Here is a 60,334-nt window from a genome sequence, read left to right as displayed (position 1 = left end):
GAAGTTTTATTATTATTTTAACCCAAAAAAGTAAAGTTAATGTTTTTTTATTTGAAAAAGAATTAGAAAATAATTTTATAACATATTTGAAAAGTGGAAGAACATGAAAGTATCAAGTTTGATTCTTCAAAGACTTGTGTCCAAACGATTTAGTTCTTAAATTGATTGATTTCTTTGCAGTTTGACTCAATTCCGTTGGTCGAATTTAATAACTATAATTATTATGGTAATATATATGGATATAAATAAGTGTTTTAACTAAAGAAAGCAAAGTGAAAAGAAGTTGAGCAATCACCATGAAACCTCAAAGTAAAATAAGACATATTAAAGATTAACCACTAATTTAAAATAAGAAAAAATTTATAAAGTAAAAAATTTTATATTGATATTTTTATTTTCGATTTATAAACTGAACAGTAATTAATTTTTTTAAAGAGTTGGTTATTAATTAATAAATTATTATATGTATAATGTGAATTTCAAACTCCTGATAATATTTAAATAGACAATTAAATTAATTTAAATTGATTGACTTATATTATTATTGTAATTCCAAGTTTTAAAAGCTAAAATAATAAAATAATATAAAACATGTGACATTTGGACTTCAATTTATTTTAGGCTAGTTTAGCTTATAAACAAAAACATGTGACGGACTGAGAGATACCGTGGAAAACCAAAAAAAAAAAAAAAACATGTGACAGTGTGACACTTGTGGGGATATATAATGTTCCTGTTTTTTGGTCAGGATAGAATGTCACTTCAAATTTTGGTATTCTGAATATTTTTTTTTGGGTTGGATGAATTGGACAACCCAATCTTAGGTATCACTACATACACTACATACTCACCTATACAACATAAAAGGATTTCTTTTTAATTTGGTACATATACCAATGTTTGAATTTGAATGCAGCATATTAAAAGGCACATAATTTATTATTTGATCTAAGTCTTAGCTACTATTTTGAATAGTTAAAAAGCCAAAAGAGAAAAATCCTCAAATGAGCTGAAATTAAGTCCAACATATAATTAACCCATTTGTATAATGCATTGTTGAAGAAATGTATGCAGCCAAAGTTCAGGTCAGATGGCAATTTTGTTTGCTTCGTTTAGAGCTGTACATAGACTAATAGAGTAATAATAGAGGTGGATATGTGAATTGGTGTGTGTTGTGTAAAAAAAAAATAATAATAAAAGAAGAAATGTATCATATTCATTAATGTCCAAAAAGAAAGAGAGAAGAAAAAGAAGAATGGTTAGAAGCAAATATGGATGCTTCTTATTGGTATATATGCATAATCATGATCATTATTTTTTAAGTAAATGTCATCATGCTCTCTCTAAAATAAAGGGTAAATGATCTTCTATGATATATAGTGTATAATTATAATTAAGTTAAATATTAACTATAATAATTAGGTATATATTTTCTATTTTTCTTTTCTCTCTTGTAATTATTTAAATTTACTTTAACACCACCAGTCTATAGTGGTGGTGGTGGCTGTCACCGTTGGAAAAATTTTTTTGCGATGAGCTCACAAACCCATCAACAAGGTGCAAATACGTATTCAGTTCGTTATACGTGGCAACATTTGTGCTACCGAGGTACGGAGAATTTCTGCTACATAGGCGCAACTCCTTTCCAACCTCAGGGTATACTCATTGTGCCTCATCCACCCTCTTCTGTATAGTGATAACATCCTCGGTGTTCACTATCCGCAAAATTTTTGTCCCATGAAAGTGATTAAATTATTGTACATAATTGTCACATCATTTTGCAAATTCTATTATCTCCACATCACTACAACAATGTCTTTAATCTCATGAGGATTCGAATCTACCATCTCTTGAAACTTGTATTTGACATCATCAACAGTAATGTCTTTAACTGTGTTTATGACTTAAGGATCTAAAGAATCTTTTCAAATATCTTTATGACTTCTATCATCATGGACCATAAGCTCTCATCTACTTTCAAGTGCATTAATTGTATTCGTAAAGATCTATTCCACGTCATAAAACTCATTTGGTGAATCACTTTTAATATATGGGAAAGTATGAGGAGCCAATGGAATATTTATACAATGTGTACAATGGAGGTTTATGGAATATTAGAGATATAATCATCAGTGTTACTTTTTTCCATCAGTTGAAGCTTTTGGGATGAGTGGTATCATGACATGGTATTAGAGCGCTAGATCTGAAAGGTCAAGAGTTCGATCTTTGGTGAACTCCAAAATTAGTTTAATTTTTCGGGAAGATATTTATTATCCCTAGTACTCGGATGGTTATTGTAGATAGGGATAATTTATTCTTTATTTTAAAGAGAGTACGATATAATTTACTTATTTTTTAATATTTAGATAAAATTGGAAAATGAAGCTAAGCAAGACTTTAAAACCGATGATTGTTGAATGATTTATATTTTATATGTTTATAATTATCATTATATTTTGGCATATTGGAAATTATTATTACGAGTGAAAAGAAAAAAAAAATAAAAGAGACATGATGACAACATATATGTATTATGAGTTATTACAATATATTGTTAAACATTAAAATCAACTTCAAGTATATTCTAAAAATACATTTTTACCACAACATAGATCTAACAGATGAAAAAGATAAGAATAAAAAAAATTTATAATAGGAAATTAAAATAACTTTATCAAACCAAGTTGAGTTAGTTTAGTGGTTAGTTCACTAGTCCGCTTAAGCAAGTGTCGGGGGTTCGAATCCCGCCTTGTGCATGTAGCAACCCATTGGCCAGCGGCAAACCTTTAAATAGAGCTCAGTACCGCGACGGATTAGTCCTTGATCTGCCGGGTTGGGGGATACGGTGGAAAACAAAAAAAATAACTTTATCATGAAAATCTAATGAATACATATCAGGTTATTATAACCATTAATTAACTTATTTCTCTAAGTGATATCATACATCCAACTTTGGTAAAATAACAAATCCAATAATGTTATGTACAATGCACTCCAAGAAACTTGCAAATTTTGTACATATATAAAGACAACGATAAGTTAGAATTCTTTAAACGTTTATTTATTTAAACAATAATATATATTATTAACTACTTAAGGTTAAAGTTTAGTACAGACTTTAGCAGTGACGGAGCTTGAACCAAAATTTTGGGGGCCGGAAATTTAACATAAAAATTTAATAATAATATTTATATCAAAATAAAATTTATAAATATAATTATTCTTTAAGTTTGTTACTAAAAAGATAATAAATAAATAATTCTATAGATAAAAAATATAAAATAGTTTATAATGGTACTCTTCGAGTTTTTAATGACTTAAAATCTTCAATAATTGAGTCAGAACTAAACTTTTCAGCAATTTCTTTCTCAATGTAAATAACCAAACTATCCGCAAGAAAGTCATCCTCCATCTTGTTTCTTAACCTTGTCTTTATTATTTTCATTGCTGAAAATGATCGCTCTGTAGTAGCTGTAGAAACTGGAAGAGTTAATATCAGACGAATCAATCTATCAATCAAGTAATACACTTTTGACTTTTTTGTTTCTGCTAAACATCTACACAGTTCATGAATAGTTGACAAATTCTTCATTTCTGGATGCTGACGAACATCAAGAATAAAATGTTGAAGCTGAAAAGGCAAATTAATCTTCACTTGTTCAATAAAGTCTTCGGGATAGTAGCTATCAACAAGAGTAGAAATCTTAGCAATGTCAAAAATTTTGTAAGCATCCTTAGGCATGAGACTATGAGAGTAGAGCTCAGACTTAGTAGATCCATTGCTTGATCATTAAATCTGCTATTTAACTCTTGTAATTGCTTATCAATTGTGACTAAAAATATCTCCACTCTAAAATAATGCTCAACTGTAATATGATCTTTTTGGTGACGCGAGCGTCCTTGTCTTGCAACATAAGAAGCAGTTAAATTAGGAATTAGAATATCATGTTGCTCACAAAATGATTTCACATTTTTTAATAATTCCTCCCATCTGTCATCTCTCATGTTTTGGATAAGTGTTTTTGTAGAATGAACTAGTTGCACAGCATTAACTATGTCTTGAGACTACTTTTGTAAAGCTTGACAAAGAATATCAGTTATTCCCATCATATCTTTCATCAAATGCAAGATCAATACAAACTCAAATGAGGTTAGGGTATTGTAAGCACTATCTGCATCACCACGCTGAGAATAAGTTGATCCATCAACAATAATCTTTTGTAAAACAGTCAACGTTGCACTATACATATTTATCAAACTGCAAACAGAAGAGAAATGAGAACTCCATCGAGTATCACCTGCTCGTTTCAAAGTACCAGTTTGATTTGCCCCTTTACCAGTTTCAAGTTCATCAATCTCTAATAAATGGACAATTTCATCTGTCTTGGCAGCATGTAACTCATCATGTCGCTTACTAGAAGAACAAATGATGTTGACGATGAAAGTCAATTTTGAAAAAAACTGATGCACAGGAATAACTTCTCTTGATGCAGCAACTAATGCAAGTTGTAATCGATGAGCAAAACAGTGGATATAGTAAGTATAAGGACAATCTTTTAAGAATAATGCTTGTAACCCATTCCATTCTCCTCTCATGTTGCTGGCGCCATCATATCCTTGACCACGAATATTAGAGACATCAAGACCATGTCGAGAAAGAATACCGCACAATTCTTGTTTAGAGTTAATGATGTAGTATCTTTGACATGTACAAGATCAAGAAAACGCTCTTGAATAAAACCATGTATATCAACAAATCTCAAAACAAGTGCCATTTGTTCTCTTTTGGATTCATCACGAGCTTCATCTACTACAATGCAAAACTTGGAATCTCCAATTTCTTCACAAATATGCTTTCTCACCTTGTTTGAGAGTATATGTAAGATTTCTTTTTGAATTTGATGTGAAGTATATTTAGCATTATATGGAGCATTTTCTAACACAGTTCTTGCAACTTCATCATTGTAAGATGCTATGAGTTTTATCATTTCAAGAAAATTACCTCGATTTTTTTATTCTGGAGTCTCATCATGGCCTCTGAAAGCACAAGCTTGAAATGTAAGCCAACGAGTTGCATCAATGGAGGATTTTAGACGCAATCGATTCTTTTGAATTTCCTCAGAAGTATGATCCTCAATTACATTTTGGATGTGACTTGCCTGATTCAATAAATCTAGACATGCTCCAACTGCATTATTGTGTGGTGAGCAAGGATCTCCAATATGTTTAAGAAAAGCACAATTCTTTCCATCATTAACTTTTTTCCAATTTCTAAACCCTTTACTAATAAAAATATCTGATCCATTACGTCCACTGGGTTTTTTGCTAACCAAATAACAAAATAAACAATATGCAGCATCTTCAGAAGGTGAATACTCTAACCATGAAGGAAAAATACCAAACCAAGCATATTGAAATCGTCTTGGATGCTTCGTATCAGATAGAGGATAATTGTCAAGATGCTTTTGATATGGACCCCATTTAAGATAAGCTCGTCTAACCTCATCTCTCTGGTTTGGGTGATATTGCCAAATTTGAAGCCGTTTTCCAGGGTCTTGTTCTAAAGAATTAAGGTCAAACTCATCAGATGCAACTCTTTGAACTTTTGAAGGTTGTATCTCACTTTCTTCGTGATTCATTATAGTAGAAGAACTGTCTACAGGTGTTGATATTGTAGAAGTTATATGTTCCCCTTCTTGAATATTAGCTTTCCTCTTAAAAAATGCATCAATTCTTTGATTTTTCATCATTATTTTGTATAAAAATTTGAATATATATTCTGTAAAATATATAAGAAAAAGTTAGAAGAATAAATATTAAAATTTATAATATTTATTGAATTTTTTTATGAATTTATCAAAATACAATAATATCAATACTTATTAAATATTATAATACTTTTATCATATAAAAAATTAAATTAAATAAATATTAAATTAAATAAATAAAAATACCTAATTTTTTATATTTGAACTCAAAGGTAAAGAGAGTGTTACTTGTTGAATAGAGAAGCAAACCAAGGCAGTAGCGTGTTACTTGATGTGTTGTGAAGTTAACAAAGACCCACTCACTAAAAATTATTATACAATAAATGTATGAAATGGGAATTGAAACTTTAAATTATAGTAAAGCATTTAAACCAATTGAACTATTTTTCATTTTTGATGAAGTATTACTAATTTTTTTATAAAAAATTTGGGAGGGCCATGGCCCCCCTTGTCTGAGTGAAGCTCGGCCACTGAACTTGAGATTTCATTAACTAGTGCATAGAGATAGAAAAAGAGGACAAAATTAAAGTGAAATTATTTGCAGTTTATGTATATTTTTGGTTTGTATAATTTTTTTGGGGTAGTTTTGGTAAAAATAAATTAAAACATAAATAAAATCAGTTATTATCATCATTAATTCCTTTCATATGTATGTATCAATTTAAAAATGAGTATATCTAATAATATTTTCCACCAAAACACAGGCAAAAAAAGAGTTATAAGGACTAGTATTATTATAAATTACTAATTTTACAAAACCAAAAATATGCGTAACCCTTTCTGTTTTTAAAATTTTTAGTATATATATTATTTAAAAATACTTTAACAAATCGTTTTTATCAATAAAATATAATCTGTCTATTAATATTTATTTTTAGAAAAAAAATAAAGGAAAAAAACGGTTGATGATAATAAAATAATATTCTTTTCAAATATTATTATTTTAGTTAATAATAAAATACAATTATGTCAAACTTTAAACTTTCGCATTGAATACAAGATATTATATTTAAAGAACGAAGCATTATAGCAAATTAAAAGTTAAATACATTTTGTTACCTATACTTTTCTTTTAAAAAATAGAGTTAAACTTTTGGATCAATATGTAATACAACTGGCTTAAGAATTTGAAATAAGCATGCTCAATCTTCTATTAAAGAGAACTGCAGTCAATACTGTCGAAAAACTTGACGCAAATCCAATTCCTAAGCCCATATAAAACCATAAATAAACTTTAAAATTGTCATCAACATCTTCTTAATAAATTTTGTTATCTATACTTTATTACTTTATATATATAGTGGTAGCCTCAATTCTCAAAGTCTTTTTATGGTATAAAAAAAAATAATAATATATTAGTTCATTAATATATAACTACGTATCTCAACTAAGAGTTTTGGTTTAAATATTAGAAAGGAAAATTTTAGGTGATCCAACACTTTTTCTTTATTCAAATCAATTTTTTATTATTTTATTCTAAAAATATTAGCCTTCTAACATTTTTAATTAAAAATAATAATTTTTTACAAATTATATAATAAATAATATTTTTAGACAAAACAATCTTGCTCCTCCCAGCAAAATTATAAAAGTACACAAAGAAACAATTATAAATTTAAATATACTTCAATAAAAAATAATTAATATAATTTATATATGCTATAAACCCCTAATATGTTAATGTATGTTTGAATAATATACATGAATATTCACTACAAAACATCAAAGTTGGAAAGATCGATATTGTATATTAATTAAATGGTTTTTTTATATAAAATTAATAATTAAAAATTGTTAGATAATTTTTGACAGAATTGATTAATAATTTTTAACTATTAACTTCACATGAATATAAGTATCTGAGTTTTTACTTAAATAAAATTCAGATTCACAACAAATTAGTCTTTAATCGATCGAGTTGAAGAATATTTTAAAAACAAAAAATTGAATATACTGAAAAATAAAAATAAAAATAAATATATGAATTTTGTTGAAAGAAAAATGTGAAGTGTCAATGAAGCTAATTTGAAACTTATTTTCGTTGATCTTTTTACTTTGCACATAAATCACACAAGTCCCCCTCCCATTAACGTATAAACAAAACAAGCTGAGATCAAGGCACTCATTTTAATTAATTCCAAAGTCGTCTCTGGTATTTCTACATATAAGACAAATTTAATTGACCATGACTTCAAAATAGCCAAGTTAATTACTATTATTTATTTATTAATTAGTCTCAATCATTAGTAGATACTACTGAAAATGAAAGTGATAACTTATTTTTATAGTTATCAGACAATAAAAATATTAAATAATATAAATAATAAATATATGGGATATTTATTTCACTAGGTGTATGGATGATTATTTTAATATTAAGATTTAGATAATTAATTTAAAGATATAATATATTTTTATTTAATTAATAATTATTTGTGAAATAGTCATTATTTACCTAACACTTCTCATTAAATTATTGTGGCGTTAATTTTCACCATTAATTACCCGTGAATTGATGGATTTAATTACCCATGATACTATACTGAATCCCATTTTAATGTAGTGAATTATATTTACGGTTCTCACAGAAATTAAATAACACTTCTAGTGATGGATTTTTTTCTAACAACAATCTTAGAGTTAATACTCAAAATGGTCTCTAAAATTTGACCTTCGATTCAATTTAGCCTTTAAATTTTTAATTAACTCAAATTGTACCCTGAAATTTTGATCCGTGCCTCAATTTGGTCCTTCCGACGTTTTTCGTCACCGAAAAGCTGACTTGACAATTTTAAATGATACGTGGCTCTGTAACGGTTAGATGACATGGCCAAAATTTTTAAAGCATCAATTTAACCCCTAACAATTTGAACATAAAACCTAGCGCAAGCTTTTGGCCGCCATTGACTCACTTTTTCTTCATATCTTTCTCATGTATATTTAGATTTTTGGTGGTCTAAAATTCTCTATAAATCATGGCCATTAAATTTTTGAATCGATGACTAAGATTCAACCATTTTATTAATTATATAATAATTATATTTATATTTAAATATTTTAAATAATAATTTTATTTTAAAATTTTAATTTTATCCTTTTTTTTCTTTTTTTCTCTCTCTCTCACTCCCGTTTTTGTACATCACTACGCCTGATTCAATTTCGTTTGTTCTTTCCCTGACTCCTATTGCAAATAACATAATCTCACATAATACACAACAAAAGGTTAAAAATGTTAGTTCTTATATTTTATTTTTTCTATTACAACTGCTATTTTTTCTATTTTCTTTCTTTCATTTGACTCATTTTTTTTCACATATTTAACTTTTTAATCTCAAACTACCAAGCCTTTATTAACACCTATTAACACCTAGGATAATAAGTCTTGGGAGTCCTAATAAATATGGATGTAAAATTTTTGGTCGAAGTCTATTTGACAAATTTAAAAATTGAAATCTCAGAAAAGAAAGACCCAAAATTTGCAATCTCAAATTACAATGCTTAGTTACATATATAGGTGATAAAGTGCCATGAAGAAAGGGTCTTATGGAGAACAATTCCCTGTCGAAAAGATTCATAGTGCCTCAACCTTCATGAATGTCAATGGCCGCACTTGAAAAGGTTGGTGGAAGAACTCGAGGTTCTTTTTTTAAAAAAGATGATAAAGAAAAAGGATATTAATGACATTTTGTAAAATTATTTCATATTTTTTTTATAAAGACCATTAAGATCTAAGAATCGGTTATAATATATTTTGGTGGTGCAGTAGTTAGTGTGATGATAACAATGGTGATTGTTGGATGATGGATGTTGGAAGAAGATGTAAGAAGAGGAAGAAGATGTGAGAGGAAGAAGACGAGGATATTTATATAATTTATTATTTTATTTTATAATTTTTTTATCAAACCGTTAGGTTTATATTCAAATTGTGAGGGGTTAAATTGATGCTTTGAAAATTTTGGCCATGTCATCTAACTATTACAGTGCTACGTGTCATTTAAAATTGCCAAGTCAGCTTTCCGGTGACGAAAAACGTCGGAAAGGCCAAATTAAAGCACGGGTCAAAATTTTAGGGTACAATTTAAGTCATTTGAAAATTTAAAGATTAAATTACATTGGAGGTCAAATTTCAGGCTTATTATATTGTTAAGAAAACTTAAAATGACCATAGAACAATGCAAATTTGACGTTTATGTTTTAGTTTTAAAGTCTTCGATACAAAAAAAAAAAAATTCTTTCTAGGAAACTTGGGAAAACTATAATTTTTGAAGCTGATTTGATTGTGATATATAGAGAAGGTGATGGTTAAATTCACCATTGGTATTGGAGTATTTATCTTCTATTTTATTTTATTGATATTTTCCAACATAATAAACACGACACAGATCAGCATCAGATAAATAAATTGACTTTTAAATTCTGGTATCTATAAATTTTTAGACAAAAAGTTATACTAGTGGTAATCAAATAGTAATTAAAAAATAATAAAATTCACTAATTTATATAATAAAAATACTATTTTATTGTAGCAACAATTGGTCAAACCAGCCAATAATAATAGTATATATAATAGAAAAGTTGACACTTTCTTTTATGAGATGATTAAATAATATTTTCTTCTATTTTACTTATAAAATATATATTCTCATGTTTCATGTTTTGCAAAATTAAATTACTAAGAAATTGTTAATAGTAGAAACTACATTAATGAATATATTTCTAATATGCCGTTTTATATAAGAATTTTTTTTGGATTTATGTGACTTTTATTAGACTTTCTATTTTGTTGGATTTATGCTAAAATTCTTCTTCTGAAATTTAATAAGAATCGAACTCTAGATATTTATGTTATAGACATTTTAATATTATTTTATAAAATTATTTCTTTCTTTTTTTTGAAAGAAAGAGCTCAATACAAGAAGTGGAATAAGGACGGAAAACAAAGACACAAAACAATAAATAATAACCTAACCAATTGATCTAACCATAAAACTCTCTGTCATCTTCGACATTGTCATCAACAACTAAAGGGGTCATTACCTAACTACTCAGTATAATTCTGAACAAACAAGTTTATAATCTCTTCTGCTCTTTCTTCTTTATTCTAAAAAATTCTTCGATTTCGCTCCAACCAAATGTTCCACATAATGGAACAAAAGCACACCATCTATCTCTTGCGCTCCTCCTTGTTAATTCATAACTCAGTCTAATTCTGAAAATGCTCCTTAACTGTACCCGAGTATATCTATTGTAAATCAACATGAGATATCCAAACACACCAAACATGCCAAGAAAAATTATAGCTAAAAAATAAGTGATAGTCATTTTCATCACCTATTTTACACAAGACACATAAAAAAAATTTTAAGTAAATAAGATGAATTACATAAATGATTATATCTTTAACATATTTTTTTAAACAAAAATTTCTTTAATAAACGTCAAATTCTAAAATTGTATATTATAAAAATTTAATATCATAATAAAATTTCTTAAAGAGCATGTAAAGATCAGAGAAGATAGTAAACCTAGCAGCGAAAGAAATGATAAGAGTTGACATCATTATGATTTGATTACTGCACTAATAAATACTAGATGTCATGTATATACATTTTTAGACTCACTTATACTTTATTTGGATAAAAGATGGAAAATGAGAGGAAAAAAATGAGAGAAAAGAAAATAGAAAAAAAAATAAAAAGAAAAGTTATTATTTTTTTTATGTTGTTTGGATGAAGAAAAAATGATGGAAAGAAAATAGAAAAAAAATTTTTCATTTAAATAAAAGAAAAAGTAAGGAGAAAAAAAAATCATAATCAAATAAAATTATATTAATACTCTTCTCTAAATCTTAAACTCTAAACCCTAATCTTTTCCGATGAAAAAAGGTTTAGATGGCCTCCGTACCACTTTTTCGTTTTCCTCCCAATTTTCTATCCCGATCCAAATAGAGAAAAAGTTAATTTTCTATCCATTTTCCATCCTTACATTTTCTTTCCACTCAATTTCCTTTAAATCAAACAATGAGTTAATTACCCTTTAGGCTTTTACAGCTTTGACACCTTCATCCATTATATATATCTATTAATTTAATAAGACAAGGATTAATTTATTGAATATCAAAACCTATTTTAGAATTTAGTCACAAAAAAAAAAACCTATTTTAGAATTTATTATTGGCCAATCAATCATAAGTGTCATTTTCTCTATATAATAAATTAGTTTTCATAACACAAACATAAGTGTCATTTTCTCTATATAATAAATGTAGCAATAATTTTTAACTAAGTTTCCAATTAGATCCCAAAAACAGCAGCCATTAATTTCCCTTCTTTCTCAGCTATTGATTTTTTGCTTCACTTTCCTTCCTCAACACAATAACAACAAAGGAGTTGCTGCAAAGAGACAGGTATAGAGATGATGAGGTTGAGTGTTACTATTCAATTAATGTTGGACCGTTTAATTAGTTACTTAGTCTATTAGAAATTATTAGGAATATAAATAAGAATATTGAGTCATTGTATTGATTATGAAAAAATTAATGAATTGGTGAATTCTTTAAAATTTTTTAGAGATTGGTAACTCAGTCTCGAATAGAGTTATAACATTGAGAAAAAAAAAGGAAAACGAACACAAAAGAAAACGATTTATAGAAGGAAAGACTTACTTGTATATTCGAAGTTGAATTTCGATTAACTTTTAAATCTTTAAATTTTTAATTTTATCAGTTTAACGAGTGATTTAATTTTTACAGCTTTAATTATAAGTCACTTATTATTATGTTAACTAATTTTAATTTTATTATTTTTATATACATTTAATGAATAAAGAATGAAATAATATTAGTATATATAATGTTACCTTTCTTTTCTTTTTTTTGCAGGTAGTCTTACATAATTGGAGTGACAACAATTATGTAAAAATATTGAGAAACTGCAAATATGCTATTAATGCATCAAGTAAGAATAAAAATAAAAGTAAAATAATCATTTTAGATGCTGTGATAAATGAAGAACAAGATGAGTCTGAAATTACTTGACTCAAATTTCTTATGAATATAAGCATGCATATTATTCTCCATGGAAAAGAGAGAACCAAAAAAGAATGGAAAAGTATCTTTTATAAAGCTGGCCTCTATAATTACAAAATATCTTCATTTACAGGGTATTTATCACTTATAGAGGTCTATCCTTAAAGAAAACCTCATAATAGTTTTTACAACTCTATGAATAAAATAAATATTATGGAAACAACGAATAAAGAAAATGTCTACTTTGAATGTAGAATTTAAAAATGTAATTTTTTTAATTTAGTATTTATTAATTATTGTTAGAATAATTATGTACTTTTAGATGTAATAAATATATAATTATAAATGCTATATGTATGAAATTATAAATGTTATGTTATATAAAAATCATCAAAGAATGACAAGTGATATATTTTCACTAAAATAAAATATCATTGTGTTATTTTGTTTATTATGAAACTTTAAAATAAAAAAGTGCAATTACATCTAATCAAAGTAATTCACATGTATCATGTATGCAACCCGTGGAGCTTCTTGGTGATGATCAAATAGCTTAGCCAAAGCAATATTCACTCCAATAAGGACCTGCATTCCAGTTATTCACATAAAAGCTTAATTATATTGTTTTCATTTTCATATTACAAACATATATGAAGCTGAAATAATAAAAGCAAAGCAAAATTTGTTCCTCTACTTACTATGGAAGCAGCGGATCAGAATGTCATAGAATATATTTAAAAATCTGAAATACCATGTCTTTTTCTGTTGAAAAGAATAGCACCCAATACTCCCCAAAAGCTTGTGGCAAATCCAATTCCCACCCCATAAAAAACCATGAACATACTTCATAGCTATCATCATCATCATCATCTTCTTCTCTCTTCTGATTTTCATTTGGTAGTTTCTCATCTTGTTGGCAAAGTTTTGTGAGTGGAGGTCCACAAAGTTTTGGATTTCCAACATAGCTAAAGTTTGTGAAACTCTCAAGTTGTGTTCCCAATGGGATTTTGCCTTCAAAATTGTTGCATGAGAGATTTAATACTTCAAGAAAAGACATACCAGACATGGACTGAGGAATTTGTCCTGACAATAAGTTGTTTGAGAGATCAAGAGATTCCAGCAGTGTCAAGTTACTAACATGTTGTGAAATCGATCCCATTAATTGATTGTGAGACAGATTTAAAGATTGCAATCCAATGAGCATAAATAACCCTGATGGTATTGTTCCAAAGAATTCGTTGCTTGAAAGATCAACAAGGCATATTGAATGTACAAAATCTAATACCATATATTTTGTAACTACCCTAAAGTATACAAAACTGAAACCTCTTTTGGAATATTTTGTGCGGGTAAGAATCTTGAACACATCCATTGAAGCATATGGAGAAATCATACTTGTCATATTGTGCAAACAGTTAGGTATTGACCCTGATAATTTATTATTTGAAAGATCCAATATCTTGAGAGAATAAAATTGACATACTTCAATTGGGATATTACCACTGAATTGGTTAGATCCTAATTGAAGTATTTTTATTCTTTGATTGATCCAGCTTGGTATAGTTCCAGAAAATGCATTTCCACCTAGAATAAGGTATTGAAGATTTTTGCAATCTTTTAATGACAGAGGTATCTCTCCAAATAACTTATTTTTTTCCAAACTAAAAAAAATTAGTCTAGATAATGAGCCAATTGAGTGAGGAATTTTGCCAGTCAAATTATTGTTCCTCAAGTCAACTTGAAGTAATGATGTCCAATTCATCAAACAATTTGGAATCTCTCCGGATAATGCATTATCAGATATGAACAAAGTCTCTAAATTCCTTTTCCCCTTCATCTTTTGACATAAGAAAGGAGAAATGTCAGACAAATTGTTATAAGACAAATCCAAAAAAGTCACTTTTGATGACACTTGAGGCACACTGCCTCTAAAGTTATTCAATTGCATGATTACAACTTTGGAATCAAGCAACACATTTGAGATGTCAGCATTGATGGAGTTGTTTACTAACGCCAAAGCTTCAAGTTGAGCAGCAAACTTCCAGAACTTTCCAAGAGGTTCAAATGAAACCCTTGAGTTCCAAATGAACAGAAGTTCTAGAGAACTTTGTGTATATATCCATGATGGAAATTTGGGACCAACATTTTCCAAAACCAAGATTTGAAGTTGAAAAGAAGGGATCCATTTGGTATCAAAGTCAAAGACTAAGTATTCTGAGCCTAAACCTAAATTCTTTAACTTGGAAAGCAAATGAAAGTTCTTTTCAGAGACAGTTCCTGTCAAGAAATTTGAATGCAGACGCAATTCAATCAATAAGGATGGTAAGTTTTCCAAAATTGTTGAGATTTGACCATCAAAGTTATTATAAGAAAGAGCAAGTGCTTTCAGTTGATCAAGTTGGCCTAACCAATCCGGAATGGGTCCATCAAGATCATTGGTATACAAACACAAGGATTCAATGCTTTGATGAAATTTTGGTAGTGTTTGAGGTAATTGGCCATGAAGGTAATTCTCTGAAAGGTCAATGTATGAGATGTGACTAAGATTGAATAACCAAGAAGGTAAGATTGTTGAGAAGTCATTGGAAACAAGACTAAGAACCTTAAGTGAAGTCAAATTAGCATACTGAAGAGATGGATTTATATCTTTAAGACTGCAATCATCTAAGTGTAACTCTAAAAGTGAAGAAAGTGAGGTCAGTGATTGAAGCCAATCGGTTTCCTTGTAAAAATCAATACCACTGAGGTCCAGAAATTGCAAAGAGGAAAAAAGATGAGAAATCTGATGTAGCATATTATTATAATCACTGAAAAGATGATAGTTATATGCTAAATCAAGATAATGAATGTTGGAGGAGTCATTACATGTCTTGTTGTTATGAATAGAATTGAAATCATATTTGATGGTCTTGAAATCATTGTTACTCAAATCCAAGTAACTCAGAAATTCAAGATCAAACAAAGAAGACATGTCGAATTCACCTGTTAGACAGTGCGGTTTCGCATTATCTTTATCAAGAATTTCATCAGATTGGATTGTATCACAAGGGAGATGAAGCTCTATAACTCTGTGTGTGATGTTATCACAATGAACTCCTCTCCACTGACAACAATCTTTTTCTTCATCAGAAGACCAAGATGAGAGTACTCCAGAAGGATCTGTGACTTCATGTTTAAACTTGAGCAATGTGTTCTCATCCTTCTTATCACAATGAATGATCATAGAATTACACATAACTAGTGATGATGAGTTAAAGATGATTGTAGATAGTAAACAAAAAAGAATGATTGTAATTTGGTTGGAAAAGGAAGTAGCCATACTATTGGTTGCACAATAAGATATGTTTTGGAGTTTTGGTAATGGATGGTGGGAATTTATAAGTACATGTGGCATTGAGGGCAATATAGGAAATTCACTTATTTTCTTGTAGTATTTCCATGGCTATCATAATATTCACGCGACTAGTTTATATGTATACCAAAATCAGCTACTAAAGACAGCCACCAATATAAAATACATTGATCTTAAGCAATCTCATTATAATTTTATCATAAAACCAAAAAACATTTTTATTCATAAAAAATTGATAGCTACAATAATTTAGGAGTCAAGAAATATTTATATCTTTCATATTAGATTAAAAAACAAAGAACAAAAGGTATTTTGTACAATTTTTTTGTACACCTTAAAGTGTATAGCTCTAAAGACTACATTTACCTTCTTTCTTTGAAAATATTACATGTTTATTATATTGTTATCAGAATTATTTTTATATTAAAAAATAAAAGGCAGTGTGAAAAAAAAAAATTTGAAAATATTACATGTTTATTATATTGTTATCAGAATTATTTTTATATTAAAAAATAAAAGGCAGTGTGAAAAAAAAAAAGCAGGACAAATATCGTAACTCAACTTGGCACTGATCTTGTGAATAGAACAATTTTTGACGTTGCATATGTTAATTATTTTAAAGTCCCTAATGATCAATTCAAAGTTTCAAACGTGGAAATATGGTCACTGATGACTAATTGTTAGACTTTGAAGCGTAGTGTTTTTTTTTTCTACGAATTAAGAGATGCCGTAAGGACTGAATTTATAGAAGTCTATGCATCTCTTTCCTAGTTCTTTCTCGGTGATAGAATTCTAACTATGCAGCAGTGTTATAGAAGAAAGCAGAGAAAAACGAAATGAAATTTAGTGTGATTGATAACGAAGATTGTGTACTTAGCATAGAGGTACATCTGTATTTATATTCATATAACTAACTGCTGCTATATAGGAAAGTTAGTTTGCTGACTCAGATTCTGTTACAACTCCTTAACAGAATGAAGATATTTTGCTATCATACTGCAAGGAGCCTAAAACAGAACGATAAAGAGTGGGGTTATCAAAGGTATCATCCTCATGTTTAGATAGTTTAAGACTTGTAGTAATAGGTGTTGGCACACCTTTAGCCTCTGCCATACCAACTCTTTTTAATAATTCAGAAACATACTTAGATTGGGAAAGGTGACAACATCCAGTAGGTAGTTTTTTTGCCTCAATGCCTAAAAATTAATTGAAGTGAACTAAATCCTTCAAAGAAAATAATTCATGTAGTTGATTTATAGTGGACTGAAAAGCATGAGGATTGTTCCCAGTGATCAAGATATCATCAACATACACAAGAATATAGATAGTATGAGTCTTGCCTTTCTTAATAAACAAAGAACGTCTGACCTCGCGACAATTTGACAAACCATGCACGCGGTGCTTGTTTCAAGCCATAAAGAGATTTGTGCAACCTGCATACATAATCAGATTCACCTTGTTGAAATCCAGGGGTTTGTTTCATAAAAACAACTTCATTGAGGTCTCCATTTAAAAAAACATTGTTGAAGTCAAATTGTCGAATCTGCCAATGAAACTGTTGGGAAAACTCAACAAAGGTTTAAAACAAGAACCTGTCTAACAGCAGAAGCACCAAAAATAATTTTTTCACCATCTGTGCGATTAAATAGGCAATACCAAAGATACTCCAAACAGCATATATAATTACAGAAATTAAATAATCAGACAACAGAATTTTAATGTGTAAAAACCCCCAAAAAAGTGACAAAAAACCCAGTAAAATATTCGACTATCAAAATAATAGGTACATAAACAGTCTTCCCAGTGACACTAGGGCATCTCAACAATCAATAAGATCCATCATCAAAACTGATGGAATCAATATAAATCCTCTACAAGGTGGGTATCTCAAATCAGAAAAAAAAAAAGACAATACAACTAGCAAGTTATATCCTAATGTTCATCTCTACACCAGGAATAACATACTAAAATTTCATAAAAAATGGAGCGAATTTACCATATCAATTGGATCAAGATAGCTTACCCTTTTCCCCCAAAATTTTCTCTTCTCCCTCGACGCCGTTTTTCCTTTTCATTCAAAGAATGAAGCTTCGTGCTTCCTCTCTCTCTGTGTCTCGTGGCTATTAGCCACTTTCTTCATTTATTTATTTATTTGTTTTTTTTTTAAAACAGTGGGCCCCACTTAGTTGGGGACCCACCAACAGAAACTTAAGAGCAATCGTCAGTACAATTCTTATGGTTGAAAGCTTGATTACTGGTGCAAAGACTTGATCATAATCAATGCCTTCAACCTGATGATTCCATTCACTAGAGTCCATGTTTTTGTGTGATGCAAAACATTCAATTCTTCCAGCATGGCTGCATGCCAATGAGGTGATTGAAGAGCCTGATTAATAGAAGAGGGTACATTATTTATTAAATCCAGGTTTTGATTAATTAGGGCAGCAAAGATTTTTGGTTTAGATATGCCACTCTTGGACCAAGTTTGCATAGGGTGATGATTAGTTGAAAGTCTTATTTTAGGAGCACTACCAAATTGATGGGGATGCTATTGGTGTGTAAGGTTGTATGAGGATGATTAGTAGCTAAAAATGTCACAGGAATAGGATGCGTGTATGGGCAAGAGAATCTATGAGAAATACCTTGGACAGCAAGATACCTAGTGAATTGTTTGGATTAATATTCTCTTCCATGGTCAATTTGAAAGGCTTTGATTCTCAATCCAGTGTGGTTCTCAATATTTGCTTTAAAGTTTAAACTGTAAAAAGGCTTGAAAAGTTTGAGATTTAGTTTGTAAAAGGTACACACATGTATATCTTGTGAAAGCATCAATAAAGGAAACATAATAATTGAAACCATTATAAGATGTAATGGCTGCTGGGCCCCATAAATCAGAATATAAGAATCAAGAGAAAAAGGAAGCAAATGTATTTTAGCAGAACAGCAAAATTCACACAAGCTTGAATTTGAAATTTTAGATGGCATTATCAAGTTACATTGTCTCATTACATTGATTACAGTATTAGTGGCACAATGGCAAAGCCTATCATGCTATAAAGCATAAGAATTAATTTGTGCTGTGAAGGCTTTAGGGGGTTTATTCACAGAAAAAGAAACATTCTTAGCAGCACTATCACAAGTAGAACGCAGCACAGCAACTCTATGAAATTGATAAACACCATGCCTAGCAGTTCCTTGAAGAAGAATCTCCTTGGTGTCCTGAGATTTAACCAAACATTTGTTAGCATGAAATTCAAAGAAACACTTATTATCCACAGAAAATTTATGAAGACTGATAAGATTCTGATTTATATCTGGTGAATGCAAGATAGAGGATAAAATAAAGTTCTAGTTAGTATCAAGATTAACAAGAATTGGATGTCCATAATTTGCAATAGAACTACCTGTCCCATTACCTTAGATGATTTGTTCATTTCCATTATATTCTGATGAGGCAATTAAATGATTTGCAAAATATGCAGTAGGAGGGTGGAATGATGGTGGAGGAGGAAGAACTAAAGGAGTTGATGAAGATTCTTGATAATTCGGATCAAAACTATGAAAGTATGAGAGCCATATGACCATATCTTCCACAAAAAAACTTTAAGGCAAGGGGTAATAAATAACATGGCATGTTCCCAGTCATGTAACAAAGCACACATCTTCAAACATATTTTACAGAACTTGTAAAAAATAAAAAATAAAAAAGTGCAATTACATCTAATCAAAGTAATTCACATGTATCATGTATGCAACCCGTGGAGCTTCTTGGTGATGATCAAATAGCTTAGCCAAAGCAATATTCACTCCAATAAGGACCTGCATTCCAGTTATTCACATAAAAGCTTAATTATATTGTTTTCATTTTCATATTACAAACATATATGAAGCTGAAATAATAAAAGCAAAGCAAAATTTGTTCCTCTACTTACTATGGAAGCATTCATTTTCATATTACAAACATATATGAAGCTGAAATAATAAAAGCAAAGCAAAATTTGTTCCTCTACTTACTATGGAAGCTTATGATAATTCAGGAAATGGGTTTGAGCTTGCGGATCAGAATGTCATAGAATATATTTAGAAATCTGAAATAACCATGTCTGAATTTTCTGTTGAAAAGAATAGCACCCAATACTCCCCAAATGCTTGTGGCAAATCCAATTCCCAACCCCATAAAAAACCATGAACAAACTTCAGAGCTATCATCATCATCATCTTCTCTCTTCTGTTTTTCGTTTGGTAGTTTCTCATCTTGTGGGCAAAGTTTTGTGAGTGGAGGTCCACAAAGTTTTGGATTTCCAGCATAACTAAGGTTTGTGAAACCCTCAAGTTGTGTTCCCAATGGGATTTTGCCTTCAAAATTGTTGCATGAGAGATTCAAGACTTCAAGAAAAGACATACCAGACATGGACTGAGGAATTTGTCCTGAAAATAAGTTGTTTGAAAGATCAAGAGATTCCAGCAGTGTCAAGGTGCTAATATCATGTGGAATTGATCCCATTAATTGATTGTGGGACAGATTTAAAGGTTGCAATCTAGTGAGCATAAACAACTCTGGTGGTATTGTTCCAGAGAGATCATTGCTTGAAAGATCAATGAGGTATATTGAATTTAGATAAGACAATACCATGTGTTTTGTAACTAGGTTCAAATATAAATAAGTGACACTTCTTCTGCTATATTTTGAGTAGCTAGGAACCATGAACACATCCATTGAAGCATATGGAGAAATCATGCTTGTCATATTGTGCATACATATGGGTATTCGCCCTGATAATCTGTTATCTAAAAGATCCAATATCTTGAGAGAATAAAATCGACATATTTCATTTGAGATATTTCCACTGAATTGATTAGATCCCAATTGAAATACTTTTATTCTCTTACTGATCCAAATTGGTATAACTCCAGAAAATGCATTTTTGCCTAGACTAAGATATCGAAGATTTTTACAACCTTTTAAGGACAAAGATATCTCTCCAGACAAATTATTTTCTTCCAAATCCAGAAAGATTAGTCTAGACAATGACCCTATTGAGTGAGGAATTTCACCTCTCAAAGTATTGTTCCTCAAGTTAACTTGAAGTAATGACCTCCAATTCATCCAACAATTTGAAATTTCTCCGGATAATGCATTATCAGATATGAACAAAGTCTCTAAATTCCCTTTTTCCTACATCTTTTGACATAAGAAAGGAGAGATATCAGATAAATTGTTATAAGACAAATCCAAATGAATCACTTTTGGTGACACTCGAGGCACACTGCCACTCAAGTTATTCAATAGCATCATTACATGTTTGGAATCAAGTAACACCTTTGACATATCAGCATTGATGGAATTGTTTATTAAGTTCAAAACTTCAAGTTGAGCAGTGAACTTCCAGAACTTGCCAAGAGGTTGGAATGAAGTTCTGGAGTTCCCAATGTACAGAACTTTCAGAGAAGTTTGTGTATATATCCATGATGGAAATTTGAGACCAGGGTATTCCAGTGCTAAAACTTGAAGTTGAAAAGGAGGGTTCCATTTAGGATCAAAGTCAAAGATTAAGGATTCTGAGCCTAAACCCAAAATCTTCAACTTGGAAAGCAAATGGAAATCTTTTTCAGAGACAGTTCCTGTCAAGAAATTTGAGTGGAGACGCAATTCAATCAATAAGGGTGGTAAGTTTTCCAAAATTTTTGAGATTGGACCAGAGAAAGAATTATGAGAAAGTGCAAGTACTTGCAATTGATCAAGTTGGCCTAACCAATCCGGAATGGGACCATCGAGATCATTGTTATTCAAATACAATGATTCAATGCTTTGATGAAATTTTGGTAGTGTTTGAAGCAGTTGGCCAAGCATGGAGTTTTTAGAAATGTCGATATATGAGATGTGACTAAGATTGAATAACCAAGCAGGCAAGATTGATGAGAAGTCATTGGAAGCAAGACTAAGAACTTTAAGGTAGCGTTTGTTTTGAGGTATTGAGACAGAGACTGAGAGATTGAGACTATTGTGTTTGTTAGTTCAGAGACTGGTACTAAAATTTTTATCTCTGTCTCTGTCTCTAAAATTTCAGTATTTTAGTAGTTCCAAAAAATAGAGACACAGGACACTGAAGTTTTTAGAGATGGAGACTGAAACTTTAATAACATTTTATACCTAAAATACTTTCATTTCAATTAATTAATTCCAATTTTACTTTTTGTGCAAATTAAATTAGAGTTTTATTCTTGTTTCAATTCCTGTTTCTCATTTTGCACCAAACAGAATACTGAGATTTATTTCAATCCCTATCTCTTAGTCTCTGTCTCTTAGTCTCAGTCTTCCGTCTCTATCTCTCCACCAAATGCTACCTAGTGAAGTCAAATTAGCATACTGAAGAAATGGATTTATGTCTTTAAGATTGCAATAATCTAAGTGTAACTCTGAAAGTGAAGAAAGTGAATTCAATGATTGAAGCCAATAGATTTCCTTGTAAAGATCAATACCACTGAGGTCCAAATATTGCAAAGAGGAAAAATGAGAAATCTGATGTAGCATACTATTATAATCATTGAAAAGATGATAGTTATATGCTAAATCAAGATAATGGATGTTAGAGGAGTCATTACATGTCTTGTTATGAATAGAATCATAATCATACTGGATGATGGTCTTGAAATCATTGTTGCTCAAATTCAAGTAGTTTAAATATTCAATACCCAACAAAGAAGACATGTCAAATTCACCTGTTAGACAGTGCTGTTTCTCATTATCTTGATCAAGAATTTCATCAGATTGGATTGTATCACAAGGGAGATGAAGCTTTGTAACTCTGTGTGTGATGTTATCACAATGAACTCCTCTCCATTGACAACAATCTTTTTCTTCATCAGAAGACCAAGATGAGAGTACATCAGAGGGATCTGTGACTTCATGTTTAAACTTGAGCAATATGCTCTCATCCTTCTCATCACAGTGAACCATCATGGAATTAGACGTGACTAGTGATGATGAATTAAACATGATTGTAGCAAGTATTAAACAAAAAAGAATGATTGTAATTTGGTTGGAAGAGGAAGTAGCCATATTATCGGTTGCACAACATACAAGATATGTTTTGGAGTTTTGGTAATGGATGGTTGGAATTTATAAGGGTAAATGGTTAAATTAGTCTTCGAAAGATCACTCACTTTTAAGTTAGTTCCTAGAAGATTTTTTATAATTAAATTCGTTTTTCAATGATTTCAAATTTATCATTTTAGTCTTTCTATCACTTATTACTAATGGCTTCAAAATTTGTTGATATGACACATTAAGTGACACCACAATATACACCTAATAGTCTTAATTAGCGACAAATATGATAAATTTATGAAATTAGATTAAATCACATCAAATTGAGGAATTTCAATATCTCAAGTTCTCTTCTCAATTAAATTTTAATTTGATTTAATTTCATAAGGTTATCTTACTAATAGTCAATTAAGACACCTACGTGTATGTTGAAATATTATTTATCGTGCCATGTTAACAAATTTTGGTACCGTTAACAAAAAGAATGGCCGAAGAACTACCGCGATTAATTTAAAATATTTGAAGAATAAATTTAATTAAAAACTTTTTTAAAAAGACTAATTTAAAAAATGAGTGATTTTTCATAAATAAATTTGACTATTTACTCAAATTTATAAGTATATGTGAAACTGAGGGCAATATGGAAAATTTACTTATTTTCTTGTAGTATTTCCATGGCATCGTAATATTCATGTCTATATTAATTTGATAATTGATATTATATATATTATATTTTTATTTCAATTAATTTTTTATTATATATAAATATTATTGGTACGGTTTTAATCTACTATATATATAATTTTTTTTGGTATACAAATTTATATAAGTTGGCCCAAACCCAACAAAAACAACCCTCAGTTTAGATTTCGTGTAAATATGTACTTTCCCAACTCTTGAATAATGCAAACGGTTCTTTTTCCTCAATCAAAATCGCGCTTAAAATTCAAACAACGATCAAAATCTCTTAAAAATATTTCAAAATCGTCGCAAAAAGTGAAGGAAGTTTTAAAGTTGAATTCGAAAAGAATTATGAGAAAATGAAATAAGAAAATGAAGAAGAAGAAGAAGAAGAAGAAGAAGAAGGAGAATATGAGAAAGAGGAAGAGTTTTGAATTATGCATAATTTATCAGTACAAATCTACCAAAAATTTTTAAACAATACACATGAATGTCTTAGTTTTACAATGAAATTTGCTACAACTACACAAAAATGTTTTTTCTAATGCTGCATTTTTTTCTTTTTTTTTCTTATTTCTTTCTTTCTTTTAGTTGAATGAATGTAAGTTCATCCTTTTCGAAGTAATTTTGCAGCATTATGTGTTTCTTATTTTTCTTTATTTAATTGTTGTATTTTTATTCTTGTTAAGAGAGTAAAACAAGAAGAAACTTGAGAAGGTAAAATAAGAAAGGAAAAATGAATAAGAAAAAAAAGAAGATGGTGATGATAATGAAAAAAAAAAAAAGAAGCAGCAGAAGATGAGAAAGAAGAAAAGAAAGAGTTTTGAATTATACAAAATTTATCAGTACAAATCCACCAAAAATTCTTAAACAATATACATAAATGTCTTAGTCTTATACTGAAATTAATGCTGCATTTTTTTCCTTCTTCTTTTTTTTTCTTATTTTCTTCTTTCTTTTAGTTGAATAATTGTAAGTTCATCATCTTTCAAGTAATTTTGCAGCATTATGTGTTTTTTCTTTTTCTTTGTTTGACTTATTCTTATTAAGAGAGTAAAACAAGAAGAAACTTGAGAAGGTAAAACAAGAAGGAAAAGAAGAATAAGAAAAAGAAGAATAAGAAGATGAAAAACAAAAAGAAGGCAGCAGAAGATGAAGGAGGAGAAAAAGGAAAAATTTTAAATTATGGAGAACTTATTAGTACAAATCCACTGAAAATTCTTAAACAATACATATAAATATCTTAGTTTTACACCAAAATTTGCTACAAATACATAAAAATATTTTCTTTGATGTAGAATTCCTACATTACATTCAATTCAAACAAACCATCAACGATGAAAAGTAATTTTTACAAACAAAAATAACATTATTTACCTACCGAATCATAAACTACTAACAAAAATATTAACTAGAATTGAACCACACGTCAGCCACTTGATTGGATTTAAAACAATAATCTACTTCGTTCTGGTTCAATTAACAATGTAAACTTGAATCATTCATTATCTTCAACAGCGAGATAACTATTCAAAACTAATTTCAGAGCTTGATTTCAAAAACGTAGAAAACGAAAGAAATTGTGAAAAAAGAAGAAAAAATGCAGAGAACGAACGAAGAAAACGCAGATATAGAAGAGAACGTAGATCGAAAACGCTGAGAGATTCTTTTGAAAAAGGTAATTATATATTCGCGCATTGATTGAAAAATTTGTTAGACAGTAGTGTATGAGGTAAATTAAGTTAAAGAGACTTGTATGAACTTATATATATAAATAATTTGTATGTGGAAAATATTTAAAAAGATTAATATGAGATGCGTTTCGATTTTAAAATTACACTAGTTTTAAAAGTATTTACTTAAATCAAATATATTTAGACCAAATTAAAAAAAAATAATTTCAAAAGGTGAAAAATAATAAGAGCTGATGTTGAAATTGAATGGAACCAAAAACTACTTTATTTTTTTTTATCCAATTTCTTATTAAAAAAAAAATAATTTCAAAAGGTGAAAGATAATAAGAGCTGATGTTGAAATTGAATGGAACCGAAAACTACTTTATTTTTTTTTATCCAATTTCTTATACATAAAACAATGATCTTAAGTAAGGGAAGATGAACTTTATCAAATCATACAAATTTTAAATTAATACACAAAAATATCAGGATAGATAATAAATTTGGAGAAATTAGGAATTATTTTCGAAAGTCAAATTCCTACCTAAACGAGAGTAAATATTGAAGAGATATTAGGAATGCCTATTTGGGAGAATCAGAAAAATATTTTGGGTTACCGGCACAGTAAAAAAGATCTAAAAACAAGGCACTAATATGAATAGAGAAGAAGGTGATAAACAAGTTAGAAAGCTGAAAAGAAAATTTACTAAATCAAGCGGGTAAAGAAATCTTGATTAATTCTGTGATACAAGCAATTCCAGCATATGTTATCAATGTTGTGATGTTGCCGAAGAATTTCTGTCAGAGAATTTACGCAAGATTAGCAAAATTCTGGTGGGCAAACACAGGAAAAGAAAAAGGGGTGTATTGGAGGAGTTGGACAAAAATCAGCATGAACAAAGAGGAGGGAGGCTTGGGCTTCAGGGACATGCAAAGTCAGAACCTGGCGTACCTAGCGAAATAAGCTTGGAGAGTAACGAGGAATCCTGATGCCACTTGGGTTAAATATTGAAGGGCATATACTTTCTAGAAACATATTTTTGGGAAGCGAAGGAGGGGAAAGGAGCATCTTAGGTTTGGAAAAGCATAATACAAGGAAGAGATTTTCTAAGAAGGAAAGGAAGATGGAGTATCGGACAGGCAAATCAATTAAAGTAAAGGAGGATAACTGGATCATGGGAATGAGTAGAATTCAAGCAGCCATAAATAGAACGGTGGACAGAGTGAGTGATTTAATAGAAGAAGGTTGTATCACCCTAATATTCAAATCCTTATGCTCGAGTCATAAGTTAACGATATTACGGTGGTACGACTCTCAGGTAGATTTTTAATACATAAATATAAGTATAATTGAAAGGAGTATTAATCGCGAAGACGTATCACTCACGTTTCGACAACAAAAAGATAAACCGTGAAGTCGAAAGCGATATACGGATAAAGGCATAAAGGAGATTAAGAGAAAGATAACAGATAGATATATAATATAAGTAAATAGCCACTAGTCGCGACCCGCGAAGTATAGGTCAGCTAGGGTACAGTATGAAAGTAGTTGACAACAGAACCTCCTAATCTCTCCCAAATAGAACATGAAAGCCTCTATAGGCAAGTTCAAAAGAGTTCAATACATAATATAAGTTATTCAAAATAAAAATGGAAAGATTCTAAGCAAAATATAAAGTATGGAATATAAAAAATCTTCGTCGTCTCTCAGACAAACCGTAGCTCACTTCTGAGCACCTGAACCTGTATCTGAAAAACAAGAGATATATACGGAATGAGAACTCTCGACCCATGGGTTTCTAGTATGGTAAAAGTGCCAAATAAATACAATGCACTGCAACAAAAACTCACTAAGCATCCTAATCTTCTTTTCACCAAGTATCCATCCTAGGTTCTCCTAATCCATGAATAGACAACTGTCATAAGGGAAAGCTAAATCTAATTCATATTTTCTCATACTTCCCAACTTTCTAACTCTCCAACAAACCAGGACTAGAATTATAAATAAAACCATCACCAGTTATTCTGCCTCAACAATACTATATCAGTACATCATATCCTCACCTAGAGCAAGTGAATTCACTTCACTGCGTCTACCCAGAGAGTTCAAATTATCTTATTCAATAATAATCATCATTATTCAATCTCATCATCAATTCATCTCATCAAGAACAGCCCTCAGCGTCCACCAACACCAGCATGAGGGGTCTCTCAGTTGTACAAACACAAGCAATACAGGTAAGTAATACACAATTAAAGTACAAGTAGAACAAGTAGCACATAATCAGGTAACATAGCATATATGATATAGCAATCCAAAATAAATAGGCAAACCCAAACAATTCAAACATATGCAAATGATGAATGCCTGCCCTATGACTGATGATATCATCTGTCGGTTATATAGCCAACTCGACAAGTCCTGATAGCTAACCATTGGACTGTCCCTCTGTCGTGCATCCCCAACTCGAGTTATTCTCGATCATCATCATGATCATAATCATAATCATATAACACCCACACTGGTGTTTATCCACAGGGGCGAGCTCATCCGAAACTTTCACAGTGTCCGGCCACACTTATGACATAGGGTCAGCAGAGTATCGAGTCTCCACCTGGAGCACGTGGTGGCTAGCCACTACTTTCACCCAGGAAAACTCGTATCTCAGATAGTGGAAGTGCAACATTCACATTCATTCAATACGCATATATGTAATTATACTTATTCATAATCAATAATGGCTCCGCCGTAACTCGGCAATAAACTCAGCCATCCGGCTCATGGTTCAATCCAGAACCAACCAATTCATAAACAAATATAGCCTTTCGGCTCATGGCACATAAAGCACTTTCACCGCCATCCTCCGTATCTCATACAATTATCTTTGATCATTATAGATCATTAATTCTCCCCTTTTTTCTTTCACAAGTTACCACATGCTCTAACCCCATTCCCATCATAAGGCATACCATAATGATTTAAAACACAAGGGGTGAGATTGGAGGCTTAGAAGTATGAAATTTGGCTTTGAAAACTCAAAAATCAACTTTGGAATGAAAATCAAGTCATGCGTGTGCGTCGCCTACGCGCACGCGTAGAAAATCCAAAAGTTCATCGACGCGTATGCGTCGCCCACGCGCACGCGTGGATGGAAAAACAACAAACTGACGCCTATGCGTCAGCCACGCGTACGCGTGGGTGTGGTTTGTGCCCTACGCACAAAACTGGCACATTTCTTGCACAACTCTCGGGAAAAATGTTGGGCAATTGGTGCAGCACATCGACGCGTACGCATGGGTGGTAAAAATCTGAAAACAACGCGTGTGCGTCGGTCACGCCTACGCGTGGGTACGCGTTCTGCCAAAATTTTTTTCTAAGTTAAAAGCTGTCGAATTCCCAGTTTCAAACCCCAATTTTCTGACAGGCATAACTTCTCTGTTTTTAAATCATTTTTTGCCCGTTCTTCGAACGACATAAACATTACGGATCCAAGTTCATTTCTAAACAAATTTGGCACAAATCGGGGATCCGGAGCCCAAGTTATGCTCCGTCAAAGTATGCCCAAAAACCACATTTTCATATAAAACCACAAAGTGCCATTTTTAAAACAAACCAATTCCAACCCTTTTCAAAATCAACCAAAACATACCAAAATCAACCTCAAGCCTCCTCAACTCATACATTATCCCTTTTATCAAAACACAAGCCACCAATCCACCATTTTAACCAATCTCAATCAATTACCTCAATTTCAAATACAATATCACATATTATATATATCTCCTCATCCCAATTTCCAACAATATCATTTTCAATCAACCATCAACATATACAATCGATATCATTCTCACCATCAACACGGTTTCATCCACTACTCAACCTCAACCAATCATCAAACATATATCAAGCATGCATATCTCTCATGCTTCATACCATCAAAACATCAATATTCATAATCACACATATGACTACATAATTTACCTCAACCAAAACCAAATCTACCTCATCTACACAATTTTACCCACAACCATCAAATTCCACATTTCAATTTCTCAAACCTTATTACTCAATAACCAAACCAATTGTTCACACATTCAATATCTAAAATCCATCCAATCACTTATATCATCACACAATACACACATCAACTTATCTTCTTTACCTCTTTCCGGCCTCCGGTCCAAAAGTCACGGCCTCCGGTCCAAATTCACAATTTAAATGCATATTCCACAAATCAATACTCATTATCCAATTTATCAAATTCTCAACACACCAAACATACAAGGCCACAAATTATCAACTCAATCATTAATTCACATTACATATCAACTATGCATATTAGCACCAACCATTTACACAATCCAAACTTAATCTTAGAGGCATCTAGTCTAGGAATTCTCATCACATCACACGGTACTTAAATAAAACTTAAACCGTACCTCTTGTAGCCAAACCAATTGAGCTTCTTAATTGGAATTCTCTACCAACTTTAGCTCCAAGCCTCACCAAAGCTCCTCAAGCAACACCAATCTCCCAATTGTGCACCAACATCACCAAATACACTAACATAACCAATTTCACATATATACATTAACCTAGGGTTCATGAAATTGATAAATCACAAGGGTTTGAGCACATCTTACCTCAGCCCATATGACATAGGGACAGAACCCACTTAGAATCCATGTTAGAGTATCCCTAAACAACCAAAATTACAAGATTTTAACACTAACCACCCTAAAAATGCATAGCAGTGGGGAAACTCGAAAACTGGACAGAGATGAATGGGATACTTACCACAAAACTTAGATATAATTGTAGAGGATGAAAAGAGCGACGCGTGGCCTCAAACGTCTCGTCAATTGGAGTTTCAGAGAGAAAGTTATGGTGATTTGAAGTTGGAGCTTGGATTTGGTTTTCTCCTCTCTTCTCTCTTCTCAATAGCTGCGCCCAAAACCCCATTCTTTAGGGCAAATGAGCTGAAATGCTCATAACTAATGTTTATATATGTCGGGTCTTGGGCCCACTTAGACCCGATTCACATATTTTTGTCCGTTGGTCTAATTTTGGGCCAAAACTTTTAAGATTAGCGCTCTAAATCACACTTTAAATATTTCTACCTTTCCTAATTATAATTCCCCATTTCTTAACCTTATTTACCTATAATCAATTTTCTCAGCTGCAGTACCAGACAGATCTCAGCTGGTACTTCCGGTTAAAATTTCAGTGCGCGTTTTTACGCAGAAAACTATGTTTTCCGTCTCAGAAAAATTCACTGAATCTAAATATCATATTTAAATGATCATATTCTCGTTGCCAAATCTTCTAACCATATTTGCTCCTATTTAATTTATTATTTAATTAATTACGATTAGACCGGATTTTACAAAGGTGGAGGATGGAATCAAAACAAAATCAGACAAGTTTTTCCACAGAACATAGGAGATATGATTATGAAAACACCTATAAGCTTTATTAATAAAGAAGATCGGATAATATGGCCTTACAGATATGACGAAACATACACAGTGAAGACAGGCTATTATGCGACTAAGATGGAGAAAAGAGAACATGAAACATGTTTAGCGTCATCAAGTACATATTTGAAGGAACTTTGGAGCGGAATCTGGGGAATGCGAGTCCCAAAAAAAAATCAAAATGTTTGCTTGGAGGGCTACACGTGATATAATTCCAGTAAATTATAACATATACAAGAAGAGAATCATAAGAAGTCCTATATGTCAAATATGTAGAACTGAAGTAGAAACAACGGAGCATGCACTATTACTATGTCCCTGGACGAGAGCTATGTGGTTTAGAGCTCAAAGTCAATGCATCCCAACACCAGAAAATGTTACTTCATATGGAGTATGGCTATTAGAAAACATGAGGCAAATCAACAGGGAAGGCAAAGAATCGAAAGAAACTATGATAAGAAAATTGGGATACCTAAGCTGGAAAATATGGAAATCTAGAAACTATGCAATTTTTTGGAATAGCAACACAGAACCAATGACAACGATCACAAGGGCAAGAAATTCGGAAACGGAATTTTTAGAGGCAAATAAAATAGATGAATAGAAGCAGCCAATCACAGACAAAAGAAATAGTATTGAAAATAGAAATCTGTATAGAAGAAGGGTTACTTGGAGGCCGCCAATAGGAGACAGGCTCAAAGCGAATGTTGATGGAGCTTTCGGGAAGGAATCCGGAGAGGGTGCAATAGCTGTTGTAATCAGAGATAATGAAGGAAAAGTGGTAGCATGATCAGCTAAAATAGTCAAAGCAATATCAAGTTTATCAGTGGAATCAATGGCATTAAGGAGTGCTCTTATTCTAGCAAAAAACTTACAATTGAAAAATATCCTATTTGAATCGGATAGTTTACCTCTCATCCAACCAGTGAAAGCGAAAGAAACTATCGATGAGATTGATCCGATTCTAAGGGATATCTATGTCCTGGTGGAGGTTACATCAAATAGCGGTTTTACGTGGACACTTAGGGAGAGCAATCAACTAGCACACGAAGTGGCAAGTCTTGCGATAAATGGTAGACTAAATCGAAATTGGACCTGGGACCAACCAGTGGAAATTAAAGGGATTGCAAGAAGAGAAACACAGAGTATTTTCAAACAGACCATGCCCGAGCAGCAACATTTTCAACACAATTTTCAAGTTTTGTGGATAGTGAGAGGGCAGTAAGATGACACCTGAAGTGTTAGCCCAAGATACCCAAAGACTCTGAACCAATCTTGCATCATGGCATCCTTGTAAGTAGCAAGAATCAGACTTGCGATAGAAGATGGATTAGAACCGTGGGATTCTCCAGAAAAGAAAAGAAAAGAAATAAGCCGCGGAATTTTCGGCTTGCTATCTTGGTGCGATGAAGGCGCCATAATTGAAGATACGATTCTTACTGCTGGATGGAGGTGCTTTAAACGGCCGGATAGGATGGAGATCCTGCTACGCCTCCCCTTGTGTCGCTAAGTAGAGCGGAAGAAGAGTGACGGCCACAACGGAGCTACAACGCACCAGCCATCAGGACAACACAAGTAGGAAACCAACTCTGACTTGGGCGGCGGCAACTTACCCGGAAAGGACGACATCTACCGAAGTCTGAAGTGAAGGCGCGCGTCGTCCTGTCTTCGACGTTTCTGGCTGGGCATTTCAAGCAACGCGAGATCGAGGGGGAGCGCAGGACAGAGCAGCAGTGCTGCTGGTGAAAACCCTGGCGAAAGCTCCGATACAGGGGATGGCGGGAAGAATGGTGAGAAGATAGTCTTCAGGAACGGGATAAAGCACCGGTAAAGGAGCAGCGGCTGCAGATTCGGTGAAGGAGAATGCATCCAGTGCCAGGTCGGGTCATAGGGTTGGGGGATCTAATTTTTTGTGGTCTGGGCTTCTGTTAGCCTAGACCCTGACCGAAAAAAAAGCAACCTCATTTTCTCAATATTATAGTTCATCATAAAACTAAAAAATATTTCCATTCATAAAAAATTGATAGCTACAATAATTTAGGAGTCAAAAAATATTTATATTTTTCATATTAAAGACTACATACACCTTCCTGGCTTCCTTCTTCGAAAATATTACATATTTATTATATTTTTATCAAAATTATTTTTATATTAAAAAATAAAAGATATAATATAAAAAAAAGCACAAAATAAATATGTAACTCAATTTGGCAGGGATCTTATGAATATAGAACAATTTTTGACGTTGCATATGTTAATTATTTCAAAGTCCCTAATGATCAATTCAAAGTTTCAAACGTGGAAATATGGTCACCAACTAATTATTAGTCAAAGAAAATAAGGTGATTGTTGACTTTACAATACGCATGTTTTAGAAATTATGGAAATTGTCATCAGTGTATTATTGTAATATGTGGTTATCCAGTGGCGGAGCTTGAAATAAAATGTTTGGGGGTCAAATAAAAAATAATTGTCAAAATATTTTTGATATAGATCCCATTTAAAATAAGTTCGTCTAACTTCATCTCTTTAATTTGGGTGATATTGTCAAATTTAAAGCCATTTTCTAGGATCTCGTTCCAAAGAATTAAGGTCAAACTCATCAAATGTAACTCTTTGAATTTTTGGAGGTTGTATCTCACTTTTTTATGATTCATTAAAGTAGAAGAACTATCTACAGTGTTGATATTGTCAAAGTTATATGTTCTCCTTCTTAAATATTAGCCTTCCTCTTAAAAAATACATTAATTCTTTAATTTTTCATAATTATTTTTTATGAAAATTTGAATATATATCCTGTAAAATACGTAAAAAAAAGTTAGAATGACAAATATTAAAATTTATAATATTTATTGAATTTTTTTTATTAATTTATACGAATACATTAATATCAATATAGAGTTGCGAAATGCGAATACACTCAGTCCAAATCTAACATGTTTTGAATATTTAAAACTAAAAACTACTGTATAATAAAAGTAAGAGATGAAGACTGAACTTTGGCATCTTAAGTCATAACAAAATATTTGAGCCAATTGAACTAATTTTTTTATTTTTTGAAAAAGTATTACTAATTTTTTTACCAAAGTTTGGGGGATCATGGCCCCCTTGTCTTAACTAAATTCCACCCCTATTTAGCTTAGCTTATTATTATGTGAAATAAACGTTTTTTTATTTACTTGATTGTCTGTTTTGGTACAAAGTCTTGGAATTTTATTCCTAATAGCAGGGATCGATAATGACAAAATATATATTTACTCATCAAAACGCGTTTAAAATAGAGAGATATCCCACACTTTAAAGGATAATAAATAATTAAAAATCATACCTAATATATGCGTACATCAATTTTGTTTATGAAGAAAAGGAGTATATATGTAAAGTTGTAAAGATTCTATAAAAATGTTGAAAAGTATATTGGATTACAAAACAATATTTTATTTCTACTTTTTTTTTTTTAAACTCTAATTCGCAAACACCTCCGAAGGAATAAAAAGAAAAAAACCCTTCAAGCTGATATGGATTAGACTAAAGCGTTTTTGTTTGAAATTATGTTTATTTTCTTTTTATTGTCTTCGACGTTTCTGGCTGGACATTTCAAGCAACGCGAGATCGAGGGGGAGCGCAGGACAGAGCAGCAATACTGCTGGTAAAAACCTTGACGAAAGCTCCGATACAGGGGATGGCGGGAAGAACGGTGAAAAGATAGTCTTCAGGAACAGGATAAGGCACCGGTAAAGGAGTAGCGGTTGCAGATTCGGTGAAGGAGAATGCATCCAGTGCCGAGTCGGGTCATAGGGTTGGGAGATCTAATTTTCTGTGGTCTGGGCTTCTGTTAGCCTGGATCCTGACCGAAAAAAAAAAACAACCTCATTTTCTCATATTATAGTTCATCATAAAACTAAAAAAGATTTCCATTCATAAAAAATTGATAGCTACAATAATTTAGGAGTAAAAAAATATTTATATTTTTCATATTAAAGACTACATACACCTTCCTGGCTTCCTTCTTCGAAAATATTACATATTTATTATATTTTTATCAAAATTATTTTTATATAAAAAAATAAAAGATATAATATAAAAAAAGCACAAAATAAAGATCGTAACTCAATTTGGCACTGATCTTATGAATATAGAACAATTTTTGACGTTGCATATGTTAATTATTTCAAAGTCCCTAATAAGGTGATTGTTGACTTTACAAAAAAATAAGGTCACCTACTAATTATTAGTCAAAGAAAATAAGGTGATTGTTGACTTTACAATACCCCATGTTTTAGAAATTATGAAAATTGTTATCAGTGTATTATTATAATATGTGCTTATCGATCACTTAGTTTAGCTTATTATTACGTGAATAAACGTTCTTTTATTTATTTGATTGTCTATTTTAGTACAAAGTCTCGAAATTTTATTTCTAATAGTAGATCAGATAGATAATGATAAAACTCAATATATTTACTCGTCAAGACGCGTTTAAAATAGAGAGATATCCCACATTTTAAAGGATAATAAATAATTAAAAATCTTACCTAATATATACATACATCAATTTTGTTTACGAAAAAAAAAAGAATATATATGTAAAGTTGTAAAGATTCCATAAAAATATTGAAAAGTATATTGAATTATAAAATAATATTTTATTTCTACTTTTTTTTCCCTTAAAACTTTAATTCGCAAACAACTCCGAAGGAATAAAAAAAAAAAATCCTTCAAGCTGATATGGATTAGACTAAAGCATTTTTTTTTTAAATTATGTTTATTTTTTTTTATTGTGAGTTTCTTATATAACTTTGTCCAAAAACTTCTTTATATTTTTTAGCAATTATTGAATAATTTAAAAAATATTATTTGTTTATTTTTATTTTATAATTTAACTTTTTAGAAATTAGAATAAATTATTTAGTTATAAAATTAACGCTTTTATAAACAAAACGTTTAAAATTTCACTATTAAATGTAATAAGATTGAATAGTTTATGGGGCATTTTATTACAAAACAAGTTCAAGAAATAGAGAAATTACATCATGACATACATAGATAACAAGTAAGATGGACATAATAGCAACATGTATGAATTATTACTAATTATGACAATATATTGTTAAACAATAAAAGCAACTTCAAATATACTTTACGATTTCAACAAGATAATTTTATTACAATATACATCCAAGAGATTATAAAAATAAAAATAAAACAATATACCTAATCTTTATTATTTGAATTGGAATGTGTTTAATACGGTTGAATATTCAAATTTGAATTTTAAAAAGAAAATAATTAATTATTGTAGTTAAAAATTGACAGATAATCACTTGGTTACTAATACTTTTCCAAATAAAAATAGTTTTGAAATTGACAAATTAAAATAATTTTAAAATGAAATCCTAATGAATACATGTCACTATAACTATTAACTTATTATTTGTCTAAATAATAATACACATTCTAAAATCTTGTTGAAATAATAAGTCCAATCATGATGTAAATATATATTGAGACAAAAGTAAGTTAGAATTCTTTGAACTTTTATTTGAAAAGTATCAACTAAACGTTAAAGCTTAGTACAGACTTTTTGGGATTTCATTAACTATTGTATACAGACGGAAAAGAGACAAAATCAAAGTAAAATCTGCAGTTTATGGTTTTGGTTTGTATAAAATCTTGGTGTAGTTTTAGTCAAAATCATCATAACTCTTGTATATATCAATTTGAAAAACGGCCCCTAATAATACTTACGACTAAAAACACAAACAAAAAAGAATTATAGAGACCAACACTATAAATTACTAATTTTACAACAGCAAAAACAAGTCTTATCCTTTCGGTTTTTAAAATTTTTTAGCATGTATATTTAAAAAATACTTTAACAAATCCTTTATAATAATGAAATATGATCTTAGTGTATTCATATTTATTTTTAGGAAAAATAATATGATGACAGAAAAATAAGATTGATGATCATTATTTGTCAATAAAATAAAAATATGTCAAACTTTTGTCATGCCACTACAAGAAAACCGGCAGATAGCAGCGGTTATTTAGTAGCGGTTTTATTAAACCGCTGCTAAATACAATATGCCAGCAGTTCTTGTAGCGATTTTTTGAGACGCTACCAAATGATCATATTTTGCAGCGTTTTTTCGGTAACCGCTGCGAAATGTACCGTTTTGTAGCGGATTTTATAACGGTTTGAGGGGACGCTGCTAAATAATGTCATTTTGCAGCGGTTTTTCTGTAACCTCTGCTAAATGTCCAGTCTTTGAAAACGTTGATCTTCGTTTTGCAGCGGTTTTTCCGAACCGCTGCAAGATTTTTTTAAGTTGAATTTTTTTTTGTATAAACATTATTGCCTTCTTATAATTGTTCTAATCCTCGATATTTTTTTAATAGAAAAATAAGGTTCAAATACTGCAACTTAATTAATGCATTAAATAAATTTTCGATTTTGTGTTAAATAAAAAAAATTCATTACTTAAAAACAAAGCTATACATGGATAACTAAAACCGAATTTACGAGTCATGTTGGCTCTTGTAGTATCAGCCATTCTGAGTTTGTATTTAACCATAACTGGTACCATAAAAATCAAATAAACATCTGAATTCACTAACTCAAAACAAAGTTCAATAGAGCATAAAAACCAGAGTTACTAAAGTAGACAAACAAGTTTTGAGTCAAATTTTTCCATCAACATCGTATTGACCTGGCCAAAAATACTCTGTCAAAAAAGCGCTGCACGAACGTGATACCGGATCCGATAACTCATCTCCAAACCATGGCAGCTTGTTGAGATCGAAACCCCTTTTTCCAGCATGTACGACATCTTCTCTGTGTTGGATGTTTAAAGTTTCATTGTCTTCTTCTGGAACCCTATTAAGCTCAACATCCCTGGAGATGTCATTTCCACCGGAGGAGATAGCATCTAAATCATCTTCTGAATCAGTATCTGCTCCATCTAGAGTGTCAGCAACTACTTCGCCTGAATATTCAGGTGACACTGAATATATGAACATGCAACCAACAACATATTAATCTACTTAAAAGATAATGAATACTTCCTAGTCATTCTAGTTATTAAGGAAAAAATTTTTTGGAATTATGGAAAGAGGACTTTCAAAATTAACAAATACAAAATTAATTATTACCCTCTCCTTCGTCAGTAGTTTGGACAGATTTCTTGGAAAGAAGCTCTCTAATAGCACATTCTATATACTTCAATTCCTCTTTTGAAGCAATCTCCAACTCAACACCATGCGAGTTATTAAAGCGCATCTGCACCATAATAAAATGTATAGTAGATGGTCTATTTTGTAAAGCACATTGTGTCTCTGTAATTCACTTTCTGTGCTAGAAATTTATTGAAATACCTTTAATTCAGCAAGTATGTCTTCAGATGTCCTACCAGCTACAAATGTCACAAAAACATATCCAAATTTCTCCTCGTACCTTGATCCCCATTCATGAAGTTCCTACAAATTTTGGCATGAACGAAACAACTATCACTGGATAAATGTCATAAGCATATAGCAAGTTAAAAGTTTTATTTTTCAAATAATGTTTAACTCAAGTGTTTAATATTACAGCTAATGAACATACCTGCACAGTAGCTTCATTCGCCATTTCCAAATATTCATTAGAACAAGATCGACCCGATAAAGCCTCCACCCAAGACCTAACATTCAACTTACGTGACCATATGTCTCTGGCAACCGTAATTGCATGTTCCAATGAAGAGAATGGAGAGGCCAATGCCATTTTGTTAGCAAATGTTGTGCTTGCACAGCATGATGAGAAATCTTCCGTTTTCATTTCTCCTGTTACAACACCATTTAATATTAACTATATTTGTCAATGATAATAACATTGTAATTCAAGATAATTTACTCGATGTCATAATTTTCTTTATTGGAGATTAAGAACAAAAACAATGATGATGAGAACAACAAAGTCTTGACAACTAAATTTTGAAAGCAAAAATCATTGGAAAAAATGAGACACAGGTGGCATTCATGAAAATCAACTTGTAATGAAAACTTCATTCAAATAAAAAAACACATATAGTATTGTAACCAGCAAATTGCGTACATCATAAACACTGTTAATCTTATCAAAAACACACAGATACTCTAAAAATGCTGCACATGTTTTGTCATATTTTCACTATGGCACATAATCTATGTTATCAGAAACATCTGCTACTGGGTCTTCTATATCATCATTCTCAACTGTAAATCACTGATGTCACCTGCTGCTGACATGTTCAACCCGCGCTGAGGAGAAAAAGTCGCTTCAACATCCTCATTTTCTCCTCCCATGTCATACAAGTCTCATGGTTTTACATGAACCAATACACTCCATTCTTGTTCTACTTCATCATGTACATAGTACACGAGCTGAGCTTCTGATGCCAATATGTACGGTTCATCCTCTTCTCGATCACCGGTGTGAATTGGACGAGCGAAACTAACGCTGGTAAGGCCCAGATGGTCTTCTTTGATTCCTCTGCTCGTAGTTGTATCAGCCCAAATACATTTGAACAAAACCACTGTGAAATGACAGCTGTAGTTTAGTTCGATTATGTCCACAATTTTTCCATAATATGGAACAATACCAACAGCCACTCTGTTGTCACGCATGCTAGCATAACTTCTTGTATTTGATGAGACATAAACTCCACTATTTTGTGTTTTCAGCCCGTCTTCCTTTGTGATAGTTCTAAACTTGTATCCATTGACGTTGTATGCCCCAAACCGTCTTGCCTGAAGCATGGGACCACATGCCAGCATTTTCATTTCTTTCGAATGTACAGTACTGTCCATTGGAACCTTGCACCATAAAAAATTTGAATTTACAATTTATAATTCTAGAAAACGAATAAGTTGGTCAGGTTAAATTTCTACGAACCTCACGCTTGAACCGCCGAGAAAATTCTGTATGCACAACACGGTCTATCTTAGAGTGCGACCTCGTTTGATCCCGTAACTTTCGCTTGGTTTCTGACCTAAATTTACTTTATGACATAACAAGAAATTAGTCCAACGACCGAGTGTTTGAAATTGGTTATAATCGTGCTTAATGATTACATGTGCATACTTACTCAATAAATGGAGCGACGGCCTCGCAGTTGACTAGCACATGACGATGTGCCTGATCTATTTCCATTGGGGTTAGTGCAAAATGTGATACAGCCCCCGAAGCTTTTCCAATTTCAGGGAACATAGTACATCCTGCATTGTTTGTTATCTCAACAGGTCGATCGTCAACTCGCGCTGGACGGTTGATTCTAGTCTCAGTATTATCCAAATATCTGGAGCAGAATGTCAAAATCTCCTCGGATAAATAGCCCTCCGCAATTGAGCCTTCAGTTTGTGCCCTGTTACGCACGTATTGCTTCAATCGTCCCAAGTACCTTTTACATGAATACGACATAACGTTTAGTAGATACGTAAGAAAATTGGAAAAAAGATTCTTAAATGAGTTGATTAGCACGCTAACCTTTCTATTGGATACATCCACCGATACTGTACCGGGCCACCAAGTTTTAGTTCATCAACAAGGTGCACCGTAAGGTGAACCATGACAGTGAAGAAGGATGGAGGAAATATCATTTCCATCTGACACAGAGTTTGCACAACATGATTCTGAAGGGCACCAAGCTGCATAGGATTTATAGCTTTTCCACAGAGTTCTCGGAAAAATGAGGACAGATTCGCAATCACATTCGATACTGGACTTGGCAATGCATTCTTCACCAAAATTGGAAGTAATTGTTCTATTAGAATGTGGCAGTCATGACTCTTCAACCCATACAACTTGCGCTGCCGGATGTCAACACAACGAGCAATATTGCTCGAGTAACCATCTGGAAAGATCACGTTCTGTAGAGTCTTCAGAAATACATCCTTCTGTGGATTTGACATTGTGAAGATTGCTGAAGGATATTTACCACCTTCGTCCGGCCACAGTTCAGGCCTTATACCCATGCTTTGTAAATCTTTGCGAGCTTTAAGATTATCTTTTGATTTGACGCTATCGTTTAAAATAGTGAAGACCACATTGTCACAAATGTTTTTCTCTATATGCATCACGTCAAGGTTATGACGCAACATGTGATCCTTCCAGTACGGGAGTTCAAAGAACACACTCCTCTTTTTCTAGTACGAGTCATCTTGATCTGCATCTTCACTAATGCGTCTTCTTTTGGCTGTCAGAGTTGAGTTCTTCCCAAACGTTACTTGCATGTTACACTGCTGTTGTAAGATATCTATTCCAGAATACTTCTTCGGTGGATTCCTGCTTTCAGCTTGTCCGTCAAATCGACTACGGTCTAGTCTATACTTATGGCTCTGAGGCAAGAAGCGGCGATGTCCCATGTAACACCATTTTCGACTGAATGTTAGCCGCTGAGGCTTAGCGTCCACATTACAGTTCGGACATGCTAACCCACTGTACGTGTTCCATCCCGATAAATTTTCCAACCCCGGAAAATCACTAATAGTCCACATTAGCGCCGCACGCATATTGAAAGTGGTCCTTTTATTAGCATCATAAGTTTTAACACCATCCCACAATTGCTTCAACTCATCCACCAAGGGCTCCAAATATACATCTATGTCATTACCCGGCATTTTAGGACCAGGAATAATCATAGATAGGATAAAAGATGTTTGTTTCATGCAAAGCCAAGGAGGAAGATTGTACGGAATAAGGATCACTGGCCAAATGGAATACTTCGTACTCATATTGCCAAAAGGATTAAATCCGTCACTAGCTAAAGCTAAACGAACATTTCGCGGATCGTTGGAAAAACATTGATACTTTGCATCAAATTCTTTCCATGCTTCAGCGTCCCTTGGATGCCTCAAGTACCCATCATTATTGTCAGACTCTTTATGCCATACCATGTCAGTTGAAGTCTTGCTACACATGAATAACCGTTGCAGTCGTGGTATAAGTGGAAAGTAACGGAGAGTTTTTGCTGGGAGAGGCTTTCCGTTCTTCCTGACTGGTATTTTGAGTTTCGTAACGGAACCCTTTCGTATTTTTTGCTTCCATCGTGAAGTCCCACACTGCTTGCATTTGGTCGCGTCTTCATCATCACCCCGATACAACATGCAATCGTTCGGGCATGCATCAACCTTTTTATATTCAATCCCCAACTTTCGTATAGTTTTCTTCGCTTCATAGAAAGTTGATGGGAGTTTGGCTTGCTCGAATGCATCCCGCAATAAGTCCAAGATCATCGCCATAGCCTTGTCACTCACCCCGCACATACACTTAATGTGATAAAGTTTCACCAGAAAAGACAACTTTGAGTATTTCAAGCAGCCGGGGTATAATTCCTCCGCTCCATCAGCAAGAAGATCGTGAAAATCCTGTGCCTCACGACTTCGACCATCGTACAAGTACGGCAACTCCAGATCATCGTCTTCTACAGGATCCCCGGTTGTGGTCTCCTCACCTCCAGGTGGCATTGTGAACACATAAATAATTACGCACCTTATGTTTATAGGTCAATGATACCAAAAAAAATAGTCTGGAATGTATATCAAGAAGAGGCAAAATAGTTAGTAAATATAAAATAATTTCCAAAAAATTTATGAAATTCAGCAAAATTTTTCCAAACAGTGTTATCACAAAAATAAATTTAAAATGAGTATATTATACACTAATAATATAAGATAATCAGGTGAACCATTTGAACCGGTTAGGTTTATCAAAAAACCGGTTCTCTAAAAAAAAATAGAAACCCCACACCGGACCCTCTCACCCATATGTCTCATCACTCTCACATAGTAAACTAAATCCCTAGTTTGCTTAACCTAGGGGAGAACAGCCGCCGCCAACATTAGCCCTGAGGCAACGCCCCACTAACCATTGTCAGCTCCCCCAGCCGCCGCCACTCTTCTCTTCCTCACTGTATCTCATTGTCGTGGGCCAGTCACCGTCGCAGGCACGCGGGCACTCACCGTCGCTGCTCACTCACCTTCGATGCTCACTCACCGTCGCTGACCGTAGCTGCTCACTCACCGTCGCTGCTTACTGACCGTCGCTGCTTACTGACCGTCGCTGCTCAATCACGTCGCGGGTAAGTTCTGGGTTGTTACTTTCTAGCAGTGTCTTCAAATATTCACTTTTGGTTCTGGCCTTGTGTTCTTCAGACTTCGTTTCTTCTGTTCTTGTTTTTTTAATTTTTTTAATTTTTTTATTTTGTTTTTTATATGATTAATCAAATGTGAATATATTTGTTTTAACTTGAATTTGAGAAGGAATTTCATGTCTTCATTTTTTTAAGTAAAAGTGTAACAGATAATTTGGGATAGAGAAAAGGAATCATATAACTCGTGCTTTTTGAATGTGTGATAGTTACAAAAACAGCGTCCACAAGTACATACAGAGAGGGATATAGATGAGGTGCTAGAATAGTGTGAGAGAATAGACAATTGTGAAAAGATCTGAGGATGGGGTACTATATAGGGTGAATTAATATTGTTGTTTGGCTATTTGGATTATGGCATCAGATTCATGAATGTGATTGGCGTTTCTAGTTTAGGTTTGCTGTTCACATGGCAAGTGGCCTAATCAGGTGGAATTGAAGTAAAAATAACACAAGGGTATTTTTGGTTCAACATGATTCTATTTTTAGTTTTTTTTTTTACTTTTAAAATTTTGTAAAGAAGTAATAAAAATAAGATCTTTTGTTTTTTTTCGTGTATATCTTTTCCCAAAAATTTATAAATAAAAATTAAAAACCAGACACCCAAAACTCAGAGTTTTTGACAAAGATGAGGGTGAGAGGTGACAAGTTATGTGATGCTTTATTTTGTTTTGGTCCTTCACATAATGGAAGTTATGCATGTGATGATGGGGCATTAACATAGATATAGATAATAGATAGGATAGGAATGGAAAGATAGAGCTCACAATGTGGGAGGATGAATAATAAATTTGCAATCTAATATTTGGTTGCTGAAGGGTGATTTACAGCATGTTTTCATGTTCCCTAATCCTAATAGTAGCTAATTCATTGCTCACTATACTTTTTTAAGCACAGTATTGATTTTAATTAGTTTTGGACGTACTAATTTTTTCACATGGAATTGTTCATAAAGTTTAAGTTTTTTTTTTCATTTTCCTTGTGGCTTATTTGCTGTTATACATAATTGTGTTTATTTTCAAAAGACTGTGTTTTTTGTTTGTTCCAAAAATTTGTGTTAGTTTCATAAAAAATTTATGCTAATTTTTTTTCTGTTATTAAAAAAATAACACTGTGAAGATTTGATTAGATTTTGTTAAAAAAACATTTATTCACTTACTATTTTTCTCGTTCATAAATCACTGCCAAGGATTAGATCCAATGGAAAATGTAAACTTTGTATGCTTGTAATGATTTACTTGTTAATATACAGAGTTAAAATATTTGTTCATAAATCATTATAAGTGTATATTTTATTGAAAATTGTAAAATATAGAGTTAAAACTTAGCTTACCCAAGCTGTTATTGTGAAACTTACCCTTTGGCAATTTAATCATACACGATCAATTTAGAGCACCCGAGAATGCTGATTGTTAGATATTTCATTGTTTGTTGTTTTTTTTATAAATATTCCTATAGGTGTTGTGTTGTTGCTGTGTTTTAAATGTTCTTTTGATTCTTTGTTGTGTTGTTGCTGTGTTATATTTCTTTTTAGATGAATGTTTGTACTGATTAGCTCTATGAGGACCTACACACTGAGTAGCATTACTGCAATAAAGCTTTCCATGTTAAAACTTTTTGGCGATAAAAACTGACACGATGCCATGAATTTAGATACGTTTGGAGTTTTCTTAATGTGTAGGGGAGATTTTAGAAACCTATTTAGAAAATTAGGAGAAGCACTTATCAAACTAACGATTTACGGGGGATAGAGTTTAAAGATCTAGTTTGGAGCATAGCAATTACTCTTAAAGACGAAACCGGAGCTAATAGGATAACACAAACAATATTGTCATAAGAATGAAAAAAATTAGTTAAATAACGCTAGTACTGAGATTTTGCATTACTTGAAAAATTAAGTACAACGAAACCTTGATATTAACAACTGGAAGGGAGAGTAGTGTTTAAAAATGAAAACGGTGGTACCTGGATGAACGTGTAGTTGGAAATTGAAGAAACCCACAGACGACTGTTGTTGGCACCAAAAATTTAGAAAGAAGTAGAGTGGAGATAATGAGTTTACAATTGTACTTAAGTGAAATCTGTTATTATATAGTCGACCAAACTCATTTAAAATATAAGATATTATCAAGTCTGTTTTGAAGATAAGTAATAGAAAAAACGAATTTGCCTATATGCTCCGGATTTACAGTCTATTTTTTGAACAGAAGCCTTTTTTTCAGTTACAAATAATTAAATAGAAGGCTAAATTAATAATTAAACAAAAAGGTTAAACTAAGTAGTAGGAGAAACGGGCTAGTCAACTCAGATAACAAACAAATTTAAATTTGAATTCAAATAAGCTAGTTAAGTAAAAGCCTATAAATCTGATTGAGATGAAGTTGTTAGGATTTCAAAAAATCACCCAACGTTTTAGCAAAACTTGAAATCAAATAAGCTAGTTAAGTAAAATCCTAAAAATCTGATTGAGATGAAGTTGTTAGGATTTCAAAAAAACCACCCAACGTTTTAGCAAAATTTGAAATTAAAAATTGCTAGTTAGGTAAAAGCATATGAATCTGATTGAGATGAAGTTGTTAGGATTTCAAAAACTACCCAATATTATAGCAGTGTCTTCCCTCTTCATAACCTACTATGCGCCTCTTTCACCCCACACCAGTTTATACTTCTTATTTCAGATAGAGTTTACACGAACTCTTCTTCTATTCCTCTGCACAATAATCATGTCCTTCTAATCATTGAGAAGAAGGCTCTTAAATTTAACCAAAGGGTTGAAGTGCTTCTGAAACCGTGATTTGAATTTGAATAATTTCTGCCCAGTCACTTAAGGTGAATAAATTTGTCCATCATTGTTCCTTTTTCACTCTTATGTGATTAAATTTTATTGTTTATATCTTTCTGCAATTTATGAATAGTTTGATGATGATTTCTCCTATATGTAACAGATTTTCGTCTTTTGCATTAGCTCTTTTTCGTAATATTTTTCTGTTGTTACTGCAATATTTAGTTCGATACAACAAAGATAAGCACTGGGTCACGTTGTTATCATTTTTTATTCTCCAAAGTGTGCCTTCAAAAATTATTTAATCTTCTTATCACGGAGTTCGAGCATGAGCAATCCAAGCAGTCATAGCACAAGCACTACAAGCAGGAGCCCTTGATTCTCTTCTTTCCACGGAGGTCCGACACAGTTCCAGCACACCAGTGCCTGCTGCCTGTATCAGTGTCCACCATCCACCACCGCTGTAGGCACCCCCGTCCCTTTTCTTTTTGCCCTGTTCTAGTTATATTCTTCCAGATTTTGGTCCATTTTCCTGTTTAATTTTACTAAGTTTTATTAATTTGGTTAATTATTTGATTTTGGAGCGAACACACTTGGGCCCAACTTCTCAAACTTCTTCTTTCATCTTGGAATACCACGGAGTTTGTGTACTTTATTAGCACCTTTGAAAGTTGATAACAGAATTGTAATGATTATTTAATTTCATTTATTTATTATTATTCAGCAACAAAATTGCTATATAATGTCTTAAATGTTGTTTGAAACTTGATTGATATAATTGGTATAGTCATTGTGCACTATTTGGTTTTCCATTGTCGTTATATTGCTGGTTCTCTAATGACCTTTTGTTGTATTAAGGAATAATCAAATGCCAAGGAAAGCTCGATACACCGTTAGTGATGCAACCGGATTTGTAGCTGGCCCTAATAGTCAAACCCACGCTAGTCCAGTGAGTAATTTAATGCACCAGTTTTTTAGAATGTTCATTTGCCTTTTAGTGTATACACTTCTTCAATAGAATTTGTAGGAAAATCGAATGAAATAAATTGATGTTCTAACTACTTTGTTTTTAGCAAACGGATGGAACGCATGATACGGGGGAAGAAACTTCAAGTGCACAACAACGTGCAAGAGCCCCTCCACCACCGCGTTCCGGCAATGGTGCTCGACAATCCCGTGTTAACGCTGTACCCTTTCGACCACCTCGCAATGAAACACGGATGGCTTCGTCAAGTGACGTTGGGGACGCTCGAGCTCCTGCGACAAATAGAAAGCATCCACCGGATTCACATGAAGGTGTGGATGACCATTCAGAAGATGAAGACTATAACCCGGAGGCGGATGAGATCGATTCATTCGATGACCATCTAGATAACATGTTTGCTGCACATGAAGTTGAACATCAAGGCAATGTAAACCGCAAAAAAAGGACACTGATTATTGGGTTGTTGATGTCATAGGTATTATTCTGATGCTTGCTTCTTTGTAAATGTAATGATTCTTCTCCGTGCATTATATTCTCTTAGTAAACTAACATTTGAAGTTTGTTCATTGCTGTTAGAAAATGGTATGATCTCTTCTATGGAGCTGACTGTTAGGGAGGCATTAGCACTTCATCCTAGAAAGAAGATCGTTCTACACCATAACAGAGAGTTGCAACAAGTTGGTCAGGCAGCGGGCTTGTTGAGTGGTTTCTTGGGGACATTGGGATCTGATTTTCAACAATTACCAATTTGTGCAAAGAGTTGGAAGACAATGAGCAAGGCTTCCAAGGAGCATGCGTATGACCAGGTTAAGGTAATGTTTATGTGGTTTTAAATTTTTCTTGAGAGATTATTTCATTGTTTCCTTTCAATGGGGATGCTGTTTATTTTTTGTACAGCAACTCTCCGTTAGTAGGTGGATACACAATTGATTTTCTATTTTATTTGTTTTAGTCTGGTAAATTAGAGAAGGATAGTGTATGTTGGGTTTTTTGCCGTTGAATTCTGTGAATTTTGTTGTCGAGAATTGTTGTTTTCATAAAGTATGTCTTTTGATAATACATAAGTCTTTTTGAGGTGGTTAATTATTATATGTTGTCTTTTGATTTGAACAACTTGTAGCGAGTCTTCCACTATGAGGACGATAAAAGAGGGTGGATAAAGCGGGGAATTTTACAAAGAATAGGAAACTGCTGGAGGAATTCAAGAAATCATTTGTTCCATAAGGTTTATGACGAAGAACTAACTTTTGAGCAAAATATCAAGCGTAAGCCACCAGGAATAGAGGCAAATCACTGGAAAAAGTTTCTTCAATATCGATTGGACGATGACACGAAGGTAACAAATATGTAGTTGAAATTTCAATGTATTCGATTTTAAATTTTAATGAACTACTACTAAATATGCTGAATTTATTGTGATAGTGGAAAAACTACTACCCAAAAGTTCATCACCTAATCATTATTGTTTTTTCTTAAGTTGTACGCTCAAGGTTGATTTATAAAATCATTAACAGTGTAGTAATTTATATCTGTTTTGTTTTGTGTGCAGGATAAGTGTAGAAAAAATGCCGTTAATCGTTCAAAGCAACAATACACACACACCGGAGGTTCTAAAACGATGGCAAGAAAGAGACACGAAGAAGTAAATAATTTAACTTCAGTTTAAGAATATTGACGTGTGTCTGGTAATACAGTGTTGTCTTTAATAAAAATGTGTGTTGATGATGGTTATAGGAGCAACGACAGGGAAGACCTATTGGGAGAGGAGAGGGATGGACCATGAGTCATTAAAAAAAGAATGGAAATTATATGAATGAAGAAGCGCGTTTGGTTGGGGTAAATTATGTTCATTACTTTTTCAAATTTTCCTTTGAAATTACTATCACTGAATTTAGATTAGTGTAAATTTGGACCTCATATGTTTGCAGGAAGCAATTGAACTTATTGAGAGCCAAGACCCCTCTAGCAAGGAATTTTCACAGAATGATTCCCTTGCACAAGTGCTTGGAAAGGAGCACCCAGGAAGAGTTCGTGGACTCGGTATTGGTACATGTCCGAGTCGGTGTTTTCGTAACATTCCAGAGCAGTCGGACTACGGTGTACAGATTGAGGAGTATCAGATGGAGATTGTGAAACTCAAGGCAGAGGCAGCAGAACTCAAGGCGGAGGCAGCAGAACTCAGGGCAGCAGCAGCAGCAGCAGAGGCAAAGAGACAGAGAATGGAGACAGAGGCAGCTGAAGGGAAGGCAAAAATACAGACAATGGGAGATTTGTTGACATACGTAATCCAGCAACAAGGAGGTAATTTGCCACCTGAAATAGCTGCGGGTTTGGATTATTTGAGAAGTGCACCAACCTCATCCCATGCAAGATGATGTGTGGACACTCTTGATTTGACTTATCAGTGTTGGAATCGGAAGACTCTTTTATTATTGGTCTTTCGTAATGACTTTTGAGATATTTATTTGTAGTTTTTTATTTTGTTGACTTTATTTGTAGTTTACAGTAATGGACTCAGTGGATGCAAATTATCGTTATAATGATTCACCTTTGCATTTATTTAGTTAGATTTTGTTTTGTATGTTGTTTTTGGATTGGCTGTTGGTTATTTTAATAAATTAACGCAGTTGGGTGGATGAACATATAAAAAATAAGAGAGTTGTCATATTTTATTATAAATTATGGTTTTTTTTTAAAAAAAGTGTTATTCGACATTTGGCAGCGGTTTTAAATCCGCTGCTATATTGATAACAGGGTTAGTAAACGTATGGCATTTTGCAGCGATTGTCTCTCCCTTAAATCATATTTAGTCAATTTAGTAGCGGATGAAACCGCTGCAAAATAATTCTGCTACAAAATACCATTTAACAGCGGTTGTTCCAGCGGTTACTAATAACCGCTGCTAAAGGTTTAGCCGCACACTATCTTTCAGCGGATTTATCAACCGCTGCTATCCGTTTGGCAGCAGTTAAAAACCGCTGCTAATCTTATCCATAACCGCTGCTATCTGCCGGATGTGGTGTAGAGTGCAAAGCACACAAGAAAATATATATAGAAAAGCATCCTGCTAAATTTAAAAAGATGAATGGAATTTGTTACTTTACTTACAAGTTACCACCATGAGTGCTTTTGATGATACTTTAGGAAAAAAAAGTTGAATTTTTGAAATACCATATCATAGAATTGGCTTAAAAATCTGAAATAAGCATGTCTCAATCTTCTATTGAAGAAAACTGCACCTAATATTGCCCAAAAACTTGTGGTGAATCCAATTCCTAGACCCATACAGAACCATGAATAAACTTCAGAGTTATCTTCATCTTCTCTTATTTGTTTTTCATTTGGTAATTTTTCATCTTGTGGACAAATCTTTGTGAGTGGAGGTCCATAAAGTTTTGGATTTCCCATGTAGCTAAGGTTTGAGAAACCTTGAAGTTGAGTTCCAGATGGAATTTTTACTTCAAAGTTGTTGCATGAGAGATTTAAGTCTTCAAGAAAAGACAAACCAAACATAGACTGAGGAATTTGTCCTGAAAATAAGTTATTTGAGAGATCAAGAGATTCCAACTGTGCCAAGTTGCCAATATCTTGCAAAATCACTCCCATGAATTGATTGTGAGATAGATTTAAAGACTGCAATCCAATAAACATAAATAACTCTAATGATACTAATCCAGATAGATTATTACTTGAAAGGTCAATAGCACGCATTGAGTGTGTATAGTTTAACTTATTGCCTTTAATAAGCAACATAAGATTGATATCGAACTCAAATGTGACATTGATCATATGAATGGAAATGTGGAATGACTCAAATGATTCATTCTTAGAAATCATGCCTATCATGTTGCGACAACAAGTTGGTATTGACTCTGATAATCTGTTATTTGAAAGATCTAATATCATAAGAGAATGAATCTGACATATTGTAGTGGAGATATTACCACTAAATTAGTTGGATCTTAGTTGGAGACCAACTACACTCTGCCCCACCAAACTTGATATGACTCCAAAAAGTTGATTTTCACCAAGATTAAGGAGACGAAGTTTTTTACAATTTTTCAATGAGAGGGGAACTTCTCCCAACAACATGTTGTCGTATAGGCTCAATGAAATTAGATTAGACAAGGAACTTATTGAGTGAGGAATTTGGCCTATTAAATTATTATCTTCTAAATTAATATAAAGTAATAATTTCCAATACATTCAACAGTCCGAAATCTCTCCTGATAAAAGATTTTGAGAAATATCCAAATACTTTAGATTATTTTCTCCATTTGTCTTGGGACATAAGAAAGGAGAAATGGATCCGAACAAAGAGTTGTATGATAAATCCAAAAGGGTGACATTTGGTGATACTTGTGGCACACCACCTCTCAAATTATTGCCCGACAAAGTTACTACTTTGGAATTCAGCAAAACATTCGACATGTCACCATTGATTGAATTGTTTGATAAATCAAGATACTCAACTTGATTAGAAACAAACTTCCAAAACTTGTCAAATTGTTCCAATGGAATTCTTGAGTTTCGAATGTTCAGAAGTGTAAGAGACTTTTGTGTATATACCCATGAAGGAAGTTTGGGACTCGCAAAAATCAATATCAAAGATTGAAGTTGAAAAGGAGGAATTCATTGAGAATCAAAGTCAAAGATCAAGGATTGTGATCCCAAACCTAAAGCCTTTAGCTTTGAGAGAGAGTGAAAATTTTTTTTCAGAGACATTTCCTGTCAAGGGATTTGAATCAAGAGATAAGAGAGTCAAAGATGACAAATTTCCCAAACTTACAAGAAAAGGACCAGAAAATGAGTTTCTAGCAAGATCAAGTTCTTGTAGTTTTTTAAGTTAACCTACTCAATTCGGAATGAATCCATTGAGATAATTGGAAGACAAATACAAGGACTCAAGGTCTTGAAAGTATGGAAGTGTTTGAGGAAGTTGGCCATGCATGAAATTATTGAAAAGGTCAATAATTGAGATATTAGAACTAAGATTGAAAATTCAACTTGGTAACTTAGCCAACACAAAATCATTGTCAGAAAGATCAAGAACTTTAAGTGCAGTGAAATCGGCATATTGAAGGGTTGGATAGATGTTCTGAAGTCCACAATCCTACAAACTTAACACTGAAAGTGAAGGAAGCAATGTCACTAACTGAAGCCAATTAGTTTCCATTTGAAGGTTAATTCCATTGAGGTCAAAAAACTGCAGAGAGGAAAGATTAGAAATCCAATGGAGTATATTATCAGCTTTAATATTTTCATTATCTGATAAATCAAGATAGTATATATTGCTGGAAGAGTTTTCAAATTAACCATGATATTGGATGGTGTTGAAGTCATTGTTGTCCAAATTCAAAGAAGTAAGAAATTGAAGATCCAACAAAGAAGACATGTCAAATTCACCTGTTAGGCAATGCGATTTATCAAGATAATAAGTAGGGTAAATGTCTGAACAATAGAGATCGAGCTCTGTGACTTTGCCAGTGATGTTATCACAATGAACTCCCTTCCATTAGTAACAATCTTTTGTTTTAATGGACCATAAAGAAAGTAGACCAGAGGAATCAGCGACTACATGTTTGAACTTGAGCAATGTGCTCTTGTCCTTTTCGTCGCAACGAACAACTTTGGAAGTGCACATGATTGTACATAATAATAAACAAAGCAAAAGGATTTGAAGATGGTATTGAAAGAAAGAGGAAGCGGCCATATTGATTTGGTTGCACAACAAGATTTAGGCGATGGCCATATATATATACAGTGGTAGCCTCAATTCTCAATTTCTTTTTATGTTATCAAAGAAATATATAATAATATATTGGGTTAAGTACTGTTTTCGTCCCTAAGGTCTGGGGTGAAAATCAAATTCGTTCCTGACCTTTTTTTGTTATTAAAATCATCCTCAACTTTACAAAACGTTATAAAATCGTCCTTTTGTCCATAAATAAAATTTTTCGGACATTTTTGTCCTTAAACAAAAATAAAAAAATTCTCCCCATTATCATCCCACCTCTGCATTGCACTCTCCACAATTCTGGAGCAGACCACCAGTCAGAGCTGCCGTCTCCATCGAGAAAGAGACGCCAGAAGCCCACTGTCCAGACACCTTTCTCAAAGAATCCGACAATCAGGCCCATTCTTCTTCCTCCTCCTCTTCTGTAAGGGCCCGCTTCGAGAATATGATTAGAGAAGCTCAGGACACCGTTTGCACCGCCCTTGAGGCCGCCGACGGCAGGGCCAACTTCAAGGAGGACGTTTGGTCCAGGCCCGGCGGCGGTGGCGGCATCAACAGGGTTCTCCAGGATAGCGCCATTTGGGAGAAGGCTGGAGTTAAGAGCAACTCCAACGGTTCAAAAATTTTGAACCCCATTTACTGTGTGTCAGGAAAAAGGAAGGGTCTACCATTGGAGCAATTAAAAAAGGAGTTCCTTCACAAAGTTCGGAGCAGCAAAAGCCCTGCTCAGAGAGACGCTCTCTCTCAAAAAAAAAATACTTTACATAATTAATTAGTTATTATAATTATTAATAAATTAAATATGATTAATTATATTAAATAATTAAATCGTATTTAATTTACTAATAATTATAATAATTAATTAATTAAATGATTAAATTTTTATTTATATAATAATTTATATTATTATATTAAATTAGCCGTTGCAAAACTAGCCGTTGTAAAATTAACTGTTGGAAATTAGCCGTTACTATGTTACTGTTATTATTAATAAATTAATATTTTGTTACTCTATATATACCACTTAGATACACTTCTATTCTTACACTCTCTACTACTCTTCTTCATCTTCTACCAAGTTTACAAAATCAAAGTTCTACTACTATTATTTTTTTTCGAAAAAATGGATCCAAACCAACTCAACTCTTTCTTCAATTACTTACAAAACTTTCCTCAAATTCCAAATACCCAACAATCTCAAACCTCAAACTCTCAAGTTCCAAATCAAAACTTCACACTACCAAATTCATTTCAAAATCCAAATCCACAAAATCTTTCTAATTTCAATTTTCAAGCTCCTTATAATAATCAGTTTCCTATATTCCAACCGCAAAATCAAAATTCACAAACACCTCATTTTCCATTTTCATCCATATTTAACCCTTCTATCGGAAATGTTACTCCAACTTCCTTGCCATTTCCAACTCAATTCAGTGCATCAAGACATAACTCATCTGGTGTTGGTGGCTCTTCTAACCCATCCTCTCAGACTCCTATACAATCTAGTCCAAATTCGCAATATTCCGATTTTGCCAACCCTCGTGGATTAGATGCTATCGACCTCAATGATGATGATATTGAAGATCGGAGGCAAGATAGTGTTCAACACTGGCATTGGAAAGAGGATGAGATGCTGATCAGTAGATGGTTAAATATTTCAATTGACCCTGTAGTTGGTACCGATCAAAAGGGAGAAACATTTTGGAGTCGAATTCATAGCTACTGTGTAGAATTTTGCACCGACATGACAAGGGGGGTAGTTGCATGTAAGAAACGATGGTATAAGATCAACAAGGCTGTTGCACAATTTGCTGGTTGCTACGATCAAGCTAGTCGAAATATAAGGAGTGGTTCGAACGCTGATGATATAAAGGAGTTGGCTTATAAACTTTATTCCACAAATTATGGTCAAAAGTTCACTTTTGAGAGGCATTGGAACATGCTTCAGTTGGAGGAAAAATGGAGAAGCCAACTACCTACACAGAGTGGCGGCTCAAAGAGAACCAAGGTTAGTGCAACTGGAGCATACTCATCCTCATCAAACCCAGAAACACCGTTGGCTGACGAACCCGGTGTGGACTCTCCCGTTCGCCCACAAGGATCAAAGAAGAGCAAGCGAAGAGGTAAGGGAAAAGCACAGATGTCTGAAGATTTTAGCGAAAGAAAATCATCGGTTGTCAAAAAATTATCTCTCATGGAAGATATTAAGAATGTTAGAGAAAAGGAACTAATGGAAAGGGAAAAAGAAAGAGAAGAGGAGAAGGAACATAGAGCAAAGATGATGGCAATCAAAGAGAAGGAGTTACAAATTCAAGCGGCAATGAAAGAACAAAAATTACAAACTCATAGGTATATTAAAGAAATGGAGATAAAAGCAAAAGAAAGGGAAATGGATATGCAAATACTTAATGCTGACACGTCTACAATGAGTGAGAAACGACGAGCTCTTCATGAGATTGCATGTGAGAAAATAATGGCCAAGTGGTTTACTTAATGGTTCCTTGTATTCGTAGTGTTATGTAGTATGTTCTTATTTATTTATTGCGTATTACTGGTATGTGATGTAGTTTGTTTTATTTATTTCTGATGTAAGATTTGAAATTAGTCAATATTATTGTGTCGTTGTTGTTCATTAAAGTGACCGTTGCAAAACTAGCCGTTAAGTAGCCGTTGCAAAAGTAGCCGTTAAGGAAAACTAGCCGTTGCAAAAGTAGCCGTTGCAAAAGTAGCCGTTGCAAAACTAGCCGTTACAAAACTAGTTTCTCCACTTATAAATATCAACTATCAATGACTCCACAACTCCACTTCAACTCTTCTTTCTCACCTCGACAGAGAACTAAAAATTACATTTCTCCATATGGCTAAAAATTTTGATGATATGTTTAATGAGGCTTTGTATGGCAAAAGAAGACGGCAAGATAACACATTGATAGATAATTGGATCGATGAGTATTTACTCGAAGATTCAGAAGAAGAAGATATCGATAAAAGCCCTATCCCAATTACTCGTAGATGGATCAACAGAGATCGAGAAGCAGGACATCATCGCCTTTATCAAGATTACTTTGCAGATGAACCAGTGTATAACGCTGACATTTTCCGACGGAGATTTCGAATGAGAAGAGAATGAGAAGAGATGTGTTCCTTCGGATAGTAGACGCTCTCTCAAACGTCTATCTGTATTTCCACCAGAGGGTTGATGCAACTGGAAGAAGAGGCTTGTCGCCACTTCAGAAATGTACCGCTGCGATACGGATGTTAGCATACGGCGTAGCAGCTAATGCTGTTGATGATTATGTGCGCATAGGCGAGAGCACTACAATTGAATGCTTGGAAAAATTTGTTGAAGGTGTCATTTCTGTGTTCCAGGATGAATACTTGCGAAAATCCAATCCAAATGACGTACACCGCCTGCTACAAATGGCGGAGGGTCGTGGCTTCCCTGGCATGTTGGGTAGCATTGACTGCATGCATTAGCAATGGAAAAATTGTCCAAAGGCATGGAAAGGTATGTACATGAGTGGTTATCGTGGGGTTGCAACCATTGTACTTGAGGTTGTAGCATCTTCAGACCTTTGGATATGGCATGCGTTCTTTGGAGTTTCTGGTTCAAACAACGATATCAACGTGTTAGATCGTTCTCTAGTGTTTGATGACATTCTAAATGATCGTGCTCTGGAAGTAAATTATACTATTAATGGTAATAATTATACAATGAGATACTACTTAGCAGATGGTATTTATCCTGAATGGGCCACATTTGTCAAATCAATCTCAAAGCCACAAGGGGAGAAATGCAAGTTAGTTGCACAATACCAAGAAGGGCAAAGAAAAGATGTGGAACAAGCATTCGGAGTGTTGCAAGCACGCTTTGCAATTATACGTGATCCAGCTCGTTTTTGGGAAAAGAAGAAGCTTGCCAACATAATGAGAGCTTGTATTATATTGCATAATATGATTGTTGAGGATGAAAGAGACACTTATGCAGGAAATTTTGCTCAAGGCTTAGAGTATGATGATGTTGAAAATGGATTATCACAACCTCAGCTGGGAGAAGAAGATTTTGCACCATACCATCAATTTCTCCAAAGAAATGCCCAACTTCGAAATAGGCAGCAGCATAGACAATTGAAAGAGGACTTGATTGAACACATATGGCAATTTCACAATGCTTGTCGTCAACTGTAGAATTTAATTATGTTTTTTTTTGTATTAAGTAATTTTACAAATTTGTGTAATCCCGAATTATATATTGTGTATTGTTGTTATGTATAAATTTATTTAATATTAATATCTTTTAATAGTGAATTATTTTTAAATTTAAATATTTAAATTATATTATTAAAAAAAATTAATTACATTAATTTCAAGTATTTTAATTAATTAATTAATTAGGTGGGACCACAACAGGGACTAAAGTTAGTTCCTCCTAATGGAGAAGAGAGAGATGCTTTGAGTTCCTATTTACTGTTTATGACGCAAAAGCTGATGTGGAGTTACTTTTTATGACAGGTGGACCATAAACAGGAATTGGGATGAGTTCCCTACTGAAGATGGTCTAATGTCTCCGTTGTTTACGGCGTCATGCCGTCAGAAGCTTACCGCACTGCAAAAGCTACCGCTTTTCCTGACCAGAAGCCTGGTCCTATCCCTTTCTTCGCCGCTAGAATCAGGGCCATTGATTAACCATCTTTCTTCACTTTTCAAATGGACAAGGTCTTGTGCCTTAATAACGCCAAATTCAGGTTCATTATGCAGTGATGATAATAATAACCACTTCGTGATTTGTGTGGGACATCAATTCTTATGGTTTAGTATGTAAATGTAAGTATAATTTGTTGTTGTTATTATTTTTTTTCCTTTTCAGATGGGAGTGTTCTTCAATTTGAGAATGGCTTTGATAGGAGGAAGGGGATTGGGGGTGGGAGGGAAGAGAGCAAAGAAGAGATGTTGGGCAGTGGGGGTGGGATGGGGATGGGATTTTTTTTTAATATTATTTTTATTAATAGTTAAGGTTAAAATTGTCCGAAAAATTTTATTTATGGACAAAAGGACGATTTTATAACGTTTTGTAACGTTAAGGATGATTTTAATAATAAAAAAAAGTCGGAGACGAATTTGATTTTCACCCCAAACCTTAAAGACGAAAAGAGTACTTAACCCTAATATATTAGTACATTAATAATAATTACATATTTCAACTAAGAGTTTTGGTTTAAATATTAGAAAGAAAAATTTTAAGTGATCCAACATATATTTTTTTTATTAATATTAGTCAATTTTTCACCATTTTATTCTAAAAATGTTGGCCTTCTAACTTTCTCTAATCAAAATACAATAATATCAATACTTATTAAATATTATAATACTTTTATCATATAAAAAATTAAATTAAATAAATATTAAATTAAATAAATAAAAATACCTAATTTTTTATATTTGAACTCAAAGGTAAAGAGAGTGTTACTTGTTGAATAGAGAAGCAAACCAAGGCAGTAGCGTGTTACTTGATGTGTTGTGAAGTTAACAAAGACCCACTCACTAAAAATTATTATACAATAAATGTATGAAATGGGAATTGAAACTTTAAATTATAGTAAAGCATTTAAACCAATTGAACTATTTTTCATTTTTGATGAAGTATTACTAATTTTTTTATAAAAAATTTGGGAGGGCCATGGCCCCCCTTGTCTGAGTGAAGCTCGGCCACTGAACTTGAGATTTCATTAACTAGTGCATAGAGATAGAAAAAGAGGACAAAATTAAAGTGAAATTATTTGCAGTTTATGTATATTTTTGGTTTGTATAATTTTTTTGGGGTAGTTTTGGTAAAAATAAATTAAAACATAAATAAAATCAGTTATTATCATCATTAATTCCTTTCATATGTATGTATCAATTTAAAAATGAGTATATCTAATAATATTTTCCACCAAAACACAGGCAAAAAAAGAGTTATAAGGACTAGTATTATTATAAATTACTAATTTTACAAAACCAAAAATATGCGTAACCCTTTCTGTTTTTAAAATTTTTAGTATATATATTATTTAAAAATACTTTAACAAATCGTTTTTATCAATAAAATATAATCTGTCTATTAATATTTATTTTTAGAAAAAAAATAAAGGAAAAAAACGGTTGATGATAATAAAATAATATTCTTTTCAAATATTATTATTTTAGTTAATAATAAAATACAATTATGTCAAACTTTAAACTTTCGCATTGAATACAAGATATTATATTTAAAGAACGAAGCATTATAGCAAATTAAAAGTTAAATACATTTTGTTACCTATACTTTTCTTTTAAAAAATAGAGTTAAACTTTTGGATCAATATGTAATACAACTGGCTTAAGAATTTGAAATAAGCATGCTCAATCTTCTATTAAAGAGAACTGCAGTCAATACTGTCGAAAAACTTGACGCAAATCCAATTCCTAAGCCCATATAAAACCATAAATAAACTTTAAAATTGTCATCAACATCTTCTTAATAAATTTTGTTATCTATACTTTATTACTTTATATATATAGTGGTAGCCTCAATTCTCAAAGTCTTTTTATGGTATAAAAAAAAATAATAATATATTAGTTCATTAATATATAACTACGTATCTCAACTAAGAGTTTTGGTTTAAATATTAGAAAGGAAAATTTTAGGTGATCCAACACTTTTTCTTTATTCAAATCAATTTTTTATTATTTTATTCTAAAAATATTAGCCTTCTAACATTTTTAATTAAAAATAATAATTTTTTACAAATTATATAATAAATAATATTTTTAGACAAAACAATCTTGCTCCTCCCAGCAAAATTATAAAAGTACACAAAGAAACAATTATAAATTTAAATATACTTCAATAAAAAATAATTAATATAATTTATATATGCTATAAACCCCTAATATGTTAATGTATGTTTGAATAATATACATGAATATTCACTACAAAACATCAAGATTAAATATATAATATTTATTTGTATTTTGGTATATTATTAGAGACTTCGTTTTAAAACCCCAAATCGTAGTTGTTTCTAGGGGACTAATCTACTGATATACTGCCTAACTAATGTACGGAATAAAAAGTATGTATTTACTAATTTACTAAACATACTTTGGCTGATTTTTTATTTTTTATTTAAAAAAAAAAGAATTTTCAAAAGGTCAAAGATAAAATAACAACTATTTTTGACGTATGTATGTAGATTATCTCGAAGTCGTGTCCACAACACAAATTAAAGTTAAAATGACTTCAATTGTGGAAATTAATGTGGTCAATGTTAACATGCATATGTTAGTGACAGAAGGTGACTGTTGATGACTTCATAATACCCATGTCTTAATTAGCAATTACCATAGATAAATAGAAAAGAAAATGAAATTAAGTTCGTATTCGTGACAGGTATGTATGTGAAGAAGAATAAAATCGTTATTAATTATATATAATTATATATTTTTATGTTTATGTATTTGTTCTACTGCAAATTATAACAACTATTTTTTTATCATATATAAAAACAAAGTCTAACAGCGAATGGTGTATATATGATGAAATAAAGATATTGTATATTAATTAACAGTAATGTTAGATAAACAAAAAAAATAGTTAAACTTTGTTTTATTT

General features: G+C 32.3%; 5 protein-coding genes and 1 pseudogene across 7 annotated transcripts; 2 read left to right on the top strand and 4 right to left on the bottom strand.

The window, feature by feature from the left end:
* Positions 1-3,286: 3,286 nt before the first annotated feature.
* On the bottom strand, positions 3,287-5,747 carry LOC107463918 (uncharacterized; annotated as a pseudogene).
* Positions 5,748-13,251: 7,504 nt separating this feature from the next.
* On the bottom strand, positions 13,252-16,553 carry LOC107464093 (receptor-like protein EIX2). Of its 3 annotated transcripts, none has more exons than XM_052253691.1 (3): positions 13,934-16,553; positions 13,494-13,806; positions 13,252-13,380 (listed from the first exon to the last, which is right to left on the bottom strand). In XM_052253691.1, exons 1-3 carry the CDS (start codon positions 16,187-16,189, stop codon positions 13,349-13,351), a joined length of 2,601 nt encoding a protein of 866 aa, XP_052109651.1. In that variant the 5' UTR covers positions 16,190-16,553; the 3' UTR covers positions 13,252-13,348. The 3 variants fall into 3 exon arrangements, with proteins under 3 accessions (XP_052109651.1, XP_020986316.1, XP_052109650.1); XM_021130657.2 differs by having other exon boundaries at positions 13,494-15,471; positions 15,778-16,553; XM_052253690.1 differs by having other exon boundaries at positions 13,494-16,553.
* Positions 16,554-19,113: 2,560 nt separating this feature from the next.
* On the bottom strand, positions 19,114-23,163 carry LOC107464092 (receptor-like protein EIX2). The gene is made up of 4 exons (XM_016083002.3): positions 22,868-23,163; positions 20,162-20,575; positions 19,564-19,966; positions 19,114-19,366 (listed from the first exon to the last, which is right to left on the bottom strand). The coding sequence occupies exons 1-2, from the start codon at positions 23,142-23,144 to the stop codon at positions 20,181-20,183; spliced, it is 672 nt and encodes a 223-aa protein (XP_015938488.3). The 5' UTR covers positions 23,145-23,163; the 3' UTR covers positions 19,114-19,366; positions 19,564-19,966; positions 20,162-20,180.
* An 18,031-nt stretch (positions 23,164-41,194) lies between these two features.
* LOC107463919 (uncharacterized) lies at positions 41,195-42,514 on the bottom strand. Its single transcript, XM_016082798.1, has one exon. The coding sequence runs from the start codon at positions 42,512-42,514 to the stop codon at positions 41,195-41,197; it is 1,320 nt and encodes a 439-aa protein (XP_015938284.1).
* Positions 42,515-46,847: 4,333 nt separating this feature from the next.
* Positions 46,848-49,339, top strand: LOC107463920 (uncharacterized). Its single transcript, XM_016082799.1, has 6 exons — positions 46,848-46,928; positions 47,053-47,386; positions 47,541-47,776; positions 48,085-48,300; positions 48,514-48,606; positions 48,893-49,339. Exons 1-6 carry the CDS (start codon positions 46,848-46,850, stop codon positions 49,337-49,339), a joined length of 1,407 nt encoding a protein of 468 aa, XP_015938285.1.
* A 1,928-nt stretch (positions 49,340-51,267) lies between these two features.
* LOC107463921 (oxygen-dependent coproporphyrinogen-III oxidase, chloroplastic-like) lies at positions 51,268-57,387 on the top strand. Its single transcript, XM_021130652.1, has 3 exons — positions 51,268-51,413; positions 53,011-53,298; positions 57,261-57,387. The coding sequence occupies exons 1-3, from the start codon at positions 51,268-51,270 to the stop codon at positions 57,385-57,387; spliced, it is 561 nt and encodes a 186-aa protein (XP_020986311.1).
* Positions 57,388-60,334: the final 2,947 nt, after the last annotated feature.

Source organism: Arachis duranensis, chromosome 9 (assembly GCF_000817695.3).
Source record: "Arachis duranensis cultivar V14167 chromosome 9, aradu.V14167.gnm2.J7QH, whole genome shotgun sequence".
Taxonomy (NCBI): domain Eukaryota; kingdom Viridiplantae; phylum Streptophyta; class Magnoliopsida; order Fabales; family Fabaceae; genus Arachis; species Arachis duranensis.
This window is presented reverse-complemented; position numbering and strand designations above follow the sequence as displayed.

Excerpts from the sequence above, each read along its gene's own strand:
- LOC107464093 (XM_052253690.1), bottom strand. The coding sequence starts at position 16,189 with ATGCCACATGTACTTATAAATTCCCACCATCCATTACCAAAACTCCAA.
- LOC107464092 (XM_016083002.3), bottom strand. The coding sequence starts at position 23,144 with ATGTTTAATTCATCATCACTAGTCACGTCTAATTCCATGATGGTTCAC. Across the intron at positions 20,576-22,867 it reads GAAACAGCACTGTCTAACAG|GACAAATTCCTCAGTCCATG; the intron begins GTGAATTTGACA and ends ACTTATTTTCAG.
- LOC107463919 (XM_016082798.1), bottom strand. The coding sequence starts at position 42,514 with ATGCCACCTGGAGGTGAGGAGACCACAACCGGGGATCCTGTAGAAGAC.
- LOC107463920 (XM_016082799.1), top strand. The coding sequence starts at position 46,848 with ATGCCAAGGAAAGCTCGATACACCGTTAGTGATGCAACCGGATTTGTA. Across the intron at positions 46,929-47,052 it reads GTCAAACCCACGCTAGTCCA|CAAACGGATGGAACGCATGA; the intron begins GTGAGTAATTTA and ends CTTTGTTTTTAG. Across the intron at positions 47,387-47,540 it reads ACATGAAGTTGAACATCAAG|AAAATGGTATGATCTCTTCT; the intron begins GCAATGTAAACC and ends CATTGCTGTTAG.
- LOC107463921 (XM_021130652.1), top strand. The coding sequence starts at position 51,268 with ATGGATCCGAACAAAGAGTTGTATGATAAATCCAAAAGGGTGACATTT. Across the intron at positions 51,414-53,010 it reads ATGTCACCATTGATTGAATT|ACCACCAGTCAGAGCTGCCG; the intron begins GTTTGATAAATC and ends ATTCTGGAGCAG. Across the intron at positions 53,299-57,260 it reads ATTTGGGAGAAGGCTGGAGT|TAATGTCTCCGTTGTTTACG; the intron begins TAAGAGCAACTC and ends CTGAAGATGGTC.